Source organism: Mixophyes fleayi, chromosome 5 (genome assembly GCF_038048845.1).
Source record: "Mixophyes fleayi isolate aMixFle1 chromosome 5, aMixFle1.hap1, whole genome shotgun sequence".
Taxonomy (NCBI): domain Eukaryota; kingdom Metazoa; phylum Chordata; class Amphibia; order Anura; family Limnodynastidae; genus Mixophyes; species Mixophyes fleayi.
The window spans coordinates 19,603,318-19,675,406 of record NC_134406.1 but is presented as its reverse complement, the minus strand read 5'-3'; the positions used below and the strand labels follow the sequence as shown (position 1 = coordinate 19,675,406).

Genomic DNA, 72,089 nt, shown 5'->3' with positions numbered 1-72,089 from the left:
CAGCGGACAGTTTATGACCCACCCAGCCATTTCATCACCCACCCAACCAGTCATTTGCTCACCCACACCCTTAGCCAATTCAACACCCCCACCTCAGCCATTTTATCAACCCCCAGCAGCCAAAGTATGAGCCCCCAGCCATTCCATCAACCATCCCCCCTGTTATTCCATCACCCCCCCCCTCAGCTATCAACAACCAGTGACTAATTCATGACCCCCCTTTAGCCATTTCATCATCCTCCCCCTCCCTCAGCCACCAACTCCTTCCACAGACAATCTATCACCCCCTCCTCCTCTTTGGTATCTAAGCAGCATGTTTAACTTACCTTTTCTTTTCTGGCCCTGCTCCTCTTCTTTTTCAGGCTCCAGCACTGCACTGCAGAAATCTTCGTTTCTTCTTTCTTGGCGACAAGCTGCTGGCAGCATATGCGCTTGCTGTTAGCTGCCTGTCAGTGTGGTACAGACTGTGCTTAGTCTGGTCTCATGAGATGCGGTAATCTCGCAAGACCAACCTAAGCGAACCACGGTTGCACCGACAGGCAGCTAACAGCATTGGATTTGCTGTTGTTCCCTTGCTGCACAGTGATGTTCGGGACTTGAGACCAGGGACCGATCCCGACCACCAACATTAAAAATTATATATAACATTCGGTAAAATTATGTCAATTCCGCAGGCACTGCTCCCCCTCCCCCCCCTCCCAGGACCTATTGCACTGGTCACAACTACAATACAGTTTATTATACTACCTTGAATCCACCATCCTATTCTGCTAGTTATTTGACGACGAATGAAGGTATTTCTAAAATACCCGCGTCTACAGTCACTACAGGGCACAACAGGTTTCATATTTTTCATTAATTTGCTTTATGGAAGATTTGGGAACGTGCAGCTATCTGCCAACCAAATCTACTGTGACATTATGTGCAGCAAATCAGACCGCAAGAACAGAAGGAATTCAGAGACAATCTCAGACAGTAATTAAACCAGACGTACAGTATATCTTTTTCTGTTCCTGCAGTCAATTTAACAATAATAAAATAGAGATAATTGCTGTTTTCTGAGGAACAGTATTCATTATAGGAAGAAAAAAACTAAATTAATATTTTGTAGGGGAAAAAAAAACCTCAGAGTATAAAGATACTGAGCAAAACAGTTATCAAAAATATTAATGCACATGAATGAAAAGTACAGCCGAGAGATGGGGTTTGTTTGGCTTAGATACGATGTATTACGCAGTATTTTATACATGCATGCTCCTCTTTAGCTGGCTATATTGGAAATGGAATATAATAAATATATAGACGAGTAGCAAAAGTGACCCGGTCTTTGCCTTGTATATCGGGGTTTTGGTAGCAGCAGAACCGGGGTGTTAATACTTATTGAGGTTGGGTATTTAGAGCCTTGTCCCCTAGCTTCTGCTTAGGCCCAATCCGGGGGACATTTTAGTAAGGGTATTAAGTTCCTTGTGGTGCCAATTATGTAACTTAGCTCATACTTACTGGGAGGAGCTATAAAAAGATTCAGTGGGCGGGGCTTGATAATGCAATTTACATCTTCAAGTGGGCGGGACAAGGTGTTGGATACACATCATCACACCTCTGATCACCGATTTGTTAAGGTAATTTGCGTCAATATGACACATCCCCGCCCACTTTGCAGGCCGATGAGGGGCCTTCAGGGAGAATACCCTATCGGTCTATCGATAATCTGGGAGCTTCCTAGACATTCCAGGAAAGGAGGTAACAATGGCAAAACTTGGTCAGTTCTGCATCAGTGGTATCGGCTCTAAACTTCACATTCTGTGCAGATGCTAAGTAGTCGCCAGGTGTTAGAGATGCTCTATGTTCTTGAATTACCTTTTATTTCTACATTATGCAGATACCATGCACAGCTATAAAACCATTGAGGATTGCTTAGAATGTATTACTATGTTCCCCAAAAAAAATTTGCAAAAGAAAACAGAAGCAATTGGCAGGACGTCCGTACGGGAGCGAATTTTAAAGTATCATTAATATTCAGACACCATGATCTTTAGTTACTCTCTTTAAAGGACCCCTCAGTTTACTAGGTTTCAGTTGGCATATTACCCATGTTTATATTTGGGAGAGGGGGGATAAAATAGCATGTATTTCGCTACTTAGCAATGCTCATTTAGTGTCTCGGTGGACTTTCATGGGCCAAAAATATTTTCAGCCAAGTTAAAATGAAGTTTAAAAATGCATGGCTCCAATTATTTCTCCTTAAGTAGTCTAAAACATAGGCCATTAGAGCCCATAAAACCCGTAGGCATGCTTTTTTAATTAAGCACATTGCATAATAAATAAGAAATAGGATAGAAACAAACATAAACTAGTCTTTAACATCTAACGATCCACCAGACATTAGAACAGAGCTTTCATTTCATAGGGAATCTTTATTGGGGAAAAAAAAACATTCATTGTAATATCTTTTTACTAAGTGGAGAAGACACAAGTCGATTGTCACACCCACAACTCACAAGCAAAAGAAAAGAGCACGAGTAGATCCCACAGAGACCTGGGGGTAAATGTATCAAGCTGAGAGTTTTCTGGTTGCTATTGAATAGTGGAGATGTTGCCTATAGCAACCAATCAGATTCTAGCTATCATTTTGTAGAATGTACTAAATAAATGATAGCTAGAATCTGATTGGTTTTTCCAACCAGCCGGGAAACTCTCATCTTGATACATTTACTCCCTAATTTCAACATTTTAAGGTTTGATTCTTCTTGCTGCAGTGCATAATAAGTTGCTAAGGACAATGATTTGTAACATCAAAGAAGACAGAAATAGGGGTGGATTTATCAAAGCTTCTGACAAGGGAAAGAAGAAGTGTTGCCCATAGCAACCAATGAGATTCTAGCTATCAGATTCTAGAATGTGCTAGATAAATAATAGCTAGAATCTGATTGGTTGGTATGGCCAGCACCTCCATTTTTGAAAAATCTACCCCATAGTGTAAGTTTGTGGGATTTGATGTTGGAAACAGTATCATATAAAACTTTTAGCCAGATGTATATTATGACCCACTATATGAATAATACATTACAGAGGAAACAGCAAAATTTTCATTTTCTGATCTGAACCATGCCAGTAAATTACATTGTCCCTGATATTCCATTGCAGCTCTGTGAAATATAAAGTATAACGTCACCTCTCCATGACTGATAAAGTTCGTCCCACATCTTTAGGTCATTAGTATTGATGGAATGTGATCATATAATGTGCAGTGACATCATTGGCCCTGCCCATGTGTATGAATTCAAAGTACCCACAATATATTTCTGCAGCGCAAATAAGCAGCCTAGATACCAGTTAAGTTTTAGCTTTGTATACTTGGTGCCAGATATGGCTCTGTGTATTATACCTAGCACCAGATATGGCTCAGTGTATTATACCTAGCACCAGATATAGCTCTGTATATACCTAGCACCATATATGGCTCAGTGTATTATAATTAGCACCAGATATGGCTCTGTGTATTATACCTAACACCATATATGGCTCAGTGTATTATACCTAGCACCAGATATAGCTCTGTATATTATACCTAGCACCAGATATGGCTCAGTGTATTATACCTAGCACCAGATATAGCTCAGTATATTATACCTAGCACCAGACATGGCTCACTGTATTATACCTAGCACCAGATATGGCTCAGTATATTATACCTAGCACCAGATATGGCTCAATGTATTATACCTAGCACCAGATATGGCTCAATGTATTATACCTAGCACCAGATATGGCTCAGTGTATTATACCTAGCACTAGATATAGCTCAGTATATTATACCTAGCACCAGATATAGCTCAGTATATTATACCTAGCACCAGATATGGCTCTGTATATTATACCTAGCACTAGATATGGCTCAGTGTATTATACCTAGCACCAGATATAGCTCAGTGTATTATACCTAGCACCAGATATGGCTCTGTATATTATACCTAGCACTAGATATGGCTCAGTGTATTATACCTAGCACCAGATATGGCTCTGTATATTATACCTAGCACTAGATATGGCTCAGTATATTATACCTAGCACCAGATATAGCTCAGTATATTATACCTAGCACCAGATATGGCTCAGTATATTATACCTAGTACCAGATATGGCTCTGTATATTATACCTAGCACCAGATATAGCTCAGTATATTATACCTAGCACCAGATATGGCTCAGTATATTATACCTAGTACCAGATATGGCTCTATGTATTATATCTAGCACCAGATATGGCTCTATGTATTATATCTAGCACCAGATATAGCTCAGTGTATTATACCTAGCACCAGATATAGCTCAGTGTATTATACCTAGCACCAGATATAGCTCAGTATATTATACCTAGCAACACATATGGCTCAGTGTATTATATCTAGCACCAGATAGATATTAGATAGATATTAGATAGATAGATAGATAGATAGATAGATAGATAGATAGATATGAGATAGATAGATAGATAGATAGATAGATAGATAGATAGATAGATATGAGATAGATAGATAGATAGATAGATAGATATGAGATAGATAGATAAATAGAAGATAGATAGAAGATATATAGACAGACAGACAGACAGATAGATAGATAGATAGATAGATAGATAGACAGACAGACAGACAGACAGATAGATAGATAGATAGATAGATAGATAGATAGATAGATAGATAGATAGATAGATAGATATAGGCACCCCTCCTAATTTAAATAGTATCCTCCATCCAGAGGCTCAGAGACGCACAGACTGTTTTTCCAGTTTGCCTAGTCCTTGAGAAAAGTATAAGAGAATTGAGCTGTAAGTCCAAATTAAACATTAAACATACATAGTGGGAACGTACTATAGTGTAATATAAAATTACTGATTCTACAGTGATTGGATTTTCACTTAGTGTCACAATCACTTTTTAAGCCGTGGAAATTATTTCAGTTAGTTTTTACTTGCAACCATCACAGGTAAAAACCTCAAAACCAAGTCCGAAGTTTCCACGTATTTCAGGAAGACGAGGATGGTCAAGCATCTAATAAACAAACAAGTAAATGAGTCATGTCTGTAAAGTAGTCACTGACATGCAATCTGTAAACTAGAAACATCTGTGATGGCGAAATAATTATTTATTTATACGATAGCGTCTAAGGATATATCCAGTGCAGCTATATATTCCAGCGGATCCTCAGGAGTGTTTGTGCTTTGTTTGTGGAACTATCATCCTCAACAAGTGAGCTCAACACAAATATATGTTATTTAACTGCTGGATGTGGTTCAGCAAGTACTGAGAAAGACACCTTCAGACAACTTATTATATTTTAAATAGAAACAACCCTGCAACTTTGACTGTCACGTATCATTCAAAAAAACTTTCATAGAATTTAGAATGAGTTCTTTATCTTCGTCAACCCTAAAAAGAACACAAACCTGGTTCTTCAAAAGCATAAAAATGTCCTTTCAACAGCAACATTTATAAACAACTCTGACATGAAGTAAAAAATAAAAAAGCATTGGGGAGGGGGGGACACTAAGTAAAACGAGATTGATACGGCAGTGTCTTTAGTAAAAGTCGTAGGAAGGTATGCAGAAACCAATTCATTAAAGCTGTCTGAAGCTTAGCATGAACCCAATGAGATTAGATTAGAGATAATATTGACAGGAGAGTTCTGGAATTGTGTTGAAATCATGACGGGAAAGGGATTGCAAATAATGGAACTGTACTAAGCGGTGACCTCTGAAAGCACCATTATGGAAAATAAGTCAAGTGCTATAAGATTTTTGATTTATTATTGTTATATCATATGATATTATTGTTATCATAGGAAAATTAAAATGGAACATGCAATGTTAGTGTGGCTATAAATTTGAAAACGTCAGCTACGATGGGATGCAGAACAGAATCTGTGATGGCAAAATATCCCCAGGTGTAAGGGTCATTTCACATAACTATTGCACTATTGCAGTTATTTCAGTTACTGCCATTCCCCTGCATGCAGTGATCTGTACACTGACCATTTATGCGACCTCCATTAAACTTGACGTTAATCTTCTCCTCTACCATCATATTAGAGGCAGCAGAGCAGCAGGCCGCTAATATTTGTTATCTGTCGCACGCACTCGAGCAAGCTATTGCCTATTCGCTCTTCATTTAACCCAGAGGAGCAAATTGATGTGTATTCCTACAGGCCGTAGTCAATTATCAGAGAGGCATTTTTTAACACTCCAGTATGTGTGTGATTCACCTCAGAGACAACGTGCTACACAGTACGGAGGCTTAAGAGTTGTATTTTACTGAGGGGATTAATTATTCAAACAATCTGTTAATAAGAGTAATATGAGTAATGCAAGAATTGGTTAAAAAAAACATCCTATAAGTAATGATCTAGAAATCATAAGATTAATCCTTATCGAGAATGGTGGATAGATATGTCAATTTTCCATAGGTTTTTATGACAGGTCCGCAGATCTATAGGGAGGTTATATAACTAATAATCTGCATGTAACAATAAGAAAGTGAATAAATAGAGGTTTGACGGACAGTTGGCCAACTGGAATGTAACCTCTCATCCATAACACAAACCAGCATAAATATTTAGAGTAGTATGTTGATGTGCATTATAATTAAGCAGGAATATTGCCAATTTAAAATATACAAGATCTACCAACAAGGCAGAAACCACTGAAATTTTAGCTGCAATTTAGTATTTTTTTTAAAATTAATTCCAGTATTTGTTTATTAAACGGATGCAACTGGAAACTCCGCCCTAGGGAGGAATCCATTATCTTGAGGAAGTGGGGGGCTGACCGAAACTTCCTCTGAATTGAAAAATGGATGGGTCCATGTTTGAATTGGTGTGAAATATCCCACCGACCCACCTATTTATATTGTATTTGTGGGCCACAGATCATTGTTCCACTCCCTTGGTCTGCTCACAAGAAGCAATGGTGTCAATCGTCATCATCATCATTTATTTATATAGCGCCACTAATTCCGCAGCGCTGTACAGAGAACTCACTCACATCAGTCCCTGCCCCATTGGAGCTTACAGTCTAAATTCCCTAATATAGACACTCACACACAGATAGAGAGAGACTAGGGTCAATTTTGATAGCAGCCAATTAACCTACCAGTATGTTTTTGGAGTGTGGGAGGAAACCGGAGCACCCGAAGGAAACCCACGCAAACACAGGGAGAACATACAAACTCCACACAGATAAGGACATGGTCGGAAATTGAACTCATGACCCCAGTGCTGTGAGGCAGAAGCGCTAACCACTAGGCCACTGTGCTGCCCGATCACAGTGAGAAGGGATATAGTATGAGAATTGGTGACTGCAATGAGGGGGCTGCGATCCAGTAACTACTGTTTAGTCCAGGACTCTGGGGGTGTCCAGGAAGTGACAAATATGGGGTTGTGAGGTGCAGAGGATTGAGAGGAGGGAGGGGGTGAATCTTCACTGAGCAAAGGAAGACTTTTTTTGTACAACCAACAACCACTGAATGAATTTGGGTGGTCTTTGTCCACAAGGAAAGTAAGATTTGATATTATTTTGCTTCTACAGATACCAGTGGCTTCTTGATTGACATGTCATGCACTGTATTCCCACATAATCTCCCCTACCGTGTGATTGCATTTGGACGCCTAAATGCCTTCAATCAGAAGCAGACAGTCCAAAAATATCCTATTAGTTAGGAGCAGGCAATTTTTCAACAAGACTCTGGACATCACTGAGCATCAAAGTGTTATAAGAACTTAGCACTTATAAAAGTTTCAGTGAAGAAGTGCAAAAATAGTGTACACTGGGAGTGACTTATTTAGAGTGAAAACGTTTCCTCCTTTGTTTCCCTATTCTGTGGTTAAATGAAACAAAGTTGACGTTTGTGAAAAATAGCTTTAAAACAATGTAAGGGATTGGAGATTTCATCGACGTGGAAAAATTTATCAAGATTGTGCAACTTAGTTTAGAAAGGATTCTGCAAAAAATAAGGTAACAGATTATCTAAATACATATTCCCGTTTGTTTGCAGGATTTGTAAGCATAAGTAATGCCAATTATTATATTTTTTTATTTTCTATAGCAAAAACATAATTATATAATTTTTTAATAGATGAAAAAAAAGTATCACTCAAACATCCCAAATGAGAGAATTTATTGCAGTTCCTTCATTAAACCATTCCCAATATTGGGGGCAATAGTTTTATTTTGTGCAAAAAGAGACATTTGGTGGGTATTAAACTTGTCTGCTGTATAAACTAGTTTAATTTGTGCTTATTTCCGATTTTCTAATCTAATTTGTTTTTCAAAACTATTCTGAAAGATAATTTTAGTTAAAAAAAAAAAAGCGGAATTTTAAAGAAAAATCTTGTTCTATTTCCAATTTTAATTTTTTACTGACACTGTGCAAAATGTTTCACCAAATCACTGAGAATCACAAATTGTGCCAAAATGTTTTCCTCCTCTGCAGTAGAGAACCATTAGGTTTAAAACAGAGTCTGCCGTTGGCATGAGAGGTTTATGAAGGTATAAATCTGAGCCTAGCAGACAAAGCCACTGAACCTACGGTAATATCACCTTACAAGTCAGACATTTAGCCATATTTACTATAATCCAGGTTATTTTATCATAGACTTTCTGGCTAAAATGTTATTCTTTTGCGATCTTGTATTAATTTATGAGATTACACATTTGGATAAAGTTTTAAAAGTTCTTCACAGTATAATTTATGTTCCAAAAACTTATTTTATAAATCTCCTAAATGTTCCAACATTTTATAATGAGTCTGACCTTTCTAAGGAATACGTGTGTTCTCTGAATAATACTAGGCATTATTTCCCCGTATACTTTCACATAGAAACATATTTGTGCTAAGTTAGAGAGTCACAAGGTGCAGCAGCAAATCAGGATAAAACTACTATTACATCTGACCTTCAGTCGCTCAGAATATACCCTGCATGTGGCTTCAGTGTGACATCATATATGGTACAGCTAACCCAGACTTATATGATATAGATAGATAGATAGATAGATAGATAGATAGATAGATAGATAGATAGATAGATAGATAGATATGCAATAGATAGATATATATGAAATAGATAGATAGATAGATAGATAGATAGATAGATAGATAGATAGATAGATAGATAGATAGAGAGATGTAGATATGAAAAAGATAGATAGATAGATAGATAGATAGATAGATAGATAGATAGATAGATAGATAGATAGATAGATAGATAGATATGAAATAGATAGATAGATATGAAATAGATTGATAGATAGATAGATAGATAGATAGATAGATAGATAGATTTGCAATAGATAGATATATATGAAATAGATAGATAGATAGATAGATAGATAGATAGATAGATATGAAATGAATGGATAGATAGATAGATAGATAGATAGATAGATAGATAGATAGATAGATAGATAAGAAATAGATAGATAGATAGATAGATAGATAGATAGATAGATAGGAAATAGATAGATAGATAGATAGATAGATAGATAGATAAGAAATAGATAGATAGATAGGAAATAGATAGATAGATAGATAGATAGATAGATAGATAGATAGATAGATAGATATGAAATAGATTGATAGATAGATAGATAGATAGATAGATAGATATGCAATAGATAGATATATATGAAATAGATAGATAGATAGATAGATAGATAGATATGCAATAGATAGATATATATGAAATAGATAGATAGATAGATAGATAGATAGATAAGAAATAGATAGATAGATAGATATAAAATAGATAGATAGATAGATAGATAGATAAGAAATAGATAGATAGATAGATAGATAGATAGATATGAAATAGATAGATAGATAGATAGATAGATATGAAATAGATAGATAGATAGATAGATAGATAGATAGATAGATAGATATGAAATAGATAGATAGATAGATAGATAGATAGATAGATAGATAGGTAGATAGATAGGCAGTGCCGTAACTAGACATTTTAGTGCCCTGGACGAGGCAGGGCACCGGAGCCCCCCATCTAAGTGGAAGTGACATTTGCCAAGTGGGTGTGGCCAACCTAATATGGGGGTGTGGCTAGCACTTTACTGAAAGAATTCTGTTACACATGTTTGCAAATGCATGATGTATATATATATATATATATATATATATATATATATATATATACACACACACACAGTGGAGGGTTTCAAATAAATTACCAACCGGTTCTCGGCCAAGGGCTTGGACAATGAGGCTCAGCATGACTGCCGTGCCCTAAAAACCGGCCCAGCTCATTCAGCACTTGATATCATACATGTGAACAAAACATTTAAGCTCTAAAATTTTATTTCACTGCTAAATCCCTCCATTGATTGTTTGTCAAACATAACGCAGTAGGTAGTCCATGAGGCAGCATATTATTTTGGAACTAGTAATTGTAGTAGTGGTATAGTCAACATTTAAAAAGGCCTTTCATCTACTAGTAAACTTACATTGCTGCAGAATCATAGTAAAGCACTTGCTTTAAGTCATCATACCCAGTAGAATGCCACCACAAACTCATGAGACATTTATATGTATTCCTGGCTGACCCTCCAGGTGACTATATACACCAGAGTATTTTTCTTAAGTCGAGGAGAGGCATTTAGGGCCCCATACCCACAGGCATTGCATCTGCATCAAAAACTCAATGTGACAACTCATAAATGCAGTGCAATTGACATGAATTTCACATGCAGTATATTCGTTGTTGATATACTTTGGATACGTTTACAATCATTTCTTAAGGCAACCAAAATGCAATGCTTTTCCCATTCATTTTAATTACCTATTAGTTTCAAAGGGCTTTCAATTTGTGTGCTATAGGTAGAGACCCCTTTGATATAAAGTACTTGTCCTCTTCAACTGTAGTGCTTCTCCCCCCCGCCCCGTTGTGGATGGAAGTTCAGGGTCACCCCAAGTCAGAGACACCCTTTTTTTGTACTAAAGACACCGTCACCCAATAATTCTTTATCCTTTTTCCTTCTGCAGTGGAATGCACATACGTTCCAAATGCCGAACTTCCTGTCAGTGGAACGCATGTGCGTTCCAAATGCCGAACTTCCTGTCAGTGGATCGCATGTGCGTTCCAAATGCAGAACTTCCTGTCAGTGGATCGCATGTGCGTTCCAAATGCCGAACTTCCTGTCAGTGGATCGCATGTGCGTTCCAAATGCAGAACTTCCTGTCAGTGGATCGCATGTGCGTTCCAAATGCCGAACTTCCTGTCAGTGGATCGCATGTGCGTTCCAAATGCAGAACTTCCTGTCAGTGGATCGCATGTGCGTTCCAAATGCTGAACTTCCTGTCAGTGGAACGCATGTGCGTTCCACTGCGGAAGGAAAAAGGATAAAGAATTATTGGCTGACGGTGTCTTTAGTACAAAAAAAGGAAAAGGCTGAATGTACAGAGGGGAAGGTAGCGGGCGGCTGCTGCGCCCACTTGGGCTTGCGCCCTGGGCGACGGCACTGCCCGCACCACCCTTGTTACAGCTCTGTACATAGGTAGTCCATACATATACATTATAATTTTAGTGCTTCCTGCATCCATGCTCTTCTCATACCCTTTCTCGTGAATGGACCATCCATTCAGTTGGAGGCAGCCAATTTGTCTGCTGAACCCCATATTTTCCACAGTTTCCATTCCCTAGGAACTAGTGACATCACTGAAGGAGGCGGCACAGGGTGAGGCTGTCACCCTCACTGGTCTGTCTAACGGGAATGGATCATTCTTATCACTGTGTTAGAGATTATATCATCACCATCATCACCATTTATTTATATAGCGTCACTAATTACGCAGCGCTGTACAGAGAACTCACTCACATCATTATATGCTGCTACTGGGTCCTGGCAGTGTACTGAGCGGCACGGTATACGGGAATTGGTTTTGCTGTCAGTAATAAGACTCAGCATCTTTTAATTCTAGCAGAAATGTATATACAATTCAGGCAAAAGTTTCAGATATCTAACCATGTAATTAGCGCAATAAAGGAATTCGTTTGTGTATCTTGTATGGTGTTGTGACTTCAGCGTTAGGAGAGACGAGGGGAGTGACTGCGGTAGGTGGGGGCTTTTCTCATATTTGTTATGTAACAGTAATTTCTGCTTACACCACAGCCCCTTTAGTTCCCACTGTTACACTTCCTGTCTCTTCTCTTCCACTTCTCTGATATCTCAGATCTATATTGCACTGTCTGCCGCTATTCCCTAACTGGGTTCTCATCTGCTAAGCTCTGGCAGTGGTCGTAGAAACACTGCTTTGATCTAATGGGAAAGGCTGTAGTTTGTAATGGCATTTATGATGTAATAGACCAGAAGTGCACTGAACTACAATAGTCACTAGCTCATACCTAACAGTTGGTCAACCGTGACAAGCCGTTTCCTAACCTTTGATCCTCTAGCTGTACAGTACAGCCAGTATTCACTGAGGAGCCTTTCTAACCAACTTTGAACTAGAAGGACTTTGTTTTGTCCATAAAAAATGTTTTAGAACAACCTTTATTGTCCTATGGGAAAGGAAAATAAAAACATCTGGAGCCAATTGTCTGCGCCTGCATATAGATTCGCTGTATAATCCAGGCATTATTTAACCTCTGTATGACATAGACATAAGTGTGTTCTAATTAAACATCATATCTTACCCCCATATTAAATATATTCACATTATGGTGAGCTGATTTTGCGGCCGTGCTGGGATTATGGGTTCCAAATTAGAGCCTCGTAGATTTTGCAGGATAATGGATGACCCCGACGGTTTCCCAAGATATATATAAGTATTTCATTACAATCATTGAATAGTCTGAACAGTTTTTGGAGCAGCTTTTGTGGTTGAATAAAGTTTTCAGTTCCTTTCTGAAAAAAAAGTTATGTAAATGTCATCAGATTACCTCTATTTCTTCATCATCACCATTTATTTATATAGCACCACTGATTCCGCAGCGCTGTACAGAGAACTCACTCACATCAGTCCCTATCCCATTGGATCTTACAGTCTAAATTCCCTAATACACACATAGACACAGAGACAGACAGACAAGGAGAGACAGCCTAGGGTCAATTTTGATAGCAGCCAATTAACCTACCTGTATGTTTTTGGAGTGTGGGAGGAAACCAGAGCACCCGGAGGAAACCCACGCAAACACGGGGAGAACATACAAACTCTACACAGACATACAACTTATTTAATATCTGCTGTATGTCATGCAAAGTTTAACATTACTGCACAGCGCGCAAAGTGATTTGCCCAAGGTCACGAGCAGTTAACATTGGGATTCAAACCAGGGTCTCCAGCGAAAAGTCTTGTTTGCTTTTGAGTGATCAAATTTTGTACTTTGTATTACTCGGAGGACTGCAGCAAACTAGTTACACTTACCATGAATTTATATAGCAAGAGAAATATGTAGATTTTTCTTTTCCGGGATTCATAATTTGCAAAATCATTCTTTTCCGCTTTAAACTGAGGCAATCTCTGTGCATTTTACTCCACACTATAATACCTGCACATAACTAGCTACTTCCAGTGCTGCAGGAGAGTGAACGCGCGGCTAAATTGGTTCTATTCCTTTGTCAGCGGGAGGTAATACATTCCTAAAGTTCTACCTGACTCTTGTGGCTTAGCAAACAAGTGGCTACAATTAATGGATGCAATTGCCTTGGGCGGCCCTGCCAGTCATCTACAGGTGTATTGCTTTGTTGCAGGTTTTTCCCATCTATGATGCGATGATACATATACAGTGAAAAAAAGATTAAGTGATTTGAAATTGAAATAAAATATATGAGGATAAAACAAGTTGTATGTTTGTACATTGTTTCATATAGAGGTGGGATTGACACCACAATCTTCATGCATCAGTGTGACAGGACCGTTATATTATTACTCAGTGCTGACAGGGATCACTGCTCCTTCTCCTATCAAATTCTCAGGGGTAGACTTCTCAAACATTCTATAGTGGAACAGTGGAGGTGTTGCCCATAGCAACCAATCAGATTCCGGCTACCATTTATCTAGTACATTCTAGAAGGGTGTTGGCTGACCTGTGATAATCCAGGTGTTGTGAAACTGCAAGTCCCAGCATGCTTTGCCAATATATAGCAGACTGTTGCTGGAAGAGTATGCTGGGACTTGTAGTTTCACGACACCTGGAGTGTCACAGGTTAGCCAACACTGTTCTAGAAGATGATAGCTAGAATGTGATTGGTTGCTATGGGCAACACCTTCAACTTTCCTTTTTAGAAGGTTTTATAAATCTTAGCCACCATGGGCAGCATGGCGGATAAGTGGTTAGCACTTCTGCCTCACAGCACTGGGGTCATGCGTTCATTTCCCGACCATGGCCTTATCTTTGAGCAGTTTGTATGTTCTCCGTGGGTTTCCTCCGGGTACTCCGGTTTCCTCCCACACTCCAAAAACATACTAGTAGGTTAATTGGCTACTATCAAAAATTGACCCAAGTCTCTCTCTCTCTCTGTCTGTCTGTGTGTATGTTAGGGAATTTAGACTGTAAGCTCCAATGGGGCAGGGACTGATGTGAATAAGTTCTCTGTACAGCGCTGCGGAATCAGTGGCGCTATATACATAAATGGTGATGATGATGATCTACCCTTCAGTCTGTTGCTTCTTGTCCTTTCCTCATATTGGACACCATTTAGAGTTAGTAGTAAGCCCGGCCAGAGAGTGCCCTGCAGGGGGAGATTTTAAATATCACAACAGATATAGATTTGGGAGTGGGAGCTACCAAGCTCAACTCTAAATCGTAGTGTTGAAATAATGCTGCCCACTATTTGCTGGTAGTGTTTTCCCTGCAAGCAAAACAAAATTTACATTTGCACCCCTTGCATTGCAACAGGATTTGTCCAGGTGCACATTTGAGGCACATTATGAAATGACCCATGTCAGAGGACAGGTCACTGCCTCCCATAAGATGAGAACACTCCCCCACCCCCATCCTAAAATACACTATACTGCTGTAAGCATTCCAGTGATCTGATTGGCTGCAGGTGGGTCTATCCCCACCCACTTCCAAACAGGAGATTTAACACAAAGCTTTAGAAGAGACATTGAGAGTTAAAGCAAAGGTATTGAACTAGATCACTGGGACAGTGCAGTTATGCCTACATACAGATACTGAGAATTACACCCAATATACACAATACACAATACACAGAATATACAACTGCAAAAGTTGACCATGCATACATATAAGGAATGATGTTGAGATTTAAATCTAGCATACATATATTATACATATATAATTAGAAGTGGTACTAGTCAGCTGAGAAGAAGCATCATTATAAAACAAAGGGAACAATTTTAAAACAGTTCTAGCAAAATAAGTAAATATTTGCAATGAATACAGATCCATCGAGTCCAAAGTCGTTGTATATGATTTATTGACTTTACATTGATCTTATAACTTATTAATCCACCATGTCTGTTAGTTAAGAAGCTGGACCGGCAAACTTTTAACATCACAGAAAGCTTAAACAAACATCAATTATTTGTAACAAATTATTTTGTATTTTCCTAACTTTGCATTACAGCCAAGTCAGCAACTCCCCCCCCCCCCCCCCTAATATTCCATTGTGAACTAACATTCTGAATCTGATACAAAATGACCAATAATATTTTCTTGACTTACTGAAACTGTCGTAGCGTTGAATAGACGTCATTTTACAGGCAGACATCACTGAGTTTTGCACTTGTTTGTTTAAGACTTTCATTCTTGACCCCCAATCTTGAAACTTCTGTCCTGTATTAATCATTTGTTTCCTGAATCAGAGGGAATATTTCTGGAGAAAATTGTTCTATGGCTGAACGAGTCTTATACGGCAAGTGGACATGTTTAAATGACAAATAGCCAGACGCAATGACAGCTGGGGTTCATCCAGCTGCTTGGGGCCCCCGGAGAGCATGATTGATGGTGTTGATTTTCTAAATAGGTCTAAGATATGCCAAAGCCGGGGAGAAATAACAAAGATGCAGATTTATACTGTAGATAGAATGGAAACGGCAAAGAGACATGTCTTCAACATGTGACCTTTGTAGGGAGGGTGTCACCATCGGGGCTAACTTTACCGGCCTGTCTGGGTTGGTACTGGGCTAGACTGCCGCCTAACCGGTCACTGATGCTGGATGGCAAAACACAAATATTGTCATTTCTTAAGAGATGTCAGTGTCAACCAGGACATTATGGGAAGTCTGTATGTTCTTCCTATGTTTACGCGGGCTTCTACCCATAGTCCTAAAATATATTGGTTAGTTGGCTTATGCCAAAATGTGTGTGTGTGTGGGGGGGGGGGAATTTAGTTGTGAGCTCCAATGGGACAGGGACTGGTGTAAATAATAACATGTCCTCTGTACAGCGTTGCGTAATATGATTGACGCTTAATAAATAAGCAATAATATTAATGTGCCTATATCTGAGCATTTATTATTATTATCATTTATATATATATAGCGCCACTAATTCCGCAGCGCTGTACAGAGAACTCACTCACATCAGTCCCTGCCCCATTGGGGCTTACAATCTAAATTCCCTAACATACACACACAGACTAGGGTCAATTAGTTAGCAGCCAATTAACCTACCGGTATGTTTTTGGAGTGTGGGAGGAAACCAGAGCACCCGGAGGAAACCCACGCAAACACGGGGAGATCATACAAACTCCTAACAGATAAGGCCATGGTCGGGATTTGAACTCATGACCCCTGTGCTATAAGGCAGAAGTGCTAACCACCGAGCCACCGTGCTGCCCATGTTTCTACGGATATGTGCATCGCTTCATCTGTCAGTTTGCAGAATTTTGCACTTTTTGATGGTAAATTTGGATGGATGGAATAAGGGCTGTTAGTTTTATTTATTATCATTTATTTATTTAGCAGCAATCAGTGGAGGAAGTTGGGATGTATATGGTGGTATGCCCTAGCGCCACTTCATCATCATCATTTACTGCTTTCACTGCAAAACTATAAAATTCCATTCACTTACATTTTCCGTGCCGCCACTTCTAAATTTCCACTTCCACCACTGGCGCCAATCATATTACACAACGCGCTGTACAGAGAACTATTCACATCTGCCCCTGCCACATATGAGCTTACAATCTAAATTCTCTATCACACATACATAAGGTTCTATTTTGTCTGAAACCAGTTAACTTAACGGTATGTTTTTGGACTGTGGGAGGAAACTGGAGCACCCAGAGGAAACCCAGGTAAACACAGGGAAAATATACACACAGATAGGGCCCTGGTTGGAATCAAACTCTCCAGCGCTGAGAGGCAGCTATGCTAACCACTGTGCCACCATGCTGTCACTACAGTAATGTCCCTAATGCAGTAATGAGATCTAGTTCCTAGTATTTTATATACCTAGTATTTTAGGAGAAAAGGGAAAGGTACAACTAATTAAGGAGGTGCTCTAAAAGTAATAGTTGCCAAACTTTTGAAGTGACATTTTTACTTTTCCGACATGTACATTTCTATCTCCGACTCCTGGGGGTAAATTTATCAAGCAGAAAAGTTTGAAAAAGTGGAGATGTTGCCTATAGCAACCAATCAGATTCTAGCTGTCATTTTGTAAACTGTATTAAGTAAGATGGTTGCTATAGGCAACATCTCCACTTTTTCAAACAGGTTGATAAATTTACCCCCTGGACTGCACTCTTGCTAATTGGTGCACAAAGCAACAACATGCAGCTGTGTATGTGCGCAAAACACAAATAGGTGTATTAGCACCTGAAATACACGCTGCTCCTACATGTTCAGTTTGTGAATAATCCCACAGAGTTCAGAATCAGGACATTGGACTCTGAGTTATTTGACTAAACTTTTCTCCTAATGCTTTTACTTGGAACTGTCTTGTTCCATTTGATGATTAAAATTAGTACATTGAACTACTTTAGAGTCATAGATGACCATTGTATATTAACTATGTGGGTGTCATGGTCATGCCACAGACTTGTTATTGCTACATGAACACATACATTGGTGTCGTTAGAAATTAAGGATGTGTCTAGAATGTTGAGATCAGGGCCATCTTATCCATTGGGCACGATGGGCAGCTGCCCGGGGGCCCCGCGGGCAAGGGGGCCCCCATAGGCACGGCTCTTAATGAGAATAAATAATCCTGCAAAAGAAAAAAACCTGCAAAAAACACCTTCAAGGGTCACTGAGCAGGTACATCTATCTATCTCTATCTCTATATATCTATATCTATATCTGTATCTGTATACATCTATATATCTATATCTATATCTAGGGGCCCCGGTGCACTGCTTTGCCCGGGGGCCCATAATGTTGTTAAGATGGCCCTGGTTGAGATTTAAAAGCAGACACTGTTGCACTCTGCTTTTCCTGCTAGCTCCTCCCATATATGGGTGTACCTAGTTATTCTGCTAAGATATCACCCTTCTCATCAATAATAAAAATGACCATAAACATTTTTGCTGAATGCACTTTAAAAGAAAAAAAATACTTTTATTAGATCTGTCAACAAAGTAAATCAAACTAATCTTTATATTATACTTATCCCTAAATTCCGATGCCCCCCCCCCCCCCCGAAATTTGGTGTCTGAGAGAGCAGCCTCGAGTTACCTCATTATTTGCACAGCCCCCAAATCACAGTGGTAGTGGCAGGGCCGGATTTACCGCTAGGCAACCTAGGCACCTGCCTAGGGCCTAGCGGCTCTCAGGGGGCCCAGAAGGGGGAACAAAAGGAAATATTAAAAAAAAAAAAAAAAAATTGTGGGGGAGGGGGGGGGGGGTGCCGCGAGTCAGGGGAAGGGCTAGCAGGGGGGCACAAGCCAGACAGCCAAAGACCATTTTGGGCCTGAGCACCGTTATTCATTGGCCTGCAGGTGGCTAGCTCCTCTCTAGGAACCAGAAACCTTACTAGATGCAAGCCGCGCGGAGATCCGTCCCTCCTCTTCCTGATCATTACCTCCTTCTAGTACCTCCCCCCTCCGCTGCTGCCGGGTGCATGCTGAGTGGTGAGGGATTGCTGTAACCGAAGACTTCCTTTCCACTAATTGCGTGATCCACATGTGTAAGAACGGACCGCAGCGGCAGTGTCAATAGATCTAACCCTGCAAAGAGCGGGGTGAGTACCTAGCCATGGAAAACCTGGTGAGATCAGTGGACACTGAAGATAATTTTCCTGTTCCTCTATTAAATTTATCAAAATGGTATAGGTAGAAGGAACACTGAATAATACAGTGGCTGATGGCAGAATGTTACATAAAGGAATGATGTGCATTTTCCTTAAAGGTCACTTACACAAAAGCCACCTAACTCACTTTTATAAATATGTATACCCCCACTAAAAGTGCATATAGAATTAAGATGCTGTATAAGAAGTGAAAGTTGATATTAGTTTGGAGTATTAATGAATGAGAACGATCCTATTCTAAGTTACAGGGTTTTTTTTGCCTTTTTTTTTTTTTTTTTCACACCGAAATCTTAACCTGTGGTCACCAGAGGGGATTATGCGCTTGATTCGGTGTCCGGCTTTGGCATCTGTGTCAACTCCCCTTGCAGAGGAGCTCGCAAGATGACGGATCAATGTACTGACAGCTGTGACCCCTCCTCGCACAGCGTGCCCAGTAGTAGATTAGAAGACAGGTTAATAGATGCCATAATCAGGTATGTTAATATATTTTCTTATGTGCAATCTATATTTGAATACTTTTAACCATCCTATGGGGGGGCTGGGGGGGGGCATGTGGGGTGGCTGGGGGGGGGGGCAGACCAATAACTTGCCTAGGGCACCATGAGGTCTAAATCCTGCTCTGGGTAGTGGTTCAATTCCTATTACTTTTATACTTCTGAGTATGTCGGTTTCACTAGTATATAATCTAATATATATAAGCCTAGTGGCGTGTGTTAGTGTCTGTGTGTCTGTGGAGAAAACTATTTTCTCAGAAAGGGCTCATCCAATTGACCTGAAATTTGGTATTCTGACATTATTTGACAAAAAAATTATAATAGTGAAGTCAGTTAACTTCCATCATCCCCCCTTCCCCCCGTGGGAGGGGTAGTAAAGGCTAAATTTACGAGTTGAGGGCTCAAAGTACGGAGTACGGAGAAGCAGTGATGTGAAAGTGCAGGTTATGAATACTGCCCTTCAAGAAAGACTGATTGAGCACAGCGATAAGGTGTTTAGCAGAAACGTTGTGTATCGAGAGGTTTTAGAACAGTAAGACGATGGAGATGAAGGATGTGGCGATGAAGATGAAGGATGAGGTGATGGAGAAGAATGATGAGGTGGTGACATGTGGACAAAACCACGTTAAAAAAGAGCGCTTGCGTCGGGAAGTAACGCTCTTCCCCTGAGGAGGCCTGGCCTAGCCCCAAATAAATGACAAGAACCTTTTTAACACCTTAAGTAGCTTGATTTGACTAGAATGCATGAGTATCATGCACGGGTTAACTTGTATATCATACTTGCCAACTCTCCCGGAATGTCCGGGAGGCTCCCGAAATTCGGGTCGGTCTCACGGACTCCCGGAAGAGCAGGCAAGTCTCCCGCATCCAGCAACTGCCTTCCCGAAATGACGCGATTTGCTGTGAATAGCGTCATTTTGGCCCCGCCCCTGCGACAAAAAGGCATTTCCATCGTGGGGGCGGGGCCAAAATGGTGCGTTTGCCGCACCCCGCCACCTCCCGCCCTCCAGTCACGCCCCTCTCACGGAAAACACTTGCCAAAAGTTGTCAAGTATGTATAATATCTGTCTTCTGGACAGACCTGGGTTTCTGTACCACAAGATGGGTGCAGCCCCGTCCTAAACGGGTGTGGTTTTATGGATTACAGTATGATTCGAGCAATTAGGTGTGGTTTCGGTGGGTCACAAGGTGGCATTATTTATACTGAGCTGATAATGTTGGCAGGTATGGTATACAGATGGCACGGACTGTTCAAACCAGAATTAAAGAAAGGAGACTGTTTAAAAATAAGTCATTAAATAATTATCAACTTAACTGAAAAAGTAAGCCAATAGCAAGTACAGATTCACCAAAAGTATGATAACTAGATTGTGATTGGTTGCTATTGGCAACACCTTCAAATTTCCTTTTTATTAGATTTTAAAAATCTACCCCTCAGTCTGTTGCTTCCTGTCCTTTCCTCATATTGGGCATCATTTAGAGTTAGTAGTCCCAGCTAGAGAGTTAGAGAGTGCCCTGCGGGGGAGGGTGGACACCGTTAGCCTGAATTAGAAAACTTTAATTCAGGCTAACCCTGTCGCCTCAATCAACGGAAGCAGCCATTTTGTGGGTCTACACAAATTTTATGATAAAGCAGCTCATCAATTAATTAAGAACCATTGACATCACTGAGGCACATTTTGAGAACTGATTAGCTGTATATTGGTGAATATTAGTTCAGCCTACAAAATGGCCGCCTCCACTATGCACAGCAGACATGTGCTCTTTGAGGAAAAATATGAATTCTAATTTCCAACATTGCACCAGCATTTACATAGGACCAGGCCCCCTTCTAAACACAGATGTAATAAATGGAAAACCAATGTCTTTCCACAAGATGGCTCCATTTGTACCATAAGTCAAGGGGGTAAATACATATATTTAAGCACTATAAATATATTACAGAAAGCATAATTCTACACTACACATTCAACAAAAATAGTTGCCTAGCAAAGGTAACCGATTTTTCTTTTTCTACATTAGCCCTCATTTTAAGGGCAAATAATTTAGTCAATATACTGTATATTGTCACAAGTAGATTTTTTATATATATATATATATATATATATATATACACACACATATATATATATATATATATATATATATATATATATATATATATATATATATATACATATATCAGAGTTTTTTCTAAACTGATATACTCAGCACAAACGACACACCTGCCTGAACTACTGATTGGACAGTTGCTGGTGTCAGATTTGGGCAAATCAAATACCAGCAACTGCCTAGTAAAAGTTCTAAAGCCAGCTTTGCTACTTAATGAAAAAAATAAACATTGTACTGTATTATTTTGCTTTACTACATGTATTATTTGTTGTATATTAGGGAATTTAGACTGTAAGCTCCAATGAGGCAGGGACTGATGTGAGTGAGTTCTCTGTACAGCGCTGCGGAATTAGTGGCGCTATATAAATAAATGATGATGATAATGATTACTAAATGCCTTACATGATGATTCCCAGCCATACATGAACGCACGCTAGAGATTAGCTAAACTTTCAAAACTGTTTTGCTAAGTATTCACCTCTTTATGAATTTTTCCATGCCTTAAGTGTACTTTTAAGAACCGTTATATCCCAACCACACCACAGTTTAAAATTAATTTACACTATTTTTCTAATAGAGCTTTTCTAATAGACAATATATATTCTGTGAAATGCAGATTTTTCATTTACATATAGAGCATTTGATAACTTTACATGGATCAGCGAAGCAACAGAGGACCTGAAAGATTAGATCATAACCTGATAATTTATAGGCTAATTTACTAAGCACCATGATGGTGCAGAAGGCTGGTGTACAGCCATCATCTACATATTTACTGAAAGTATCTGCATACATACATATATGTTATTTGATCTGCATTTTAATTTTAATAGTTTTGTATGGAAGTTAGTGTAGATACCTATCTGAATGAAGTCATGTTGTGGTAGATGGACATTCACAGTTGACCAACATGTGCACTAAGATCCTCATGTTTATTTCAAATATTTTATTAACATTATTATACAAATGCACAAATGTTTCAGATTGGAATTAGTGTGTCTAAGGGGTATATTTACTAAACTGCGAGTTTGAAAAAGTGGAGATGTTGCCTATAGCAACCAATCAGATTCTAGCTATTATTTATTTAGTACATTCTAGAAAATGACAGCGAGAATCTGATTGGTTGCTATAGGCAACACCTCCACTTTTTTAAACCCGAAGTTTAGTAAATAGACCTTCAAGTGTTCTCCTATATTTCTGTCCTGTATTTTACACAAGTCACAAAGGTGATGCATATTTTATATATCTGACAAATTTCAATATGAGAACTAAATCTCCCCCTTCTCCCTTTTTTCTGTTTAACACTTTGAAGCTTGTTATTACCTACATTTTGGCCAAGTATCCCACCCATGTATTCAGTGTGTTTTTAATAACTTTCATCTAGGTCCTACCATCATTCGATAACCTATGTAGGCAGATGCTAAAGAGAGAGGTAAGTACTTGTTTTAGGTATTGTTAGGTTAGGTATCCATCTAAATGCAACAGCAACAGTAGATGGGCAACCGCAGTTTATGTGCACCAATAGCTTCATGATTATTTCAGAGTGTTTTATTTATAACTTATATTGAACAGCTTCAGCAAAGTCAGTTTTATTAAAGAACCTTTATAACAGCTCTTATACTCTTTATAAAAGGAAGTTGGACGCTGGCATCCGATGCGCTGAGAAGCTGGATGAACTTCATGTCACAAGGAGACTCAAACTCTTTGTGTATCTTCGAAGCTTTAATGTACTGTACATTTCACCACTGTGTGGACCTGCAGCATCACAAAATAAGTAGCAAGAGATTTTAAACTCACCAAAAATGTAAAATTTTCTTGACATACTCTTATTAGCAGTGAAGAAAATCTATGAAAACACAGATAAAGATATATATTACCAAGATACAATAAATCACACAACATCACACGTACATCAACAGTAGGATATGAAACACAAGTAAGTCTGAGACAAGTACTTTTATAATTTACTTAATAAAACACATTTATTTCTGCATCATTTAAACTGATAAAATCATGACACAATATAAACAGGGGAAAAATAAATTCAACAGTCTCCAAAATATTCTATTATTTGGGTTTTTCAACATTGCAAACATTTTATATTAAGACAAAAGTAGTCTATATTTTCTTTAGGGGAAAAAGTAACATCTGTGCTGCTGTAGGTCCAAAATTAAAAAAATATATATATAGCAATATTGTTCATTTTAGCAATCACTTATTTTGCTTTCATGCATGATTAAAATAAAGTAGTAGGGAGTTAATGCCCCCCCCCCACCTCCTTGTGTTGCATGACAATAAAATAACCTTATAATTTTTGTAAGAACATACTGCCGATCTACGGCCGTGTACAGGGATTTAAATTCCCACATGTTGAACAGTATGTAATAAGCAACTTTGCTCCCCGAAGACTGTCTGGTATCTTTAAAGTACAAAAATACTTCATAGCAGAAGAGTTGTTTGTGAATCCTGATTGCTTGAATGTTTGTTTTTTTCGTTTTAGAATGTTATTTTAAATTCTACCGCACAGGATCAGAAAGTGTTTTATTTTATTTTATTTTTTTTAAAAAAACATATATACCAGTTTTTATTCAACATTCATTTATTTTTATTATTATGCATTGTCATTATATTAAATAGTAATTCAAGTAAATAAGCTGTCAGGTAGTGTCTTAAAATCTCTATCCATGATATTGAATAATTACTATTATTTTTATGTTGTAGTATTATCGTTGATGGTGTATAATATATTGTCTGCATTCAGATTTGGGTTTTTTTCTAAGCAAGATTTCCAGGTTTTTTTTTTTTTCTCTTTTGCTTTTTTTTTTACTATTTACATCTTTGTTTTTCTTGACATGTGGTCAATTTTCACTATTTTTGTTCAGAGGTGACCTTTGAAATTCCAGAATAATTTTCCCTCTTATTCCCGGTGCCCCCACGTGACCTGGGAGCATAAACATCTGAGAGACCTCTAGGCATCTTCACATCTGCTGGGCATCTACGCTGAAGGCCATTGTGGGTGTATTTTTAACAACAGGTGTTGGGGAATAGGGAGGGGTGTGTTGGTTATTAAGGAGAAGGGCTGTAACACCAGCTAATTTTTTTTTTTTTTTAGTTCCCAGGCTATTTTGGAACAATTTAGAAAACAAGCTTAATCTGTTTGTACAAAGCCTACATTGGGAAAAACCACAACAAGTAGTCTTTTATCAATTTGTGTTTCGATGTAATTCACAGCCTGCATTTTCAATTACTTTCTAAAACAACTGACTACTTAATGATCTTAATTGTTAATGCGATCTCCACTTATAGGCCATTCTTGGTTGTTTGTTGACACAAATTTTACTTTAACGGAAAATAACAGTGTGTCTGATTAATTGCCGTACACCGTAATTTTTCTTAATTTGTAGAATTTTAAACTGCTTAATTTATGTTTGCATTCAGCCTCGTCATTTCATTACCTGGATAGTAGATGATGGGACAGAGCAGTACAGTTTGCCAAGTATTGAAACAAGTCTCATCCTCATAAATATGTTTTATTTCATACCAAGCACTATTGACCTTTTTAGGAAGCGTACTACCATTTATTTTACTTTTAGTTTATTGCTTGTACCTTATTTGTGGTTTAATAAATATTTATGTAAATTAGTTTTTACCCTAAGACAAAAAAAAAGAACTGATACTTTTTCAATCTTACGTATGTTTAAGCCCCTTTTAAAATGTTATTTCTTACTACTACCACTAACTTAAAAAAAATCAGACTAATATTACAAACTTTAGCCCAAGTCACTGAGCTCGTCATAAACTCCAATTTTATTTTTTGAATTCTTAAAGTAGAAATTTCCTATTTTTATCAAGACACATAGAATAAGTGTAAAAACCTAACGCAAAATTAAATGTTGAATAATAAGGATTAATATTGGTTAAAGAAAATATATGTTTTACCAGTGTTGTGATTTGTATAACAAAATAGTTCAAAAAACAATAATACTAGTAATTATAATAATGTTATCATTACTATTATTATTATTATTTATTATTATTATTATTATTATTATTATTATTATTATTATTATTATTATAATTATTTTTTAAGTGGAGACATTTTCACATTTATTGTTGTATTTTTATTTTTGGACTACTAAGACTCAAGGGTAAAAAAGGGTAAGAGGCAGAAATAGAACATTCATTTCTTTAGCTATACATTTGTACTTGCTTAAAACTAAAAAAGATACAAGTGCATGATACTATATGTATGTTTCTTTATAAACACCATCAGAATAAGAAAGGATAAATAGATATGAGATAGATCGATAGATAGAAAGATAGATAGAGATATACCCTTACTTAACTGTTCTCAAATTCCTGCAAGGATTTTGAGAACAGTTCACAAGAAAGAGATAATTACGCCCTTGTGTCATGCTGTCACCTGTCCAACAAACTACAATACATGGCGCACCCACTGGGTGGACTATACACGTGCAGTACCTTGGTGTGAACCTTGGCTCAGTAACAGCCTCTACAACAATTCTTTTATGTACCATGCCTCATTATGGACAGCACGGTGGATCAGTGGTTAGCACTTCTGCCTCACAGCACTGGGGCCATGAGTTCGATTCCCGACCATGGCCTTATCTGTGTGGAGTTTGCGTGGGTTTCCTCCGGGTGCTCCGGTTTCCTCCCCCACTCCAAAAACATACTGGTAGGTTAATTGGCTACTATTAAAAATTGCCCTTAGTCTCTCTCTCTCTGTCTGTGTGTATATTAGGGGATTTAGATTGTAAGCTCCAATGGGGCAGGGACTGATGTGAGCAAGTTCTCTGTACAGCGCTGCGGAATTAGTGGCGCTATATAAATAAATAGAGGATGATGATGACCATCACATATTTAACCAGCACTGGTGCTAGACAGAGCTGGTGCATAGTATGTAGTGTATATATAGGATGGTACATTCTACAAGATAGCAGCATTTAATATGTCTAGATAACGGTCCATTGGAAGTGATTCAGGCTTAACTCATTTGATTGCAGAGGTGCCCTTGTGTAACTATCCTCTTACTGAGGTTCGGGGGGTGAAATCTCAAACTGTTTCTTGTTTAAGTCTACGCCTCTCGTGGCACCTATGTAAAATAACTATGTGAAAGGAGAAAATACACTGTCCTTATGCACGGCTTATTATAGAGCAATCAGTATGTGTTTCTCTGCGCTGTCTATGTCGCAGAACATGACAACCTCCCACGCAGCTGTCAATTCATTTATGTGAGGAGCTGGGATTAAAATATCAAGCCACAATTATTATGCGAAACTTAGTGCTTAATGGCACATACATAATTCTTGGCCCACTTGCTCTGATTATTTTCCCATATGCCCTCCAACCACAGATCCTAATTTATCCTAATTCTAAAGTCAGAATGTCCCAATGTCTTCCTCGTGGATTTTTTCAGGTCTTCTGTGAAATTAGTCTTTACCACTTTGGAACTAAGTCGGCATTTACAGAAATGTTGTGGTGAAAAAGTCTATATCGAATCATTTTAAGCAGCAAGCATTATTAACCATTTTCGCTACTCGCTCCACCTCTGTCTTTATTTGGTTACCCTTAGAGATGCTAAAATTTCTTAAAACTGGCTTGTTCCATTGAATCTGAAGTTTGAAAATTTGAATGAAATTTTCAAAACTTTAGATCAACTAAAATAATTTTTCGTGGATCCTCACTTAAATTTTTACATAAATTTGAGCAATGCAGACAGGTTTGCCATGTATGATTACCCAGTTAACATGGGCAAGCTTAAATGGATCAATTTTACAACTTTTCTAATACAATAGGCAAATAGCGAACCTAAAACTTGAATAGCGAACTTGAAACTTGGAACACAGTAATGTTCACTGTTCGAATAATTTTTTTTCTAAATGCTATAAATTGTAACCTTTCATTCTCGAACAGACATCATTTCATAAATATTTTAACAAATTTAACAATTTTAACAGGATGATAATCCTGGAGCGGGAAGGGAACATGGCCGACATGAGCTGCAAATATCGAACTATTGAATATCAAGTCACTCTTTTCATGATTCTGAAGAAAGCTGATATCTAAATGGTCGCTATGGAATAAACATGCTACAGTTGATCCATATGTGCTATCATACCTCCCAAATGTCCTGATTTAAGTGGGACAGTCATGATTTGAGAGTTGTTTCCCACCATCCCACCAGCACCAGGGGCGGACCTAGACGTAATTTTTTTTGGGGGGGCGATTTTGCATAATCATGCCCCTCCTTCATTCTGATTGGCTGGCCCCGGAAAACCCCGCCCACCACCTGCGTTTGGCCCTGCCCCCTCTACCCATTTTGATCGGCATCTTGGACTGAAATTTAAAGTACTTGTACTGCTGGGGGAGGGGGGGGCATTGCCCCGATCGCCCCCCCTGGATCCGCCACTGACCAGCACACACCTCTGTCCCATGAATAGTACTGGAGCTTTAATATGTTGCTGTCTAACAAGAGCTTTTAGTCACTGGCTAAATCTCTTCATGAAAAGTAATACCAATGGTGACACTTACAGGTTATACCAATATAATGCAAAATAAATTAAATGACTGGCACATCACATCAACTCAACTCACATAAACAAAGTATTCTATTTTTTTCTTAGTTTAATATATTGTATATATGAATTATATTTATGTTTGCCCAGCATTATAAAACAAAGTATAATTTAATGATAGCTTTCCTTTAATAAATGTACAACAATCAGTGAATTCGGGGAGATGATACAATAGAGACTAAAATAATTATTTTTTACCTTGTGAACCAGAAATTGGAGATCTGCAAACATATATGAAGATGAGTAAGAGGGATTGGAGAGCAAATTATAGAAGATACTTCACTGTCATCAAAGGAGAAGGCTTTTGGGAGTAATCAGATATAATTATGTCAGAGAGGCCTACAGATGTTACAAAGGAGCAGGCACAGGTAAGGCCATCTAGAATTTAGTGTGGGGGATAGAGATGAGTATTCCAAACTGAGCAGACGATGTGGGGAGTGATTAAATCACCTTCTTTATGAGACGTTCCTTAATAAGAGGCAATGCTGTACAAGCTATCATGATGCAGATGGATAAAGCAGATCCCAGCTCAGGAATAAAGCCAAAATATAAGCTGCAAGGCAGATACTGCTGAGGATTCCATGTGAAATATAAAAAGAAGAAATTATTAGTATTTTGTTATCATTTTAAATTGTGAGAAAATGTATTTGTATATGTGGGTGAAGGATGAAGCTGCAGTAAAAGAATCACTGATCTCTTGCAATAAACTTTGGTTATGATGTATCTCCGGTGGTTAAGTTTGGGCATGAGTGGTTCTCCTGCGAATAAGGTTGGGGATGAACGTAACAACACCACCACGGCGTCAGTTCCCAAACTCCGCTGCCTGGGTGTCACCCTCGACTCCTCCCTGTCTTTTGCCCCCCACATTCAATCTATTGCCTGATCCAACTGCTTAACATTCCCCGCATCGGAACCTTCCGTTCTCAGGATGCCACTAAAACCATTATCCATTCACTCATTTCCCTTCTCTGTACTCAACGCGGCTGCAAGACTTATCTTCCTTTCACACCGCTATTTCTCGGCCTTCCATCTCTGCTTTGCCTTACATTGGCTCCCTTTTCCATCCAGAATCCTTTACAAACTCCTCACCCTCTCCTACAAAACCCTCTCCCACTTCATGGACCCTTGTATCTCTAACCTCCTCTCCATTCACAGTCCCTCTCATTCCCTGCGTTCAGCCAAAGACCATCGCATCTCTTCCGAACTGATCACCTCATCCCAAGCCAGAATTCAAGATATCTCCTGGGCTGCCCTCTCCACTGGCACGACCTCCCTCGCTCCATCCAACTGTCCCCTAATTTGTGCACCTTCAAACGGGTACTCAAAACTCATCTGTTCCTCAAAGTTTACCAACTATCCACCTAACCTTCTCCACGCTTGTTCTCCTTGCCTCTCTCTTCCCCGTACGCGCTCCTCTTGAGCTTGTTCTCCTCCACTGACGCCTCTTGTTCCTACTGTCTGTTTGCCCTCCATTTAGTATGTAAGCTCTTGCTAGCAGGACCCTCTTCCCTTCTCTCTCTATACCATTTCTTCTCCTCCAACGTTTCTTGGTTTTATCCATTTTTGTCCTGTGCTGTTGTACCCTGTTTGGTCTACTGTTTGTTTTTTGTACGGCGCTGTGGAAATCTTGTAGCGCCATATAAATAAAGGGTAATAACAATAAATAATAATAACTCCGGTGGTTAAGTTTGAGTATGAATGTATCTCCTGCGGTTCAGCTTGGGGATGATTTATCTCCTGCAGTTAAGGTTGGGGATGAGTGTGTCTCCTGTGGATTGGTTTGAGAATGAGTGCATCTTCTGCAATTTGGCTTGGGGATGAGTGCATCTTCTACGATTAAGGTTGGGGATGAGTGTATCTTCTACGATTAAGGTTGGGGATGAGTGTATCTTCTACGATTAAGGTTGGGGATGAGTGTATCTTCTACGATTAAGGTTGGGGATGAGTGTATCTTCTACGATTAAGGTTGGGGATGAGTGCATCTTCTGCAATTTGGCTTGGGGATGAGTGCATCTTCTACGATTAAGGTTGGGGATGAGTGTATCTTCTACGATTAAGGTTGGGTATGAGTGCATCTTGTATGATTAAGGTTGGGGATGAGTGTATCTTCTACGATTAAGGTTGGGGATGAGTGCATCTTCTACGATTAAGGTTGGGGATGAGTGCATCTTCTACGATTAAGGTTGGGGATGAGTGTATCTTCTACGATTAAGGTTGGGGATGAGTGTATCTTCTACGATTAAGGTTAGGGATGAGTGTATCTTCTACGATTAAGGTTGGGGATGAGTGTATCTTCTACGATTAAGGTTGGGGATGAGTGTATCTACTACGATTAAGGTTGGGGATGAGTGCATCTTCTACGATTAAGGTTGGGGATGAGTGTATCTCTTGCAGATAAGTTTGGGGATGAGTATCACCTGTGGTTTGCTTTGGAGATGAGTGTATCTCTTCTAGTTAATGTTGGGGATTAGTGTATCTCATGCCGTTAAGGTTGGAGGTGAGGTAGTTGAAATAGGTATCTTCTGTTTGTGTGGAAAATAGTGACTTGAACTACTGTAAACAATATTAGTGCGCAAAATAAATGCTTCTTACAATAAAAAGCTCTGACCTTCTGAATGGTACAAAGTTATAGGCTGAGCATAAGGCTTTCATCCATAATTGTCAACTGTCCCTAATATCCCTGGATGGTCCCAGGTTAAAGATTTGTCCATTTTTGTGTCTGGAAATGTCCTTATCTTTTTAATATTTATGAACTACACAATATATTTCTTATTCTCTGGAATTTGCACCAGTATGTTATAATAAACATGACTGGATTCTAGCGCTCTACAGACCAAAGCTGTATAATAACCCAGAACGCGCTTCCAATGCTAATTGTGGCCGGAAACTCTTTTGAAATGTTGGCAACTATTCTGTCAACTCTTCTAAGGCTGCTCTCTATCTACCCCTGTTCCTAAGAGGATATGTAAAGCTTGCTAGGAATTATATCATACATGGAGATGCATGAAATATTCAAAACTGCTCTGCAAAATATTTTCCTTGTTCCACACTTTCCGCATTTTGCCAGCAGAATTTGGCCTTAAGTGTCCCCAGTCCGACCACAACCCCAGTAGCAGAGGTGCGGTTACACTGATGTAATTCCACATGTGTTACGCCGTTGCGCATTTTACACATGCGGATTCCGACTAAATCTGAAGCACATTTAAATATCCTGATTGTCCCAGAGTATTTTGTCCCGCAGAACGAAATCTCACGTTTGCATTCTGGAGTAAAATCAAAGAGGTGTTTGCACCTGTCCCCGAGGAACACCTGATCCAGTACAGAGCCATCTTATCCATTGGGCACGATGGGCAGCTGTCCGGGGACCCCACGGGCAAGGGGGCCCCATAGGCAGGGCTCTTAATGAGAATAAATAATCCTGCAAAAGAAAAAAACCTGTAAAAAACACCTTCAAGGGTCATTGAGCAAGTACATCTATCTATCTCTATTTCTATATATCTATATCTATATCTATATCTGTATCTGTATACATCTATATATCTATATCTATATCTATATCTAGGGGCCCCGGTGCACTGCTTTGCCCGGGGACCCATAATGTTGTTAAGATGGCCCTGATCCAGTAACATACTGTGCTCATGTCCTTAAATCTGACACTATAGCACATTACTAGCCGTATAACACTGCAAAGCTAGATACAAGAGTTTTCCCTCAGCTTTTTTCTGCATTCGTAAAACACTTAAATACTGGCACTTCTACCGTGGATGCAGTGCTCACGGGCACACAAGTCAAGCGGGCTCCATTCTGTTCCCTTGTCTTGTGAACCGCTTCAGTGCCGGACAGGCAAAGCGGTTCAAAAATTACTTAGTAGCGTCAGCTGTTCCGCCATTGTTCCTGCTCCCGCAAAATAGATTGGGTTGAGAATTCTGCCTGAAGTACAGAATTTTTAAATGATCCCGGCAAGTAAAGATTATCAACCACTAGGAAAGCACAAGTGAAGAGGCGTAATATATTGGAGGGGGAGGGTGAAAGGGGGCCCTGGTATTACACTTGCACACGGGTCAGCTACATTTATAATACGACCCCGTCCTAATTAGTTCAGCAGGATATCCCACTTAAATAGTCCTGCGCACATTTTTATACACATGTTGTTTAACAAACTAGCAGAAAGCAACACAATATATAAAATATCAAAACTTTTTGGTCTTTTTAGAAAGTGAAGGGGTTTATATAAGCACCTTAAGTAATGGGTGTATCTTGTTCCAAGCGTTCACACCCGTAATGGTGAGATGACAAAAGATTTAAGGATTTTTGGGATGTTAGCCAGACTATGCTATTTTCAAAACTGAGCCCAATTTGGTAATGCTTCAGCAGACATCAAAGTAATTTTAAGTCACTTGAAGTGGGATGAAAATAGTTGTGGAATTCCCTCACTTTGTCAGATAGATTGACATCCAACCTTCGCAAGCCGCACACCTATTCCTGCCATTATTCTCAATTGCCTGAGGCTCCAATGAGCTCTTCCTGAAGAGATTACACAAGACTCAAGTAATCCTAATGATCAAAATCAATTGTCCTGAAACATGATCAGAAAAGGATTTGTCACCGATCAATAAAATGTATAAAAAAAATATATTGAGTTTGATTGCCGTTGTCTGTGTTTTTCAACCGCAGTCATCCAATTTTCTTGGCAAAAAATACTTTTTTTTGTGTGTGTATTCTGTGTTTTCTGTTAGTGTTTAACTCTATAAAATGTTACAATGTGTTTTTGTATGTTTTAATGATGTCTACAGAGAGAATCTTGGAACGGATAATATTATGATTTAATACCATACTGCAATTTAAAGAAAATATAATATTATTCTATGGACTGTTGTGTTATTCTCCACAGACATCTCTTATTCCTGAGAATATATGAATTTCTTAAGGGCAGTATCAGACTGGTCTTTCAGAAGGCTATGATTTCCCGGCCAGGAAACAGCAGCATTGTAAAGCAATGATATTGTCAGTAAGCCTATAATAAAAACGTGAATAGGGAGCAGTGATCTTCTGTTACACTATACCAGTTTAGCTGTCAAAATGCTGCATGCAGCGTTCTCCATTCACTTTCATGAGGCTGGTTTACTGACAGATTACAGGTAAGAATTTGCAGCGTTCTAAAGCAATACTAACCTAAGATGAATTTGAGCAGACATTTTAGTAGGGAACACTGATCCCCTATCAAACTATAACAGTTCAGCTGTCAAAATGCTGCATGCAGCGTTTTCCATTCACTTTCATGAGACTGGCATAGTCACAGTTTACTCTTCAATAATTGTGATTTTCTAAAGCACCCATCAGACACTGGCCTAGATGAATTTAAGCAGCTACTTTAAAAATCAAGTATGATAACCAACAGGCTACAAAAACACTAATAAATAAATAAGTTATGTCCAGCAAAATAGACACAAAATTTGAAAATTGGCCTGGTCATAAAGAGAAAAAAACATGCAGCCACAAGGTAGTTAATAGGCAACATGAGTCTATGTTGAATATTGTTTCAATTATTCACAAGTAACCCTAAATATCTTAATAGTAAAGGATTTTTACATTTTTTCTTTATATATTACATTAAGCTCCCCTAAAATATAGAAGAAGATGAACCGTCTCCCCTTACTTTCAAAGTCAGAGCAGCTCTGGAATCCCATTGAATGCACTCACTGAACATTGCCATATTTCAGTGAACATCTTACACACGTAAGTCACAGACTCTAAACAATAAATACACTGCCCTGTTAGCAGCAACACATCCTATAGAATCATTTTCAGACATTTTAGCATACTTTAAAAAAACAAAACAAATGCAACAAGTCCATCATCAAATAATTTTCTTTACAGCACAGTATCACGAGAGACTGAGCATTATGGCGGTTCCCAGCTACAGAGATTGAGTAATGTAAGATAGTATTAAATACCCTTTATTGCTATCACAGAGTTGTTGTTTTTTTTTTTAATAACTTTATTTAAAATGTACCATCACAAACAAATTAAGGACCAAAATAGGCCAGAATCGGTGACATTGTATAGAACTGGCAAGGACTATGTGACTGCCCGAGCCAATACACAGAAGTACGTATAGAATCACAGAGATTTTTTTATTAAGTGTTCTCCTTTGTTTTTGTTCTCTTGAGTACTCGAGGTATATTTACTAAACTGCGGGTTTGGAGATGTTGCCTATAGCAACCAATCAGATTCTAGCTGTCATTTTGTAGAATGTACTAAATAAATGATAACTAGAATGTGATTGGTTGCTATAGGCAACATCTCCACTTTTTCAAACCTGCAGTTTAGTAAATATACCTCTTAGTTCCACCAACCCTAGTGAACTGGTGCATGTGTCATTCTGTTAATGTATTAGATATTAAGCTCTTCTTGGGTGAGTTTAGTAACCAGATTATGCACCTGGAACAAGCAGCAGACAATGGTGGTTCTAGTTTATATCTCATGATTCTTCTCTTCCCCCCTCGGGTAAGACTGAGATAAAATCTATTACTGACACACCCTCCGTCTGTTCACTTGCCAATGAGCAGCTTTAGAATGGAGGTTATATTACCTGCAGCCATGCTGAAAAGTAAGAACTAAGTATTTATCCCATTAAACCCAGCTACATTCTACAAAACCATCACCCCAGCTGTATTGAGAAAAAGAAGGACATTTATTCTTGCCTTCAAAGTTATTGTTATGGTTCATAAAGCTGGTCCTGTGATTTGAAACAAATTTGTAATTCATTTTTTTTTATGCTTTAAATATCCCAGAATATTCAATCTTTCAATCAGGAATTTTCTGTAGCAAGTGGATAAAAAAAAATGTGTTGCTGCTTTGACATTTGGACAGCATCAGATCACGTATTTTCGCTCTATGCAAAAAAAGAAAGTTTTGCTAGGCCAAGTTGCGTGACTAAACTTGAACGGCTTTTTGGAATAAGCACAAATCCTGAATATTTTGTGGGTAAGGTGTTTTATAGTGAGCAGGGGGGGGGGAGGGAAAGAAATGCTTTAGATGGAATGCGACGTCTCATGGTGAAACCTGGATATGTATTACACTCTGGAAACACGTACCTCAGTTTAATTTCTGTCACTATGAAATATGAACACCGACCCCCCCCCCCCCCCTCTTCGCATAGTAGTAAATTTGTGCTGTTTTTTTTTTATTCTTTTGGCAGAGGCATTACTAAGTGAAGGGCACACCTGTCAATCTCACTGGTACCTTTATCCCGAAATTCGTTTAATGTAACATCCAGTCGGTGGGAGCCTGAGGGGCGGAGGTTAGACAAAGGTACCTTCCTTTATAACCTGTTCATGCATTATAATGTGTGCTGAATGAGAACAATCTGCCTGACCTTTTCTTGCTTTTCACAAAACTTTTACACCGGCTTTTTAGATTAAATCGCCCAGCAGAATGATGGTTATCTCCAGATATTTGCAAAAGTAATCTTTTTGTGTGTTTGCTTTGCTGGGGTAATGCATTTTGGAATTCGCCTGGATAAAAGTCACTGGTTTGTTGCATTTTGATGGTAGAACCATTACTTGTTAATTAATTGTTTAGAAGGACGTATAACGGTAGCAAATAAAAGTGAATATGTTGTACGCTTCTACAGGTGCATTTTCATTGTGTTAGGCAAATTGAGGCCGGTTAATTGCACCCAAATTGTAGGTAGGATTGCAAAAATGTGTCCAAAACATGGAGGGGGGGGGGGGCATTAAATTAAATTTCAACAGAATTGGAGAATATACTCAGTACGACTAAACTTGCACTATCTAGAGCTAAGCTGGCTGCAGAAAGTTACCGTATATACTCGTGTATAAGCCGAGTTTTTCAGCATACTTTTGTATGTTGAAAAAGGGCACTCGGCTTATACCCTAGGCTTATACTCGAGTCAATAACTTTTCCCAGTTTTATGTAGTAAAATTAGGTGCCTCGGCTTATATTCGGGTCGACTTATACTCGAGTATATACGGTACTTCAGATGCGATTTCTGTAACGATTTCACCGACGACTGAAAGTCCCGATCAGCAGCCGATTCATGTGTACACATCTATCCGATTTACCTTCAGATCTGTGCACTTCATCTCACATAACCATCTGCGGAAAAGATTGTGACTCTGTGCACTCTACAGATATCTGCCTACGCTGCTGGTCGTGAGTGCATACACACTTCCACATTTGCCCGACGTCGTTTCACCGTTGATTTTTAGGAAATTTATAAAACCAAATGAACAGATGCAAAGTGCTTGAGTATGATAAAACATGTTCGGAGAGCGCACACACTAATGAGATATCTTACCAAATGATCATTTATCGTGTGATCAGCATGATAACTTGAGGAAAAAGAAGTAGCCAGCTTAAAGTAGAAGGGGTCATTTACCAGGAAAAGGCTCACATGTATTATACTAAGTCCCAGTGGCGGATCCAGGGGAGGGCGATTGGGGCGATCGCACCCCCTAGCAGGGGCTTGCTGCCGGCGGCTGCACAATATGTGCAGGTCCGCTCTGCAATGACAGTGTGCTGCCCGGCTGCTCTGATTGTGTTTAAAACACAATCAGAGCAGCCGGGCAGCACATTGTCACTGCCGAGCGGACCTGCACATATTGTGCAGCCGCCGGCAGCCTTGAAGTAAAAAAGGGGGCGGGGCCTAAATCGCCCCCCCCTAAATCGCCCCGGGTAGGATACTTTTCTAGATCCGCCCCTGCTAAGTCCTGGTAGCCAATCAGCAATTAGGGTTCCTCAATCTAGTGCAAGTTCCACATTGAATGTAAGTGCCTGGTTTCTATAAGTTACTGTTTATTTGTCCTCTGCGCGTAAATAAGACCCTTTTATTATTACTGTTTATTTATATAACGCCAATCATACTACACAACGCTGCACAAAGAATACGGAATCATCCACTTTCGTCCCTGCCCCATTGGAGCTTACAGTCTCAAAAGAAAATACCCTGTTTATGAAGTTATAGCTTGTTTTTGCAAAGCACCTCTCTACTTACTCAGTATATATATTACTCAATATATCAGAACACAAGGAAATCGGAGAACAATACCCTTTGACAGGTGAGCACTCTCCGAGAGAATTGCCTGTTCTCTTGGGATTCTGGGAGACCTCCTGCTAATTTGTGAGTCTCCCAGACATTCCGGGAGAGTAGACAACTATGAATTTCTTGTTTTTAAGGGTTTATGTATTATTGCTTAATAACGAGATGCTTGATCTCCCGCAAACATTTGCTTGTTTGCTTGTTAGGTGTCATTCAGAGGAGTGTTGTGTCATAATTCTCTTGCAATGCATTCTAATACCGCAAGCACAGGTGCGTCTGATGTACACATTAACGGACATCTGAACCCCAGGTCAGAGCCTGCTGTAGGAATATTGTGCATACCCTATGATCTTACACTGTGCTCTGACCTGAGGTCTATACGGCTGCCTGTGCGAGCAGAGGACACGTGCTGGAATGGAGATCAAACACCCCCAGTCCCTGCAGCATTTTTTTCTTGCACTGGATTCCAAATGGAATTAGAAAATGTTTGCAAACCGCCCACCTGAAGGAGCCCATAGACACAGGATGGTTTATGACCAGTGCAGCCACTTTCTTTCTAACACCAGTTTGCAATTAATCACTATTTTCAATAGAGAACCGATTGCATATCCTGGGGGCGCAGGAGGCACAATGCAAATAGGAATGTACAAATAAGACAGGTGTGCAGGAATATTCCAATGTTGTGAAGGTTTTCTAAATGTACATATATGGCAATGGCAGTCCAGTCGTCCCCTTACTTCCTAGGTAGAATAAGTAAGTTGAGAAGGAACAAATGGTCATCTTTATCTGGGCTGTTCCCATACATACATGGGCGTCTGTGGCACAGAGGGTCCCACATTCCTCCAATCACAATAGAGGAATTAAAACTCCTCCCAAATTCCGCTGTTCTGGCAAGATCATTATCAAATCAGGTGCTGTCACAATTATTGGACACCAAAAGGGGTGTGGCTAACATGACGGTGGGATTGTCTTCTGTATAAAGGGGCGTGACCTGGCAGATTATGGACTTGTATGATTCAGCAAAGTGGCTTATTTTTCCTTTTTTTGTATACTGCCCTTAAAATAAGAGCTACCAGTATTTTTTTATAACATCCATCCTAAGTATCCCCCACAATATCTGCAAACTAAAATAGGTGATTACCTATCGCTATGTTTAGCTAAGTGACAGAGCCTGTCCATTATGTGGGGTTTCCAAATCTGTTTATTGAATTTAAATACATTAACTGATACCTAACGGAACATAATTAAAAATTGTAGAGGTTTGAGTAAACTGCAGGGGGTGTATTTACTAAACTGTGGGTTTGAAAAAGTGGGTTAAGATGTTGCCTATAGCAACCAATCAGATTCTGGCTGTCATTTTGTAGAATGTGCTAAATAAATGATAACTAGAATCTGATTGGTTGCTATAGGCAACATCTTCACTTTTTCAAACCAGCAGTTTTTTAAATACACCCCTAGATGTAGTACTAACTAAAGTAAAAGGCCACTTACTTTAGTAATGTAAAGTATTTAAAATCAAAGGGTATGCATAATAAAATTCCACAATCTATTGAACAAATAGTTTGATGAAATCTTGCTTAGTTTTGGCGCCTGAGCTTGATACACGAACGTCAGTCATGTTTTCAATTGAGTAGAGAAAAATTAAAATAAAGAATTTCCTGACAGAAAAAGAAAATGTTCTGCATGCAGATTTCCTCTTCACCTCTCGACAGACTATTTGTTTAAATGGATCTGGTAAATACTTTGTTATGGTGACTAAAGTGAGGCCAAAGTAAAACAGAACGTTGTACAATGCTGTGGACCAGTGTCTGGCAATGATACTGGAGGCAATGCCCAAAAGCGCTGGCTTCTGAAATAGTCCGCTGTCTGCTTTGTGGATAACTTCTCTGTAACGGAATGCATTCTTTGCCTTATTGAAGTGCAAACCCTTAATACAAAACACAACACGCATCCAGCTTTTGACTTTAATTTGTTTAATTTTTTTGGGAGCTAACATGATTAAAAACCCAGAAACTTAGCGTTTCCAAAAAAAACAAGTATTCAAGTCATCCGCTTTGTCTGCCAATTTCTCCAGGTTGTATTCGCAAGTGAACGTTTATATTAATAAATCAGGTGCACAATTAGCCTTAGCATAGCTATACTTGGTATAGTCCAAATATAATACTCAGTAAAAGTTAGTCATGAATAATATATCAATAACACATTTAAATGATGCATACAGTAATCCCGTAATGACAACATGTCATGGATATACATTAAGGTAGAACAAAACATGTTTTAATCCAAAGTCTTGGTGCTGGCTGTTTGTGTGGTCAGGGAGGCTGTGTGATTTGCAGTGAGTTTTTCATAAGCATGAAGTAGGGGGGGGACGCGTGGAAAAGAGTCCGTACGGGAAACTGCTTGCGGGGATGGAGTTCTGTTAAGACCTACCAGTGATAAGTAGATAAAATTTTAAAAGAAATTAAGTTTGGGAGTTGTAGCTAGATTTTCAGCATGAGATGGCCTGATAGATATAATGTAAGGGGTTCTGACTCCAAAATATCTCTGAAGATGTCTCCTATGTGTTAACCCCTTCACTGTTAATGACATGTTTTACGACAGTGCCCGTCCCACCCTTAGAATGTTTAGTGATGTGATGCCTACTTTAGCAGGCAACCTTGGGGTTACAATTCTTAATTAATAGGCAGCCTGCTGTGAGTCACCTACTGTAAGAGCATGCTTTAACATGCTCTAACATAGGCTTAGATTGCAGTCATCCAAGTTAATATTGTGGTATGATAACATGGGTAGCAGGGTGGCTCAGTGCTTAGCCCTTCTGCCTTACAGCACTGGGGTCATGACTTCAATTCCCGACCATGGCCTTATCTGTGAGGAGTTTGTATGTTCTCCCTGTGTTTGCGTGGGTTTCCTCTGGGTGCTCCGGTTTCCTCCCAAACTCCAAAAACATACTGGTAGGTTAATTGGCTGCTAACAAAAATTGCCCCTAGTCTGTCTGTCTGTCTGTGTGTGTATGTTAAGGAATTTAGACTGTAAGCCCCAATGGGGCAGGGACTGATGTGTGTGAGTTCTCTGTACAGCGCTGCAGCAATAGTGGCACTATATAAATAAATGATAATAATAATGGGCCATATTTACCAAATAGGCAAACTAAGCACTTGCCTTGGTCAGCACAGACGAAGAGCAGCACCAATGGGTATTATTTATCATTTGTTGTCATTTTCTTTATCATTTGTTTTATTGTTTTTCTTTAAAAAAAATATATATATTTTTGCGTGAAAATTTAGTTTTTCAACCTGATCTGTGGCCAAAATCGCCACACATACGGATTTGCCAGATTACAGCGGTCCGGTCGCTTAGGGATCGGGCATCACGTGATTGGAGCACAAGGGGTGCGGGCGCTGTGGTCGGCGGATGACGTCATATATAGATTGCCGTTGACACCTACAAGCCTCCCACCCACTTTGATGTACAGTATAATCGTTCCAACAATACTCCAACTATGATCCGTCCAAAGCAGCGAAACTAATCAAAACGCAGCTGTTGTTCCTGCCGAAAAGATCAAAGACTTCTCTCCTCAAACGTTTTAACCCCTCCATACCCACAAAGCAAAATATGTTTTTCAAATACAATGGCAAGTATTTCCTAATGACTTTGCAATTTCAAGATCCACAGCAGAGATCTTGTGCTGTATTGAGTATCCAATAGGCTATTGTAATACCCTGACCTAAATCTCCAGTTATAAGTTCCCACCTATGTTCATTACATAGATATCTAATAGATTCTTGTAGTCTCCAGCCCTGTTCAATTTCTCCACCTCCTTTGTGAGCCGCCTGTTAACCCTCCACAAGCTGTCGTCACTAAACTCTCATTAACATTTAAGAGGGTCGACGCTGGTGTCTAAGTGACAGCTTGATATGAAGTTTATATAGTGAGGATGGGAAGTCACGTGTCTTAGAACGCTCTCATTATACAACTTTCAGATCACTCACGTACAGTATCTGCTGGATGACTCTTGAAAGAAGTTGTCACCGTACTTGTAGTTGTCAAATCAATCAAAAAACTACTCACCTGGACCGTAATCCCCCAGGGTTTGACTTTCATGTCTGGAAAATCCTGGTTTGCATTTTGTTTTTGCCCGTGTGATCAGTGGAAATTCTAGCTGGGAGCACCGTGTGTCTGGACTTCAAATGTCTCCATTCAGAGGCCGGTTATCTTCTCACTTTGTACAAGTGTAGGACTTTATTCTTCAAAAGGAGAACTACTCCCATGAAAATGAATTCTTCTTAATTACATTTAAAAGGTGGCTATTTTTTTTTTCTAGTCTCCTATCATGTCAGGTAATATTTATTAGTAAATTCCTCAAAGAGAGTTACACAGGTCGTCCACTTTGCTTGTTATCAGCGGTTAACAATAGTTTGATAAAGGTTCATTTAGAATGTATACAAAAAAACCTTAATCTGATCTGCCCACTAACCTAACATATAATAGAATGTTCCCCTTAAACACATGCTTATCAATCTTTCAAAGTTCCCCTCCGAGAGATCCCGGAGGGGAGGTGGGGTGTGAGGACGATTTGACGGAGGGGGTCGGGGTGCTGAGAACCGTAGGCTTTTTGGCTCCACCCCGTGATGCAATGATGCAAAAATGTCATTTTGCCATGGGGGCGGGACCAAAATGATCATAATCATCATCACCATTTATTTATATAGCGCCACTAATTCCGCAGCGCTGAACAGAGAACTCACTCACATCAGCCCCTGCCCCATTGGAGCTTACAATCTAAATTCCCTAACATACAGACACACACACAGACTAGGGTCAATTTGATAGCAGCCAATTAACCTACCAGTATGTTTTTGGAGTGTGGGAGGAAACCGGAGCACCCGAAGGAAACACGGGGAGAATGTACAAACTCCTCACAGATAAGGCAATGGCTGGGAATTGAACTCATGACCCCAGTGGTGTGAGGCAGAAGTGCTAACCACTTAGCCACCATGCTGCCCAAAGTGATGCAATTCAGGTCAAATCACAGCATGGAGGCTCCTCATCCTGCCCAGAATTTGGGATTCTCCCGGAAATTCTGGTAAAGTGGGCAAGTATGCTTAAATACCTAACTGCTATACTATTTAGGTACCTGTGAGTGCCAAACCTATTTCATAATACCTAGCTGGCTGCCAAGGGCAATTAGCCGGCTCGGATGTCGTACACTAATGATACTGTGGACGGTGGTGGCTCAAACTCTCAACGCGACTGGTGTCACCTGATCATGCAAAAGTGGGGGGAGGCACTACATATTACACTGTAATTATATATAATTATTCAGACTGGTCCCTGCCCCCGTGGACCTTACAATCTATATTCCCTATACACACTAGTGTTAATTTTGTCAGAATGTAAACTAATGTATTCAAACACTAAAGATGTAAAATTGTTACACTTGAAATAAAGGTGGCTACATTGTCTTCCTACTGGTTATGAAATGCAGGAATGAGGGTCACAGGAGCAATATTTTAGGGGGGAAAAAGTTAAAGGAGTTCTTCGCAGCCAGAGAACCCCCTCGGCAAATAATTAATATTTTCCATAAAGAGCCGTGTAACATGATGTGCTGAGGCCCGAGACTGGCACAGGCCTCCTAAATGCGGCATGCCCAAAATTATAGTGGGTCCAAAGTATACGGTACATAGCACAGTGGTTCATGACAAACTTGGTTTGATCATGTACGCCGACATTCTGCCATTCATTTGTTTTGGACATAACTGGCTCCACATTACAGTGTAAGTCCAGATTGTTGATGAGCGAATCTGTGTTGGGTCATCTTCCAATCGCTCTCAACTGTGCTCCATATTATCCAGATGTCGGTGCCAAGTGCCAACCAGCCGGTTGGATCATTGACTTGGGCCATGCGGGCCCGAGTCAGACTTGGGCCCACATGTATCGGCAACATAAGTCTAACATCTTTCTGTCTCACGTTTTACATTGTCTCCTTCCTGTTCCAACTGCACCCTCGGATACTTTCAAAGTGACTTCTGCTCCCCCCCACCACCACTAATTTTCAGACGGGTAATTTTTACCACGTATTCCAATATAATTTATAAGCAAGACTTTCTAAAGAGCAGTTTCGTGAACTAGATGCCCTCAAAACCTTGCTGCCATTTCTACGAAGCGATTGCTAAGATATATTAAATGTCAGCTTACAAACAGTATTTGGAAACACCAGCCAGAAAACAGCTTCCTGCAGACAAATAACAAAGAACTTACAGCCTGTTAATAAAAAAACAAAGTTTATTTATTTAGTTGAACAAAGATTTTAAAAATCATTTTGACAGAGAAATATAATGCTGAATCGTAATTTGCTGAAAATACAGTCGTGTTGATTCCTAAACGACTTCGACCTAGATTATTTTTTTTATTATAGTTTTTTTTAATACTTTCATAGTTGCAATTTGTGGCTGATATCCTGCCATGGTTTGGAAGGTGTGTCCCCGGAAATTACACAGCTTTTCAATATTAACAAACTCAACCATAACAATTCCTCTTCCGCTGTGTACTGAACGCAGTTCTCAATATATGTTGTTATTCTGTAGACTTTATAAATGAAAGGTTATTAAACATGAGCATTTAAAATGCAAAATAATTACATTATAATGAATCTCATGACACATAACATAATAGGGGATATAATACACTGAGGTGTAGTATTTCCTGCGGATTCAATGAACTTAAGCACGTCACATGTCATAATGTCTCGCGAACATTGTAGTACTACAAATCCCATCATGACATCTTTACAGAACTTGATTGTATTGCTCTTTTTTTTTATTTTAAGTAATTGTCTAAATACGTTTTAACTTGTAAGGTTTAGAAAATAAGAATGGACGGTTCAAATGCCATCTAACATTCAGAAAAATACTATTTTTATCATCTGCTTGATAAATCTTAAAAAAAACAGGGACAAACAAAGATCAGGGATAATAAGACTGCCCTGGGAAATTAGGGACAGATGACACCTATAAGAGAGCACTGCGACTTGTCCCACTAGCTGCTGGGCCACTCGCTCTGTGCGGCGTATTTGTACCTGATGCTTATTTTGGTGATAACTAAGGATTCATCCCTGCAAATAATACATTATTACCACCATAGTAGCTGAGCGGTACTCATCTGTCAAGGTGAAAACTAACGAGAGCCATAAGGTTATTTATCATTCTGGCGGAACCCTTTCAACTCTACTGAGCATTCCGTGGCGCTGGTACATGTGTGGAACTGGAAGCTCACTTTGAGTTTCTAATTCCACTGGTAATTAAAAAAAAAATCTAGAAATGGTACATAGCTACCTACCTAGATCGCCCAATCTTCTTCTTTCTCCCTCAAATCTTGCACCCCACTAGCTGCCTCCTCTCTAGACATCACACCTAATTACCTGCTTTCTTGACCTTGTTCCTCCTCTGTCCTCTTCATTTATTCCAATGTAAACATCTCTCCTTAACTTACCTCTTTCGGCTGCTATCTTCTCACCTTCCTTTTAAACCTGTTATTTTCAAACTTCTTATTATTAAGTCCTCTCTGAACCTTCATCGCTCTCCAGCCATCTGCCGCCCTTCCCGCTCCTCTTCTCATTTAAAAGTATTGAAAAGCATGTTAATTTGGAGTTGTCTATCCATCTTTCTTACTAGGTCCTCTATAATCTGATTTATGCACTTGTTACTCCACCGAAACAGCCTAATGCCAGTGACACACTCACTGGTAAATCCAAAGGTCGCTACTTCATACTTCTTTCACTTGATGTATCCGCAGCCTTTGACATTGATGATCACTCAAACTGTCTCATCTTTAGAAATCCAGGGTCTTGCACTTTTTTGGATGTACTACTATTTATCTGACAGGACCTTTAGTGTCTCAAATTTGAGTTCTTCCTCCTTTTCTTGTCTTCTCTCTGTCAGAGTACCGGAAGGCTTTGCTATTGGACCCTTCTTCTTCTCCATCTCTACATATGGTAATAGGATTGTTTATTCACTCCTTTGATTTTCCGTATCATCTGTATGTTGATGAGGTCTGTCTCTCAGCTCCTTATCTCTCTATTTGATTGTGTTTTTGGTTGCTCAGCCGATGTCTCCTCTTCCTTGTCCTCTTACTGCTGAAATCTCAGCATGAATTAAACAGTGCTCATCATTTACCTCCTTCTAAATCTGCTCCACTGACTGACATAACAATCGATGTGGATAACATTTCAGTCTCCCCAGTTTCCCAAGTCTGACGTCAGTCCCCTCCAAACTATTAATAATTCGGCACCTCAACTCCTACACCTTTGCTCATGTTCCTCAATCTCTTATCTACTATGCCAGTTCAAAATGTTAGTCTTAAACTAAAAAAATCTTCAGTAATCTTCAGTAATCTCCAGGTACTCACCGGGTGATTATCTGCCATGCACCTCATTCTCTCTTTCAGAAATCTGAACTCCTCCTCTCACACCTATAAGACTTCTCTCAAGCTGCACCTACTCTCCTAGAACTCTCTTCCTCATGCCACTCAGAGACTCTCAGCCTTTAAATGCTTCCTCAAAACATTTTTTTTTCAGACAAGCAACCTGACACCATGATACCTGAATCCTTATTAGTACAGCAAATGTCTAATGCCACAGCAAAAATGCTCATTTGTCATGTTGTGCACATTTAGATTTCTCAGCTTAATCTAATTTTTTCGGGACACATAATTCATCTTCATCTTCGATTGCAATGTAATGTTTTACATGCAATATATTAATCAGGATGATCTTTATGCGTACTGTACATAAAATGCATTTTTTTAATTCCTCTTAATTGCAAACACATATTCTTGCATGCATGCATGTAGTCATCACTATCATTCGGCACTTACACCTGCCCTGTATTTGGTGCGAAATACGTACCTACAAGATGCCCTGAACTTGAATTAGCCACAGTTGCGTAGACACACCTGTCTACATCCATCAAACCCTTTCCAGCCCTTCAAGCCAATGGCAGTTGCAAGTGTGAGTTGCATTTGGACATGAGTTGCATTCTTTGGCGCAAACCCCGTTTTGTCGCATGCACATAGCTTTGTCACGAAGGATATAGCACACAAATGGACTTACATCCCAAGATTAATCAGGTCATTAATGTTCCATTACCTAAGCATCATGTAAGTGTGGTAGGCTTCTATGAATAACCATTAGAAAATTGTGCCCACATTTGCTAAAATGTTTTCCAGGAAAGTGCACGGATTTGCAGGCCAGCATGGTGGTGTCTGCATAGGGAGGAGATGGACAGATTAGCCACACAAGTGAACAGTCATGGCAAAAAGTTTTGAAATTGACACAAGTATTGGTTTTCACAAAGTTTGTTGCTTCAGTGTTTTTCGACCTTTTTGTCAGCTGTTGCTATGGTATACTGACGTAACATTAAAAAGCATTTCATAAGTGTCAAAGGCTTTTATTGACAATTACATTAAGTTTATGTAAAGAGTCAATATTTGCAGTGTTGACCCTTCTTTTTGAAAACCTCTGCAATTCGCCCTGGCATGCTGTCAATCAACTTCTGGTCCACATACTGACTGATGGCCGCCCATTCTTGCCTAATCAATGCTTGGAGTTTGTCAGAATTTGTGGGGTTTTGTTTGTCCATCCGCCTCTTTAGGATTGACCACAAGTTCTCAATGGGATTAAGGTCTGGGGAGTTTCCTGGCCATGGACCCACAATTTTGATGTTTTGATCCCCATACCACTTAGTTATCACTTTTGCCTTATGGCAAGGTGCTCCATCATGCTGGAAAAGGAATTGTTCATCACCAAACTGTTCTTGGACGGTTGGGAGAAGCTGCTCTTGGAGGATGTTTTGGTCCCATTCTTTGTTCATGGCTGCGTTCTTAGGCAAAATTGTGAGTGAGCCAACTCCTTTGGCTAAGAAACAACCCCACACATGAATGGTCTCAGGATGCTTTACTGTTGGCATGACACAGGACTGATGGTAGCACTCACCTTTCCTTCTAAAGACAAGCGTTTTTCCAGATGCCCCAAACACTCTGAAAGGTGATTTATCAGAGTAAATGACTTTAACCCAGTTCTCAGTCGTCCAATCCCTGCACCTTTTGCAGAATATTAGTCTGTCCCTGATGTTTTTCCTGGAGAAAAGTGGCTTCTTTGCTGGTCTTATTGACACCAGGCCATCCTCCAAAAGTCCTCGCCTCACTGTACGTGCAGATGTACTCACACCTGCCTGCTGCCATTTCTGAGCATGCTCTACTCTGGTGGTGCCCCGATCCTGCAGCTGAATCAACTTTAGGAGATGGTCCTGGCGCTTTCTGGACATTTTCTTCACAACTATTGAACCTCTCTCCTTGAAGTTCTTGATGATCCGATAAATGGTTGATTTAAGTGCAATCTTACTAGCAGCAATATCCTTGCCTGTGAAGTCTTTTCTGTGCAAATTAATGGTGGCTGCACGTGTTTCCTTGCAGCTAACCATGGTTAACAGAGGAAGAACAATGTTTTCAAGCACCACCCTCCTTTTTAAGCTTCCACTCTGTTATTGTAACTCAATCATCATGACAGAGTGATCTCCAGCCTTGTCCTCATCAACACTCTCACCTGTGTTAATGAGAGAATCACTGACCTGATTTCAGCTGGTCCTTTTGTGACAGGCCTGAAATGCAGTGGAAAGGTTGTTTTTGGGATAAAGTTCAATGTCATGGCAAAGAGGGACTTTGAAATTAATTGGAATTTACCTGATCACTCTTCATAACATTCTGGAGTATATGCAAATTACCATAATAAAAACTGAGGCAGTAGACTGTGTAAAATATTTGTTTCATTCTCTCATTGCAATAATTACATTTCCACATGAGGAAATAGCTCCCAGGAATCTCCTCCTCCTGCTTTGATAAAAATCTATAACACTTAGGGGTAAATTTATCAAGCTGCGGGTTTGAAAAAGTGAAGATGTTGCCTATAGCAACCAATCAGATTCTAGCTGTCATTTTTTAGAATGTGCTAAATAAATGATAACTAGAATCTGGTTGCTATAGGCAACATCTCCACTTTTTCAAACCCGTAGCTTGATAAATTTACCTCTTAGTCTGCAGTCTATGTGGTAAATTTACCAAGCTGCGAGTTTCCCGGCGGACTTGAAACAGTGGAGATGTTGCCTATAACAACCAACCAGATTCTAGCTAATATTTTGTATAATGTACTAAATAAATGACACCAAGAATCTGATTGGTTGCTATAGACAACATCTCCACTTTTCAAACCCGCCGGAAAACTCACAGGTTGATAAATGTACCCCCTAAGACCCTTTATTGTGGAGATCTGCCTGTGTTTTAATGAATTTTGGCTTCAACAAAATGGCCACCATAATTGTTCTTTTGGCTGTAGTGTAATGCAGTAAAAAATAAGTTACTTGTGATATTCTGCAATTTCTTGGCTGCTGAGAGTGATGTGAAGCACCAGGTGTGTAACTAATAATAATTGTAAATTTGTTTTCTAATTAATTTGCTGTGAGGGGAGATTAATATTGATTTTGTACAGTTGTCTTACTTTGCACGGTATAGCATTACATTAATTTGGTAAGATGGAGAGATTTATTTATCTAAAGGATATAAATATGGGATTTATAATGTACTGATTACTTTCTGCCTCATTCTTTGTTTGTTTACATACATTGCACGTTTCTAATTATATTATTATTGCATCAAGTGATTTTTCTTTTTTTTCACCCGAAACCAAGTATTTGTATGAAATTATTGTATGACAATAAATTACCGCATATATTTGGCAATATTATTACCTGTTTTCTATTTTCAGTTTAACAAGTATTTTTTACTGTTTTAAGTTTAGTAAAGAGATGGAAGATAGACAAAGCTGTATGAATTTGGATTTAACTTGATTGGTGTCATTACATAAGATATATTCCCAGAATTGTCTTACTTTAGTTTACATACATGTTCCATGGTTTGTACGTCACTTATTCTCCTACAATGCCTGATTTTGCGGTTAGCCGCAATTGGCATTTTCTCTGACCTTCCGTACTCAAAGCGTCTCTGTAGACCCAGATTTTCTATGTTTATATAACTATTTTTGATAACTTGATCTTTTAAATTGATGATAGGAATTTATTTTACCTGCCATTTTACGTAAATTGAAACAATGGTGTTTTACTTTCCTTTTGGTTGTGAATAACCTGGTTACGACCCTTCTACATTATTTATTTCCCACTGTAATTTAACGATACACATTCCAAACAGCATACACATAGTAAATTAATACCAGACGTTCACTATCTGGTGGGTTTGAGAAGAACCTTTCTTGTGAGGAGTTAATCTGGTTGACTGTATGATGGTACTATTGGGGAAGTGACTGGAGGAACACCCTTTAAAATGAATCACCCTTACTATAGGTATCTCAGGATCAAATTCCTTGTTAATCTGGATCTATTACATGACGTCAATTTTAAGTGTCTCCATGTCTTGGATATCTGATTTGCTGGACAATTGGAAACACTTCCTGCTGACGCCAATTGGTGGAATAACTGTGGTTACCGTAAACTTGTGGTCTTTCTCAAGACTCTTCTCTCTCTCTTCTTTGAAATGCAAAGTTCAGCCAATTTAAATGATGAGTTTAAAATGTTTTATTTTTTTTCTGGCAAGGGACAAATACTAGATAAGTCGAAACTGCAACTGATTATCTCAAATTTGGACTTTTGCAGCGAACCATTTTTAATGCTTCAATAAAGCCTTAAAGAGCAAGTACACACGCTCTTTCAACGTTAATATTTATATATCAAATTATGTGTGTTATTGGGATTGAAGGGGATAGGTGTGATTGCAATAGGAAGGGGTAATTGACCAACGATGACCAACTATCGCACCTAGGGGCCTATTTATCAAAGATCTCTCCCCTCTAATTTAGAGGTAAATCCCCGAAAACAGCAGTTTTCGGGGACTTACCACTAAATTACTATGTATTATTGCAGCATCGCAGCAGATTTCTCAGATATCTGCTGCTTTGCTTCTCTCATCGGTTTACTGAGCACTCCACATAACAGTGTATGGGAAGTGCTCAGTAACGCTATGTATCAATGACTGATACTTAGTTTTCAATCATGGTAATGTACGCCATCTGAAGCTGGCGTACATTACCATAATTGAAAAGTTTCACTGAAAACAGCGCTGCTCTGACGAGCAGGGCTGCACAGCGCATGTGTGGAGGGATCATGTGATCCCTCCACACTTGCCTCAGGTTCCGTCAGACAGGGATCTCTGTGCACATGCCCGAGTTTACTGGTCGGCGCATGCGCACAGGGATTGCAAGAGGGCCGAGCAGCACCGCAGAGGGAGGAGAAAAAAAGACTTCAGTGACAGGTAAGTGTTAATCTTCACAGGAGCAGCCGTTTTTCGGAACGGCTGTTCCTGTGTTGATTTTTTAATACATATGAGAAACTTTTCAATCCGCATCTATGCGATGAGGATTGAAAAGTTTCATTCATATTATGCGGTCATTAGTAAATAGACCCCCATGTGTGGTCTTCTCACTGTTTTCTATAGAGGATCAAGCAATGAGCTCCGTCACTGTGTATGTTGGGGTCATGATTCTGATTGGGAAGTGAACGAACCTATGCAAGGCACCATGACTTGGTTGTTCAATCGGGCATCTGGATAACCGGATCTGTGCCATGTAGCCATACACATCAGTCAGATCGCAAAATGTGTGGTCGGTGACTGCTACGCCTAAATTGGAAACTTTTTAATATATTAAATAATATAGATGCACAGAGAACATTTTTCTAAGCGTTTTGTATTCTTTTAGGATTAGTCAATGTTTCTGTCACTCAAAGAAATTAGGATATGTCCGTAAACGCGGTCAGAAAGTAACTTGCGTATGATCCGATTGTTGTGTGCTGTCTTGTGAGACGCTAAACTTGAGTTTCTACAGTACGATGACATCACAAAGTTTATATATAGGGCTTGTGTTATATTTATTATGCATTATACATTAGGTTATTTTGCCTATACCAGTCCAGTCTAATGATACTTGGGCATTCATTTTTCTCATTCATGCAAATGGTAGCTAATGAGTGCTGCAATAAAACTAGACCTATATTCAATTACCTACACTATACGGCAGTAAAACATTAATATTAAATCTGGCATAAAATACACTTCCACCTTTATAGGTTTCCCCACCGTGCATTGAATCCAAGAAACTGTTTTTTTCCCCAAGGCTGTTTCTTACTAGCAGAATATTGGAGAAAAATCCTTAGCGGATTCCTAATTAATTTACAACCTGTTGATTTCCCCAGGTGCTGCTGGCATACAACACAGTCACAAGTAAGACTGCTGCTCGGAAAACAATGTATTTATATAGAGTGAACCATTACACCGGCTTTCATAGTTTTTTTTTTTCAATTTTCCATTGAGCGATTTTATAATCTGCTCGTTTAGTGTGATTAAAGGAGTGGAAGTTTCTAAATTATTTGCCTATTCATTTAGGAAATGTCTTACATGCATATAATGGCGCCATGTTTAATTTCCCCCCCAAAAATGAGCCCCTGTGTGTAGGCAGGGCGGGTAGGGAGCAGAGAGCAAATTTGCCCTGGCTCCCCAGGAGTATGATGATTCATAGGTGACTGTGCACAATTGTGCTGAAAGCCATGGCGGCCAATCCGATTCTATCTGTTATCACAGTTTAGAAAGGTCATCTCTGATTGGTTACAGAACTTTTTCTGCAGTTTCAGAAATGTCCCACAATATATATTTTGTTCATAGTATAATTAATAGTGACATCACTGCTGTGGGAGGAGCCCATGATGCTGTTTCATCAGCCCCAGAGGACCTAGCTTCGCTTGTCTGAGCACGTACGGTGGATAACACATTGGCAATGCACACCTGTTTGGGCTTCAAGTTCAAGAAATGGCCCCCATACATGCACAGAACAGCAGAGCAGATGGACAGACTACAACGAACAGCCACAACCTTAAAGCCACCTGTCTAATATTGTAGGACCCCCTCATGCTGACAAATCAGCTCCGTTGAGGCATGGACGTCACAAGACCTCTAAAGGTGTCCTGTGGTATTTGGCACCAAGTGCACTGCAGATCCTTTAAGTCCTGTAACATGCGAAGTGGGGCCTCCATCAGTCAGACTTCTTTGTCCAGCACATCTCACAAATGCTCAATCGGATTGCGATCTGGAGAATTTAGAGGCCAAGTCAACACCTTGAACTCTGTCATCAAACCATTCCTGAAGAGATTTTGCAGTGTGGCAGGGTGCATTATCCTGCTGAAAGAGGCCACTGCCATCAGGGAATACCCAGGCCCGGTGCTCCCATTAGGCAACCTTAGGCAGTTGCCTAGGGCGCCGGGACCTGCAGGGCGCCGCTGACTAGATTTTCTAATCTAGTCAGCGGCTCAGGAGAGGGTTGCAGCGGCCGCTGTTTTTCAGTCTCCGCGGCGCACCGTTGAAGTATGTGAATAAAGTTCTTTCCCGACGCCCCCCTTCCCTTCCAGCATGCATCACTCCTGTGTGAAGAAGGCGCGGATCAGCTAGAGGAAAGAAAGGAAAGGTAAGTAAAATCTACTTTTTTTTTAGTGTGTTCGCAGGGGGCGGGGGGGCCGCCGCCGCCGCAAAATTTTGCCTAGGGCGCCGTCAATCCTAGCATCGGCACTGGGAATACCTCTGACATGAATTGGTGTACTTGGTCTGCAACAATGTTTAGGTAGATGATACGTGTCAAATTAACATCCACATGATAGCCAGGACCCAAGGTTTTTCAGCAGAACATGGCCCAGAGCATCACACTGCCTCCGCCAGCTTGTCTTCTTCACCCAGTGCATCCTGGTGTCATCTCTTCCCTAGGTTAACGATGCACACACATCCGGCTGTCCACATGATGTAAAAGAAAACGTGATTGATCATACCAGACCGCCTTATTCCATTGCTCTATGGTCCATTTCTGGCACTCACGTGCCCATTGTAGGCATTTTTGTTTTAGCAGTGAATAGGGGTCAGCATGGGCACTCTGAGCATTCTGTGGCTATGCAGCCCTATATGCAGCAAGGGCCGATGCACTGTGTGCTCTGACACCTTTATATCATAACCAGCATTAACTTTTTCAGCAATTTGTGCTACAATAGCTCTTCTGTGGGATTGGACCAGACGGGCTAGCCTGCGCTCCCGACGTGCATCAATCAGCCTTGGGCACCCATGACTTTGTCACCGGTTCACCAGTTGTCCTTTTGGTGGGTACTAACAACTACATACCAGGAACACCCCACAAGACCTGCCGTTTTGGGGATGCTCTGACCCAGCCATCAAGCCATTACAAATTGGCCCTTGTCAAAGTCGCTCAGATACTTACACTTGCCCATTTTTCCTGCTTCCAACACATCAACTTCAAGGACTCACCGTTCACTCGCTGCCTAATATATCCCACTGCTTGCCATTGTTATAATCAATGTTATTCACTTCATTTGTCAGTGGTGTTAATGTTGTGGCTGATAAATTCTGTGAGTTCATTGTCATTGGTGTTCATTTGGAAGGCTTGTGAATTATCAGGAATAAGGCACTTCCAACTGGAAATAAATATGCATGTTTCAAGTCACTTCGAACAACGCCTTTCTATGGTCACAGAATTCATCAGTGACTTATAATATCCTAATAGTTTACAGTAGGGAGTGCACAGTCCCATGCACTCGATAAAGGTTGTATTAATCAATGACATGTCTTTTCAATGTATATCTTACTCATACCTGCAGTTCAATGATCTCCCTTCCGTATATTCCTATTCCCAGGTATAGGATTAAAGAGGTTGTCTATCTCTGTACATTCTCTGCTGTTATGAATGCAACTAGGGTACCATCAATATTGGCAGAAGAGAAAAGAACTGACAGTGCTAGAGGACCCAATCCATATTGACTGGGATAGGTTTGTGGATCACCAGGGGTGAATTCATAGGCAAACCGAGGGGGGGGGGGTTCCTAGTGCCTGGAACCCCCCTCCAAGCCTGTGGCACTTTATAATGGAGGTGACTGGACCCTTCTCCTGCTTCACATCGCTCTGCTTGAAAAGCGAGAGCTGTGTGCACCTAACAGTAGTGCACACAGCATTGCCCATGTATATTATGGGGATAGGAAGAGTTGGAGAGCAGCCAAGCACTGTCTAAAATTATAGCCACGCCCCCCATGCATGCTGGTCACGCCCACTGGCGGCGTAGTGTGGAAACCCCTCTCTGCAAATCCTGCGTTTGCCCCCTGGAATTGTCCACAGTTCCTGCATTTATTAATATATATATATATATATATATTTATATATATATATATATATATATATATATACACACATTGAGTGCCCTTTTAAATCTGCTGCAGTTTTGATTTACAGGGCTGACAGCTCTCTCCGCTCCCATTTGACAGCCAATAATGGGGCTCCTCAGATGGGTTGGAAATCACTGAAAGGATACATGGGGGCATTGTCCCTAAATTGTATAACGGCGACATATAAGATTCTATAAGCCCTGTAAGTCAATAATACCATTGTCTACCATTCTGCTTGCTAAAACAACATCAAGATCAGCCAAGATCAACAAGATCAGCCAAGACCCAAACTCTAAGCATGCATTTCACATTGTTCCGTTTCATTATTCACTCATTGACATGTTAAATTTATTTGTTACATCTGGTTAAATAAATATTTCAGCTTCTCATCCACCCCGGAAATAAATGGAATAAGTCTCTTTTCAATTTGGACAAAAAAAATAAAAACAGCAGCTAAAATTTGAAGGAGGGTTGGTGATACCGTTTTTTAAAAAAATCATGGCAACAATTCAATACTATTTTTCATGTGCTGCTCTGAGCCTTTAGACTGCTTTCGACGGGAGCCAAGCCTCAGTTTTGGATAGAGAAACCAGAACGTGTTTGATACTCTGGAACGAGGTTTCAAATGTAAAACAAAAAAAATCAGTTTTGCACAGAAGCCCTGACACACCTCATGAACAGCTCAGCATGCGAGAAAATAAAAAAAAAATCTCAGAGGTTACCTTGACATGTTACCCAATTCCAACATAATTCTAGGCTTCTGGAATAGAGACTGCCTTGTCTTATGGAGGGGAAAAAACTGCTTTATACAATAATGCCATGGGAGATGTTGGCAGAATATTTTCACTGCATATTGAAAGAGAGACATTTTTGACCGCAGCTTATGAACCGCGTTTATTTAGCTTGGCAAAGGCCCATTGTTCATAAGTTTTCCCTGTCTCTGTTTAATGTGTTTCAATTTTGGGGGCTAAATCATTGCCAGGATTTTCCAGGACATTCCGCTATGCTAAGCAAAATTACCCCAACTGGTAGATGGTAGAGCAATCTGTGATATAGAATTTTGTGTTAATATCTTGTTTTAAAGAAATTCTATTTTAAAATATTTCTTGTTTTCTAAATTTTTTTGTTTAATAAAATATACTAGAGGGTCAAAATTCCTAATGTTTGATCAAATCTGCTGTACTAATGAATGTTTGACCACTAGAAGCAATGTTTATGGTAGATATTTTGTCTTTTGGCTGTCAAACTCTAAGGGAAAGTGGAGGTGTTGCCCATAGCAACCATTCATATTCTAGCTGTCACTTCCTAGAATGTAGAACATAAATGATCGCTAGAATCTGATTGGTTGCTATGAGCAACGCCTCCACTTTTCCCTTTTCAAAGTTTTCGTAAGTCCGCCCCTGGGCTCCTTCCAGTAAAATGAATGAAAGCAAACATGCAGAACATGACCTTTGCCTAAAGAACATGTAAAAAAAAAAAATAATGTGAACATAACCCGTGCTTATAAGTAGAGAAAGTTTCCCCTTTATCTATTTTAATTAAAATGTCTGCACATGTCCTTAATTTGTATGTGACATCATTTCATAGTCATCGCAAACTCTGGGTCTTTTTCTGTTCGCTTGTAATAAACTTCATGCTGCTTCCGCCCCAGAGGGCTATCATTAAAAAGTCTGTAAAAATTGGATACTGCCGCAGCAGTAAAAGACAGTTAGGATCACAATAAAAATGTTGATTCTTTGAAAGAAAGCCACATTAAAGCGATTACACTCTGTCAGTCATGGTGCTCTGCGTGCCTTCATTCCCCTCTGCTTAGCAAATGACTGAACCAGTTCACTTTTAGAGGGAGCTGATCAAGAAGAGGATTGCACAGAGCGTCTGCATTTCTGGGCTAGCATGCACGAGTTTTAAGTTTCTGTGGTTGCGCTACGGCACTGCGGGATTTAGAAATACGCAATAATCACATCTATAGTTTTATAGCCGGATGAAATAGACATTTGCTGAAAAGTTTAAAAAAGAACCAATGTTACTTTAACTGCTTAGAAACACCGCAGAGTTTTGCTTTTACAATGTGTAGGATTATGGGGTAGCTTTAGGGCTCATGCCAATAGGAAGTCTTATATCCAACGGTGGTGCGATACTCTGCGTGTAGTGGAATGTGAGCGCAGCTTGACAACTTGTAAGATTACTGATCAATATATCACTATGATAAATGCTTTTACAATGCTCATGGTAATTTTATTGAATCCTGGATGGATTATGGGTGTAGGTTAGCAAATGTATCCTGAACCGTAGAGACCAGGCACATTTTCAAAAGTGTTCTGTGAAATATTCGCATCGTTCTGTATTTGGCCTCAAAGTTTCACAAGTTTCATTGGTCGAAATTGGCTTTAAGTATCCACAGACCTACACGACGCAGAAGAATGAAGTGATTGCCGATGTCCCAGGTCCATTCATATATTATTAATTCAATGAAATGCAAATTTACAAATACAGTGTAGAATGGAACTCGTAGATTGTATCACCGTAACTTTACACATCCGTGAAACTGCCTGCTCCACCACAAAACCTGTGTCAAGTTAAATGTCGCTAGTTTAGACTTTGACCATCGAATATCCAAAATAAGACACAGCCAAGACTTTAGCCCAAGCCAGGGATCCAAATGAGAAACAATTATCTCTCTAAGAAGAAACAATGGATAGTATTCAAGAGAGGAGTGCACCACTGGATGAAATCTCGTTCCAGTGCTGACTACCTCCATTACAAGTTCAATCTTTCATCTTACAACATTGCTCACTGCTCACTCCTATATGTCCAAAATGGGAAAAAAAATTGTCCATTCCAGAGTCACCAAACCTCCCAATCTCAATGACACCACACTGCGCCCAATTTCCCGGTACCTTGGTAAAATCCTCACATTCAATCCTTTTTGTAGTCCTGTTGCCTTCACAATATTGCCCGAATGTTCCCCTTCCCATCTTAGATGCCACCACATCTCTTGTCCCCTCTCTCATCACCTCCTGCCTCATCAACAGTGGCCGGCCTTCTAATTGGCATTTTTCTCACCTACCTATGTATGCTACTGTCTTTCCTAAACGGTGCAGCGAGACTGATTGTCCTCTCTCGTCAATCCACATTTGGTGGATTGACGAGAGAGGACAATCCATGCATACATTGGCTCCGTAATCCACTTCAAACTCTTCACTCTCATCCTCAAATCCCTCAAAAACACTGTCTCTTCTTAAATCTCTGGCCTCCTCTCCATATACTCACCCTCTTGACCTGTTAGATCAGTTTCTGACCTGTGCCTCACCTTCTCTCTCCTAGCCACCTTTTATTTCCAACTCTAAGAGTTCACTGTGCCGATACTCACCTATGGAACTCCCTACCACACCCAACCTGACTGTCTCCTTACAAAAGCCTACCACACTCCCACTTGGCACCAGTCACACTGAGCACAGCTTGTTACTGCTCCTTTCCCACTAGAATCTAAACTTTCTCAAGCAGGTACCTGTCTACCTGCTGTCGGCTCCTGCTTGTCTACCTAAAACTTCCATGTGCAGTCTCTGTTTTCCTTACTGTTCAGTATTGCTGAGTAATGTGTCTCACTAAAAATAAACATATAATATAATAATAATAATAATAATAATAATAATAATAGCAGAAGTGTCTCTTTTTGTCTGACAATTAGAGCTTTTGCTCTGTTCCTTAGGGAGGGTGGGTGAAATGATCCTATAATATTATCTGTTATTTGCACCTTTTGAGCAAATTGTTTAGTGAGTGCAATAATTTACATTTTCTTGACTTTGCAAATTTTAATAATATTGCCTTATTATTATTTACCATACAAAACTGGTTCACGATCAATTCTATTTACTTCTATTTTAAGCTGTATTACGGAATATACCAGCACTATATAAAAAAATGTTGATGATGATGATGATGAATAAATCCTCAATATTAAATATTTCTCTAGTTTCTTTGCAACTTTATAGCTCTCTTTTCTTACAGTCTAGACTCCTGTACTAGAGCAAAATTAACATACGATATATTAACAATAACTAGAAAATTTGTTTGTAATTCAGCACCTAATTTCATGATTACTTACTATCTTACACTCAGATTATTTAATCTTTGCCTTCACCCTACACATAGAGCTCACTCCACCATAGTACACGAGTGTCCTTGAAGTTCTCTTATTATGGTCCTGTATTTGAAGTTGATTCCAGGATGATGAGCTGGGTGAGAAGTTGATTTTCACGGAGAGCTGGACAGAACTCTGCTCGTTTAAGGGAAGGTTTGGATACCGTTCCCAGTGTCACCTCAGGCAATTGCAAGTACGTAACATAGAAGCTTTCACAGGTGTTTGCGTGTTTGTTAGCATTAATGAGTTTGAGAGCTATACTGAAAGTACATTACAGCCTGAAACTAGGATTTGTCCCTCTACCATTCCACGGCCTCCCTCTATTGCTCTAAATCTCACCCCCCCCCCCCCCCTCTTTCCAACTGGTTGCCAAACTTTCCTGACAGTTTTACAATGATGGCAGTAGGAGAAGTGGGGATATGGCATACCACCGTGTACCAGCCCTCTATGGCCACTGTATGATCTCTTCACCAGAATTCTGTTTTCCAGGAAGTTCTGAAAAATCAACTAATGATGCTCTTTGAAGTTGTTATACACACAAATATAATCACTGAGTTCCATCTATTATAGTCACTGTGAGAAGCACTGCTAGACAAGGTATTGAGGAGGGTGATATGTGTCATACGCTCAGATATGATCACCAAGATTCAACTTGGGGAATGGGGGATGTCAAACACACAGTTGGGGGATGTCATACACACAGCCATGATCACTGAGTATTGCCTCCTACGGTCACTGTGAGGAGCACTGTTGCAAAATATAACAAGGAGTGTAATGTCATACACACAGACATGATCGCCAGGTGTCACCTCGTACAGTCACTGTGAGGAGTACTGCAGCACAATATTATGTGAAAGGCAATGTCATGCACACAGCCTTGATCACTGAGAATCTCCTTCTACAGTCACTGCGCAGAGCACTGCTGCACAATATAATGAGGAGTGTTATATACACAGACATAATCTCCATAGTGACACTAGTCACCTCCTAGTGTCACTATGAGGAGCACTGCTGCACAATATGAGGAGGTAATGACATACACACAGACCTAATCGCCAGGTGTCGCCTCCTACAATCACTGCTACATAATATAAAAACAAAGGTAATGTTATAAACACAACAGACAAGGGAAGGGTTAATATAAATGTGGTTTTGTATAATTTAGGTATATTTGTCCAAATCATGGAAAAGCCCCTTATTTGAAAAATCCTATTATACATGCATTTTGGATAATAGATACCACCCCTGAATGTAATGTGTGTGATGTATAATATAAATAAATTCTAAAAGCTTATGAGAATAGCTATATTTTCTTTTACGCCACTATTTATACTATGACTGTTACTTCAACTAAATAAATATATCACAGTTTTCTTGTTTGTTTTTTGTTTAACAAGGTCATTGTGTTACATAATCTGAAATAGTAGCAATATCTGTAACAGAGAATATATAATAGGCTGAAGGAAAACATGGCAGGGCAATGAAATAGCTCTGATGTTTTCTTAGCGCTGAAAGATCTGGAATAAACAGTGATTCCAAACCCAGGAACCATATAAACAATCTCTGTGTTCCAGGCTTCGCTCTTTCTCATTCCGCAACTTTTCCCCCGGAGATTAGCAGGATTCTAGGAAGTCTCAGAAGATGTCCTGGCTGACATCATAGCACAAGGTGCGTAGAAATTCCACCTCTCAAATATTCAAGACATACTAAGGACTTTTATCATAATAGAACCAATACATCAAAGTCATTACCAAACAAAAATAATAACTGCAAATTGTGCATTTAAACACAGGTGCTATAAGAGCAACAGAAACAAATTCTGAAGTTCGTTTGAATATCTAATGAATTCCCAGAAGGACAAATCTGCTTTTTAATATCTGGATCGGTTCAAAGTTAAGCACACGTCACTGAGTATGAACTATGCAAAAAAAAAAAGGCCAATTAAAATAAACAGCCAGGCAGAACATGCATGAACCCGGTCAACACACTGTATTATAAAACGTATCAGTGATTTTGTACCTTGACAAAAATCTCATGACCTCACCTCTAATCCAGGAGGAGACAGGTGTACGTTTGTAGTGTGTTCTCCAAATTGGTGCATTTTGTAAAGTGATTGTTTAGGAGGAGCTTGATAAGAGGAAAATATATGTAAAACTTTTTTCGGCCTTGTTTGCTAAACTGGTAATGTCCTTTTCTATGGACGATAGCGCTCACGTTTTATAGCGCCCTTATGTATTGATTGTAATGTTTTTGCAGATCTGATGAAGAGACAGTTGACCTTGACTGGTTGTCCTGTTTTGCAGAGGACATTCCTGATTTTGACATTAATATTTGGTGGTGAAAGGTCTGTGTCCTGCACTCTTTAATTATTTCAATTAAGGATGTTAAAGTGTAAAGCTGGGTACACACTACATAATTTTCCACCAACTTTTTATGCCGATCGATTTTACATGCGATCGATGTTCCGATCGCTCGGTCCATGGACTGCATACACACTAGCCTTGTTTAGGACGATAAAGGGAAGAGCGGACGTCCCTTTAGCGACTTTTTACAGCCATGTTGTCGTGAGCAATGACTGTAATTTCGTACTCACTGTTGTGGATCAGTCGGAAGTTTATACACACTACACAGTGGAAACGAGATTGGAACGAAAATATTAAATGGTACGACCAACCAAATGAGGCGATAATCGTCCATTTGGGAAGACTTTCGACCATCGTGTCACAACACACACTGACCCGACTTTTAAACGAGTGGTTGTATGTCGGCTGATTGAGCCGATTATTGGACGAAAACCGTGTAGTGTGTACCCAGCTTAAGGCTACAGTGTTTTCAACTGATCAAACGACGATAAACAACTGATTGGCCTGATATCACAGTAGTGTGTACCCTGAAATGATAAGCAATAGTCCTTCCAAAGTACATCGTATTATTTCATTTCAATTTTAAACCGGACTAAAAATCTCGTTCAGCGATGGAACGATGTCGTTCCAATCCTGCAGTGTGTATCACGATCAGGATCGCCATAGAGTTTACAGAGTCACAATCTTTTCAGCTGATGGTTATGACAGATGAAGGGCACAGATCTGAAGGTAAATCTTGTAAAACGTGCATAGTGTGTACAATGAATCGGCTGCTGATCGGGAATTATTTTTTTTTTCAGTCGTTGGTAAAATCATTATAGATAACACATTGCTAGAAAATATCTGTAGTGCGTACCCAGACTAACTCTTAGTAATACACAGTGGAGGGGCAGGCACATTTTGGGATGAATCTATATTTCTGACAACGACAACCGACAGGTTACTGGGAACCAGTGACAGACTGCTGGCTGATTGTTCAGTGCTGCCATCACATGACTACAAAATCACCATGCTCTACACCTCCTCCGTGCGTATAAAATAAATAAATATATACAATAAGCAACTTAAATGGTCATGGATCTTTTCATGCTGGCAGGTATAAAAAGTTGCAGATAAAATATTGTACTGTGTTTCCTCAGTTACCAATAAGTTACCAATGTCCTATAATAATCTAAATGATAATTCCATTTTGAAATCATAACTGTAATAAAGCTAATATTTGCCTAAGAGATGTGTCTGCGTCTTTGTTTTGTTATGGTGAGAAATACCTTTTGTGTGAGCTTCTGTCAATCCCAGCACCAGATTTCTTGCTTTGTATCTTTTAATGCAGCTCTAGTGGGGAGAAGGGCACACTCTACACAACTCTACACTCAATGAGTGTGCATCGTGCATTGCACACATGGGTCCAATAGCTACACTCAGCACTGTCGTCTCTCTCTCTCTCTCTTGAGACATCATCACTAAGCAGCCTGTAGCCCGGTTGCATCAGCTACAACGAGGGCTAATACCTGCAGAGAAGGTAACACCAAATGCAGATGAAAGTGGGAGAGGACAGACAGACCCAATACTGCACAGAAGTATCTGTTACCCAGAAGAAAGTAATAATTATTATTTCACAGGAGGCCAAACATCACTGGATTTCCTAAACTAAAGATTACAGTTATCATGTTGTGTTGGTAAGATATGTATGTCAGGGCCTAATATATTTAATGGAAGCCTTTTGTTTGAAAGTATAATAATCCTGTAAAGGAAAATCTGGTTTTAAAAATGCAAAACAGAATAATAAGTACATCTCATAAGTAAATCTATCAAACAGGTTAGAACACTTGCACTTAAGCAATATATAGGATATATATTCATCCTACAGCCAGGGTCCTTTATCTGTTGTCTGCTAGATAAGAGAATTATAAAAGCCACTTAGACAGTGTGTTGAAGTTAAGAAATAAACATTTCTACACAATAGCATCATCATCATCATCATCACCATTTATATAGCGCCACTAATTCAGCAGCGCTGTACAGAGAACTCATTCACATCAGTACCTGCCCCATTGGAGCTTACAGTCTAAATTCCCTAACATACACACACAGGCAGACAGACAAACAGCGAGAGAGACTAGGGTCAATTTTGATAGCAGCCAATTAACCTACCAGTATGTTTTTGGAGTGTGGGAGGAAACTGGAGCACCAGGAGGAAACCCACACAAACACAAAGAGAACATACAAACTCCACACAGATAAGGCCATGGTCGGGAATTGAACTCATGACCCCAGTGCTGTGAGGCAGAAGTGCTAACCACTTAGCCACCATGCTGTCCAGCATCTGATATTTTGCATCTGATGTTTTGCATTTGTTACTGCATTGCCTTAGATATTACAAATACATATAAAATGTTAACAGTTTGAAAACATTTTTAATCTTGATTTTTATCTTGGCATTTACGCTAATGTCTGGTAAATACATAGGAAGACATTATTATCTACTCTAACAGTAAACTTGTAGGTGATTACGTTCAGAGACCCTTGTAACATCGGTGAAAGCCATTTGCCACCAATCATTGGCAGTTCCTACGATGTATTTGATCCTTCGGCACTCAATATGCCTTCATGAGATACTGCCCTTGCCGGCACACTCAAGATATTGCCTTCAACCCTACCGGTGATACCGGAGACCCTGTGAAGGAGACTGAACAATCAGTGTTCTCTGGTTCCAATTGCTGATGGGCCATAGTTGACAAACCCATAGATTGTCACAAAAGCCAAATAATGGGAATGGTCTTGACCTCTGCTCGAGTGACAGCTTACCCTCAGAGAGGTGCGGAGTCTAACGGAGGAGAGGTATTCACCAGGGATTCCCGCAAAGGATTCTGGTCTTAGCTGCTCTCAACCGCAGGTCACGGTCTTCTAGGGGGGGCGCAGAGCAGATATCTGTAAGGCAGAAGGGAAGTAGTAGTTGTCACTCACCGTACCGTGAGTGCCTCTTCCCGGACATTTAGGAATCGTGGCCGTCCTCCATCCTGAGGGTCTGCGCATGCGCAGCCCTTTCCTATACTTCTGTGTATGTCCCTTTAACTCAATTGGCAGATCAGGCAACACTCCCTATATTAAGCACCTGTGGTCAACACCACGTGGCCTGATCTTGGAGTCTCATTCCCTATGAGTCTCTGAAGGTGTTCCTGTATTCCTCGTGTTTTCAGCGCTGCTGATTCCTGTGGTTTCCAAACCACTTCTACCTCTGTGGTTTCCAAACCACTTCTACTACTGTGGTTCCCATACCACTTCTACCATCAACTATATCATCGTGACTGTTAGCTGATTCCTATCCGCTGCCTCCGTGCACTACAGTCTTCCAAACCACTTCAACGCTATTACTTATTATTGTGACTGTTTGCTGATTCCTATCCGCTGCCTCCGTGCACTTCAGTCCTCGGATCCACATCATCGCTATTATATTTCACTGTGACTGTTTGCTGGTTCCTACCCGCTGCCTCTGTGCACTCCAACCGTTACTTCACATCCACTCACCTGTTCCTCATCAAGTCAGTGAGCTGATTCCTATCCGCTGCCTCCGTGCACTACAAGCCTTCAGCCTGCAACTCGCCTGTGTTCATTATCGTGACTGTTAGCTGTTGTCTATCCGCTGCTTCCGTGCACTACAACCTCCAGCCTACAACTCGCCTGTGTTCATCATCGGGATTGTTAGCTGATGTCTATCCGCTGCCTCCGTGCACTACAGCCTCCAGCCTACAACTCGCCTGTGTTCATCATCGGGATTGTTAGCTGATGTCTACCCGCTGCTTCCGTGCACTACAGCCTCCAGCCTACAACTCGCCTGTGTTCATCATCGTGACAAGTTAGCTGATTCCTATCCGCTGCTCCTGTGCACTGCAGTCTCTTCTCAGCTCTTCTGTGTTTCCTCGAGACTGCTGCTCTCATTGCCATTTGCTACTCTCCGTGATCAACAGCTCCTGGTCTGCTCTGCTATCCCGTGTGCCATCGCTATTGACAACTATTGGTTGCTACTGGTTACCTCCGTGTACCGCAGAGTACTGCTGCTGCTGACCGCGCTATCATCCATCTACTGCTGATCCGCTCTCCACGCCTTCACGTGTCCCGCAGGTCTACCCTCCTGTCTGCATTGGATTTATATTTCATCTACTACTCCTCTGCTGGATCATCTCCACTCTCCTGGGTTCTGCGTGAGTCCAGTTCCACGTGTTATTGATTCCTGTGGATTCGTGTCCCTGTTGGTCTACTTATCTGTGCGCTGCACCTACTGACCGCTGCCTCAGGTATCCTGGGACTTCTCAGCCAGCCGGCCTCCTGCCGCTCAGGTATCCCTGCACTCCTATTTGACTACCTGCTTCTGAACCACGGTATGCATACTTCTCATTGACTGTGCTGGTGTATTGCATATCTTCCTGGACTGTGTTGGTTCTCCTCTGGAGTCTGCTATACGCTGAGTCTATTGCCATCATTGACTGTGTTAACTTGTGCTGGACTGTTTCAAGAGACTTCCTATATTTGCAGACCTGTTCAGTCATTTATATATATATATTGTGCATGTTACTGTGGATCGTATATAAGGTGCCTGTGTATATCCTGTGTTGCAGTCTCTCCACGTGCACCTCCTCACATATATATTCAGTGGTACAACTTGCTAGTAGCAGACCACTGATCCCTGTTTCCGGTATCACCTGTTCCAGTATCCTCTCACATAGCAGTGGTACAACTTGCTATCGCAGACCACTGACTTCCCGGATACCTCCACTTGGATTCCATTCCTTCACTCAGACAGCGGTACAACTTGCTATCCGCAGACCGCTGACTCTCATCACCTCCTCGTTTCTGTTGGACATTCCTCCTCACTATAGCAGTGGTACAACTTGCTATCGCAGACCACTGACTACCTACACGTGTCCTTGTCCTACAGTTCCTCGTGTACTATCACCTCCATATTACCAGTGCTGCTAGTCATAGACTTTCCTGAGCATCTCATCATCTGCTGTTTCCTGTTCCGTGATCACCCCGCTACCAGAGTACCCTGTTACCATCTACATTGCTCTGGTAAGCCTACCACCTGGTGATCCCTGGGTAAAGACTCCTAGTGCCCGTGACAGTAAGATCAGGCCATGACAGACCCAGATACGGAACCTACAGCCAAAGAGATGCTGCAGCATCTGGTCAGCCGTGTAGAGCAACAGGATGCCCGCCAACAGCTGTTACTTCAGTGTTATCAATCCTTAACCTCCCAAGGAACATTTGGACAGACAGTGACAGCTACTATTGAGGCTCCTGTGCTTTCCTCCGTTTCCCCAGTGCCATCCCAGGTGTCTACAGCTTCTACGCTTCACCTGCCTACTCCGTCAAAGTACGATGGGGACCCCAAAACTTGTAGGGGTTTCCTTAACCAATGTTCAGTCCATTTTGAGCTCCAACCTCAAAATTTTTTTACCCATCGTTCCAGAGTGGCCTATCTTATCTCTTTGTTTTCTGGACAGGCCCTGGCTTGGGCCTCCCCTCTGTGGGAAAGAAACGACCCAATATTGCAAGATAGTGCCAAATTCATTGCTACATTTCGAAGTGTGTTCGATGAACCAGGTCGTGTGACCTCCGCTGCTTCCAGCATCCTCCGTCTGCGACAAGGATCTCATACAGTAGGACAGTACGTCATTCAATTTAGGATCTTAGCCTCTGAACTTCAGTGGAACACTGAAGCTCTAGTTGCCGCCTTCTGGCAGGGGCTCTCCGATAAAATTAAAGATGCACTGACTACCCAGGAGCTTCCTTCGTCACTTGAAGATCTGATCTCTCTTTGCCATCGTGTTGATATGAGATTTCGTGAAAGAGAGGCTGAGAAAACAACTTCGGCTAAAACACCTCTTCGTTCTAACCCTCAATTTCGTCCAGTTTCACCCTCTGTGATTCCCATGGAGATAGGACGTTCCAAATTATCTTCAGAGGAGAGGAAACGAAGAGTAAAGAATAGACTCTGTATCTATTGTGCCGATTCCACTCATATGCTCAGCTCTTGCCCTAAGAGATCGGGAAATGCCAGGCCCTAACTAGTTCTGGAGAGGTGAAGTTAGGGTCCCTGGAGTCCTCTCCATCTTCCATGAAATCTAAAGTCTGTGCCTTTGACGTTACGATTTCCTGTGCTACCAAAACCTTTGAGTCGCAGGCATTGATTGATTCCGGAGCAGCAGGAAATTTTATTTCCAAATCATTAGTAAATCAATGGTCTCTACCTGTGATTACCTTAAAAACACCCATTACTGTGACGGCTATAGATGGATCACGTCTCATCAACGGTCTCATCACTCAGACTACGTCTCCAGTAACCCTTCAGATTGGTGCCCTGCATCATGAAGAAATATCGTTTTTAATCCTTCCTGTTACGACAAGTCCAATTGTCTTAGGCCTTCCATGGCTTCAGTGTCACTCTCCCCAGATTGACTGGCGCACCCCTCAAGTCACGTCTTGGGGGTCTGAATGTCACCATCGTTGCCTTTCCCAAGTCATTCCTCTCAAAGTACAGCAATCTTCCATCTCATCTACCTCACCGGGACTCCCTCCTCAATATGCTTCATTTACCGATGTTTTTGATAAAGCTCAGTCTGAACGTCTTCTTCCTCATCGTTCTTGGGATTGTCCGATCGATCTTCTACCTGGCAAGACTCCACCCAGGGGCCGGGTCTATCCACTCTCGTTACCTGAAACTCAAGCTACCTCTGAGTATATACAGGAGAACCTCCAGCGTGGGTTTATTCGACCTTCCACCTCTCCCGCTGGAGCTGGGTTCTTCTTCGTTAAAAAGAAGGATGGATCTTTACGCCCTTGCATAGATTTTCGTGGACTCAATGCCATTACTATCAAGAATCGGTACCCCATTCCGCTGATCACTGAGCTATTCGATCGCATCAAGGGAGCCCGTATCTTTACTAAGTTGGATCTTCGTGGTGCCTACAATTTAATCAGAATTCGTTCTGGTGACGAATGGAAGACAGCGTTTAACACCAGAGACGGGCATTACGAATATCTGGTAATGCCTTTCGGGCTGTGTAATGCCCCCGCTGTTTTTCAAGGGTTCATTAATGAGATCTTCCGGGACTTATTATATGTATGTGTCGTCGTCTACCTGGACGACATATTGATCTTTTCACAGGACCTGCCTTCTCACCACCAACATGTGGCAGAAGTGCTTTCCAGGCTACGGAAAAATTCATTGTTCTGTAAATTAGAAAAATGTTCATTCGAATTACCCCAGATTCCATTCTTGGGGTATATAGTTTCCGGAGTTGGCCTGAAAATGGATCCCGACAAGGTGAATGCTGTACTACATTGGCCCCAGCCAACTACTCTTCGTGCCATCCAGCGTTTTTTAGGTTTTGCCAATTACTATAGACGCTTCATTCAAGACTTTTCTTCCATTGCATCTCCTATTGTGGCCTTGACTAGGAAGGGGGCTAATCCTAAGCAATGGTCACCTGAGGCTCTTCAAGCCTTCCAAATACTAAAAGAGTCCTTCTCTTCGGCTCCAATCCTTCGACAGCCTGATGTGACACTCCCCTTCTTCCTGGAAGTAGATGCCTCTAATGTGGGCTTAGGAGCTATTCTCTCCCAACGCTCGGAACAGCAAAAATTTCATCCTTGTGCCTTTTATTCTCGGGGTCTCCTGCCCGCAGAGAAGAATTATACTATCGGAGACAAGGAGTTACTGGCTATCAAAGCTGCATTAGAGGAATGGAGATACTTACTGGAAGGAGCTCGCCATCCGGTGACGATCTTCACAGATCATAAGAACTTGTCATATCTCCAGTCTGCCCAGTGCTTGAACCCTCGTCAAGCAAGATGGTCTCTTTTCTTTTCCCGTTTTGAATTAATAATAACCTTCAAACCAGCTGCCAAGAACAAAAAAGCTGACGCTTTATCTAGAGCTTTTATGACGTCCTCTGATATAGAAGAGGTTTCCAACCATACCATTCTAGACCCCAAATGTATCTCACTGGCTGCTTCATCCACCAAAACGCTACCATTTGGGAAGACCCTCGTGCCTCCTACTCTAAGGAGGAAAATCCTTTTGTGGTTCCATGCCTCTCGTTTTTCTGGGCACGCCGGTGAACACAAGACCTTTGAGATTCTCTCTCGAAGTTACTGGTGGCCTTCAATGAGGAGAGACGTCAAAGAGTTCATTGCTTCCTGTGAGCTATGTTCCCAGTTTAAATCCTCCCGCAGAACTCCAGCAGGGTTGCTGCGACCACTACCCATTCCGTCCAAACCGTGGACCCATATTAGTATGGATTTCGTTACTGACTTACCACCTAGTAAGAATCATAACACTATTTGGGTGGTGGTGGACAGATTTTCGAAGATGGCTCATTTCATTCCTCTGGCTGGCTTGCCTTCCTCATCCATTCTGGCTGAACATTTCATTAAAGAGATCTTCCGTATTCATGGATGTCCGTCTGAGATTGTGTCGGATAGAGGAGTACAATTCGTTTCCAGATTCTGGCGAGCCCTTTGTAAAACCTTGGGCATACGATTAGCACTCTCATCTTCTTACCATCCGCAATCTAACGGACAAACTGAACGTGTCAATCAGGATCTTGAGACTTTTATAAGGATGTTCTCATCAGCCAATCAAGACAACTGGGTAGAGTTGCTCCCTTGGGCTGAATTCGCCCATAACAACATGTATCATGAGTCATCATCCAAAACTCCATTTTTTGTGGTCTACGGTCACCATCCGTCTTTTCCGGAATTTCCTGCCCTCCCGCCCACCCAAGTTCCTGCGGTGGAGATTGCTTGTCAGACCTTTAAAAATATCTGGTCTCAGGTCAAAACCTGTTTAAAGAAGACATCTATCAAATATAAATCTTTCGCAGATAAGAAGAGGCGGGCTATTCCACCACTAAAAATTGGAGATCGTGTCTGGTTATCTACTAAAAACATTCGTTTGAAGGTTCCATCTATGAAATTCGCCCCTCGTTTTATTGGTCCATATAGGATCATTCAAGTAATCAATCCAGTATGTGTGAAACTTCTTCTTCCTAAGAATCTTCGGATTTCCAATGCCTTCCATGTGTCTTTACTCAAACGTCTTATCATCAACCGTTTCTCAACTCCTCCCTCAGCTCCGCAGCCAGTTCAAGTTCATCAGGAGGAGGATTTCGAGATTACTGAGGTATTGGATGCAAAAATTGCGCGAGGAGTCCTCCGTTTCCTCGTTCATTGGAAGGGCTTTGGTCCTGAGGAGCGCTCTTGGATCAAAGCTGAAGATCTTAATGCTCCTGCCCTTTTGAAGAAGTTCTACTCCAAAAATCCGGACAAGCCCGGTTCCAGGCGTTCTGTGCCCACCTTTAAAAGGGGGGGTACTGTCACTCACCGTACCGTGAGTGCCTCTTCCCGGACATTTAGGAATCGTGGCCGTCCTCCATCCTGAGGGTCTGCGCATGCGCAGCCCTTTCCTATACTTCTGTGTATGTCCCTTTAACTCAATTGGCAGATCAGGCAACACTCCCTATATTAAGCACCTGTGGTCAACACCACGTGGCCTGATCTTGGAGTCTCATTCCCTATGAGTCTCTGAAGGTGTTCCTGTATTCCTCGTGTTTTCAGCGCTGCTGATTCCTGTGGTTTCCAAACCACTTCTACCTCTGTGGTTTCCAAACCACTTCTACTACTGTGGTTCCCATACCACTTCTACCATCAACTATATCATCGTGACTGTTAGCTGATTCCTATCCGCTGCCTCCGTGCACTACAGTCTTCCAAACCACTTCAACGCTATTACTTATTATTGTGACTGTTTGCTGATTCCTATCCGCTGCCTCCGTGCACTTCAGTCCTCGGATCCACATCATCGCTATTATATTTCACTGTGACTGTTTGCTGGTTCCTACCCGCTGCCTCTGTGCACTCCAACCGTTACTTCACATCCACTCACCTGTTCCTCATCAAGTCAGTGAGCTGATTCCTATCCGCTGCCTCCGTGCACTACAAGCCTTCAGCCTGCAACTCGCCTGTGTTCATTATCGTGACTGTTAGCTGTTGTCTATCCGCTGCTTCCGTGCACTACAACCTCCAGCCTACAACTCGCCTGTGTTCATCATCGGGATTGTTAGCTGATGTCTATCCGCTGCCTCCGTGCACTACAGCCTCCAGCCTACAACTCGCCTGTGTTCATCATCGGGATTGTTAGCTGATGTCTACCCGCTGCTTCCGTGCACTACAGCCTCCAGCCTACAACTCGCCTGTGTTCATCATCGTGACAAGTTAGCTGATTCCTATCCGCTGCTCCTGTGCACTGCAGTCTCTTCTCAGTTCTTCTGTGTTTCCTCGAGACTGCTGCTCTCATTGCCATTTGCTACTCTCCGTGATCAACAGCTCCTGGTCTGCTCTGCTATCCCGTGTGCCATCGCTATTGACAACTATTGGTTGCTACTGGTTACCTCCGTGTACCGCAGAGTACTGCTGCTGCTGACCGCGCTATCATCCATCTACTGCTGATCCGCTCTCCACGCCTTCACGTGTCCCGCAGGTCTACCCTCCTGTCTGCATTGGATTTATATTTCATCTACTACTCCTCTGCTGGATCATCTCCACTCTCCTGGGTTCTGCGTGAGTCCAGTTCCACGTGTTATTGATTCCTGTGGATTCGTGTCCCTGTTGGTCTACTTATCTGTGCGCTGCACCTACTGACCGCTGCCTCAGGTATCCTGGGACTTCTCAGCCAGCCGGCCTCCTGCCGCTCAGGTATCCCTGCACTCCTATTTGA

General features: G+C 40.5%; 1 long non-coding RNA gene across 2 annotated transcripts; it reads left to right on the top strand.

The window, feature by feature from the left end:
* Positions 1-23,212: 23,212 nt before the first annotated feature.
* Positions 23,213-60,615, top strand: LOC142157613 (uncharacterized). Of its 2 annotated transcripts, XR_012692525.1 has the most exons (4): positions 23,213-23,262; positions 28,637-28,794; positions 59,025-59,142; positions 60,524-60,615. It is a non-coding gene; the product is annotated as an uncharacterized LOC142157613 (long non-coding RNA). The 2 variants fall into 2 exon arrangements; XR_012692524.1 differs by lacking the exons at positions 59,025-59,142; positions 60,524-60,615 and adding an exon at positions 33,318-33,616.
* The last annotated feature ends 11,474 nt before the right edge of the window (positions 60,616-72,089 follow it).